At 36.7% G+C, this 60,948-nt stretch overlaps 3 protein-coding genes across 3 annotated transcripts in view; 2 read left to right on the forward strand and 1 right to left on the reverse strand.

The window, feature by feature from the left end:
• Positions 1-131, reverse strand: part of LOC110106284 (alpha-amylase isozyme 3D) — a 2,919-nt gene extending 2,788 nt beyond the window's left edge. Inside the window, exon 1 of the mRNA XM_020836129.2 lies at positions 16-131. Coding sequence (XP_020691788.1) covers positions 16-111 — 96 coding nt within the window. The 5' untranslated portion in view covers positions 112-131. The remainder of the gene's footprint in view (positions 1-15) is intronic.
• An 11,532-nt stretch (positions 132-11,663) lies between these two features.
• On the forward strand, positions 11,664-19,963 carry LOC110106287 (thioredoxin-like 4, chloroplastic). Its single transcript, XM_020836132.2, has 3 exons — positions 11,664-12,218; positions 19,809-19,862; positions 19,946-19,963. The coding sequence occupies exons 1-3, from the start codon at positions 11,751-11,753 to the stop codon at positions 19,961-19,963; spliced, it is 540 nt and encodes a 179-aa protein (XP_020691791.1). The 5' UTR covers positions 11,664-11,750.
• A 7,377-nt stretch (positions 19,964-27,340) lies between these two features.
• Positions 27,341-60,392, forward strand: LOC110106293 (DNA-repair protein XRCC1). The gene is given in 8 exon segments (XM_020836146.2): positions 27,341-27,715; positions 27,858-28,046; positions 28,208-28,319; positions 34,782-34,861; positions 48,618-48,728; positions 48,951-49,037; positions 59,851-59,897; positions 59,899-60,392. Coding segments are annotated over 8 exon segments (1,095 nt in total). The 5' UTR covers positions 27,341-27,505; the 3' UTR covers positions 60,158-60,392.
• The last annotated feature ends 556 nt before the right edge of the window (positions 60,393-60,948 follow it).

The following is a 60,948-nucleotide window of genomic DNA, read 5'->3' on the forward strand; positions in this document are numbered from 1 at the left end:
TACGCGCTTTCTTACCTGGAAAAGAATCTGTCCCAATCCTGAATGTGGAAAAACAGAGAGAAGAAGCAATGGAACCAAGGCTTGGAGAACATGAGTGTGAAAGTTCCTCATGTCTGTCCACTTTCTTCTGCCCGAACTCGCAAGTTATCCTTACATATATATATGGAACAGAGCTGGGGATAAGATACACTCGAGTTTTCAGGGACCACTGGAGAAGACTTTTTCAGTCTGATTTTTGCGTTTACATATGTTCAAACTTGAAAAAAATGTTCTTTTGATCTTTGCTTTTTGTCTTTGTCCGTTGAATAAAGATTTAGAAAAGCATTGCCAGCCAAATGAAAACCCGGTTTCAGACTTAATTTTTCTTTTAGGAACGGGATATCTATCGGTTGCCATCCCTGAAAGGTGCTTGACGGCGTAACTAACTCTCGGCTGATCTAGAAGAGTCACTCACCCCAGAAACCTCCTGACCCGCATTTGATTGGGCCCCACTTAAAAGTCGTTGCTGCTCGAGGGGAATCGAGCACGGGTTGGGGGTTGGCCCCAACCGTACTCGCCCACCAACCAAGCTAATCACCGATGGAACGGTTTCAGACTTCATAAGTTTAGGAGACTGGGTAATTGAAAAATTAATCAATATATTGCGTTCTAACTTATAGGTTTGAAGATGTTTAAATATTTGAATTATAAATATTGGCAATTGATATTATGTTTATTTAAATTTTATTTTCAATAAATTTATAATTTAATGAGTGCAGTTCGACAAGATGAATCTAATAATATCAAGAATTGTTTGATTAGAGCTGAAATGGGCATAAATCAGATACTGAGGAATATAAATAGAAATTTTCTTGAGGGCTCAAATGACTTCAAAATTTTATGTTTGGTCAAAATGACTAGAAATAAGATATTATCTATGAAGTCTAACGTCACTCAATTTTAATATTATTAATAAAATGGTTAGGAGATGAATTCAACTTTCTGGTTGTATTAACTCCTTGCAAAAAATAAGCAATATGTTGCATCCATAAATATCTATATTTAGCCCCTACTTCTAAACATTAGGGAGGAAACTTTTGGGTGAAAAATGTTCTGACTTGGAGTTTCATAGCCTCGGTAGTTGTTTGAAACCGCATTTTATTGTCTTTGAGATGTTGTCGGTGTGGCTTCTCTTATGCCTTTCTAATTGCTTGGTCTTCCTCTATGTAGAAGGATGGTCGCACCAACCATTTTTTTGTGATGCTAAAAAATTTAATTTGAAAGAATTATTATTTTATCTTTTAATGTGCAATAATCATAACTACCTAATTTTTTTTATCAATATAAATACTAGTTGTCATATATATATATATATATATCAACATTCATTTCCTCAAAAATCATATACACTACTCAGGATCTATACAATCATATAACAACTACTCTATCATGAATATAAAACAATAGCTAAAATAATAAGCACTTGAACTTGAAGGATCATTGTCAATCTCACACCATGCTCCCTTGTCCTGACATAAGATCATTTAACCATATATAATGACGTGAGATTATTTTGGAGAATTATTGTTTTATCATTTAATGTACAATAACCATGACTACATAATTTATTTTATCAATATAAATTCTAACCGACATCAATATAGGCATTATTATTCATTTTCCCAAAAATTATGTACAATACTCAGAATTTATACAATCATATAATAACTACTCTATCATAAATATAAAAGAATAGCTAAACTAATAAGCACTTGAACTTGAAAGGTCATTGTCAATCTCACCCCCATGCTTTCTTGCTCTGACCTGAGATCATTTAACCACATATAATAAACTAAAGAGCCAAAAAAGTAACCAAATCCTACAATTAAACTCAAAGCACACAACAAACGAGCAATATGCATGTTGGCAATCAAATCATAACAGAATCATTTACATGATCATAAATAAATACATAAATAATAAAACTCACATATGATAATAGTAAGGCATCAGTAGAGTCTGTAAGCAGTATAACAGTACGGTAGAGAAATCAGTAAAACAATACAATGAAATTTGTAACTTAGTACCTGTAACGCCCCAAGATCTAATTTGGAAAGAATTTCAAGCAATCCATCAATAATTTACCAGAGCTATCTATAACATCAATCAAACAGTCTAACAAAACTCTATAACATTTATAACATCAATGTACAAGTCGATTCAAACATCAAAAGATCATATACAATACTCAGGAGCTATACTATGAACTGACATCTATCCAGTACTGAGTACAAAAGAATCACTATAACCAAAAAGGACAAAAACTTGGAGATTCCTGATCAACCTCAATCTCTCGCTCCCTTGCCCTGACCTGAAAATATTAACCATATATAATGAGCTTCAAAAAAACTGTCAAAAATCACTTTACGACCTCTAAATCCTAACTTTTATTTTCTCTCTCATCACTTTTCTCTCTTATTTCTCTAATTTCATTCTCTATTAGCCGACATAATAAGGGAGAAAAGGGATTTATGGTTTAAGGTAATGGCTTAAGATATTTATAATAAATATCTTTAGAATTTAAATATAATTATGTAGATTATTTAATTTTAAATAAAAAGATTACATAAATCCTTTTATATCTTCAAATTTAGAGCTCTAAAAAATATAGAAAAATATCCATAAAATAATCCATCATCTTTAAAAATTTTTGGTGACATCAGTTTATAAAACGTACACCCGATTGTCCTAAAATCACAACTTATGCCTATATGCATTAATTTCTTAAGGATTCATATTAATGCCCAAAAATAGAAAAATTTAGTGTAATTAAAGCACTACAATATATATATTATGACGAAGACGGTTTGTAATTTAGACTTATAATGACTAAAAAAAAAAATTATTTGATTGGGCCAAAACATGAGTTATTACATTTATAGTGCTTACCTTCAATTCTATTCGTTGTTGATTGTTGGTGATCGGTGCTAGTGCCTTTTGTTACCCATCCATCGTCAGTTATCATCTATTGAAGCCAACATATAACATCTTCCACCTTCGAGGGATGCTAGCAACCTTCTTCATTATTTTCCAATATTCTCCGAGAAGATGAACCCAATCACACTAAATTCAGTTCAATCCAAGTCTAAGTGATCCCAAATCAAAGGATCAAAATCGACTTGAAAGCTTTAAAACATTAATTGTGTAACCAAATAATATTTGAACTGAACGGTTCAATGAGAAGAATCCAACGAGCTCATTATCACTCAATTTTGACATCTCTAGAGCATTTAAATGCTTGATAAATACTCCACGATCAAGGGGATCACTATGATTCATCCAATGAAACACTCAAATATGCCCTTGATCTTCTCTATATTTACTAAGCATGACACTAAAAAAACTATAATTAAACCCCTCATTCTTCATATTGGGGAGGAAGAAGAGAGAAGAAAAATTGAACTATAGCTGCCGCTAGCCACCAAATTACTTCCCAACCACCGACCATCGTCGAATTTATACCCGTTTGTTAGCTGATTCCGGATTTCTTCCAGACCATCGACCGTATTTGAATTTTTGCTTGTTCATTGGTCACCCTCCAGATTTATTTTCGATCACCAATCGTCGCCGAACTTTTGCTTGTTCATTGGCCGCCAATGAATCTCTTCACAACCCAACCATCGACCATAATCAGACTTCCACCCATTCGTTGGGCATCGTCATATCTTCAACCGGCGTTAGACCTCTGTTAAACATTCTCCTAACTGTTGCAGCCAAATTTCTAACTTATGTCATTTATTTGAGCTATAGAATACCCATCCTAAGTTTGACAAGATCTTTAACATATTATATTCAGTTGTCCTCGAATTGAAAGACATGCCAACTTTTGTAACATATTTAAATAATAATGGAATCATTTCAACTGAGCAAGTCCTTATGATTTTTTCCTTTATAGAATTTTCCATGTAACAATATTGGGGTTTCATTGTCATCTTAATTGCATGTTTGTTTGCTGAGTTTTTGTTAATCGCTAAGATGTAAAATCTTTATATTCTATTGCCGCGAATTTTTCAGCCCGTAATAAGAGGGTTCCTGTAACCATTAGTATTAGGGGAGGAGGCACATGAGCCAAAGCTCATGAGTTTCACTTTCACATCGTTGTTTCTTGATGCACTAGTTCTTCCTAAGAGGCTTATTTATAGCCTACATGAAAATATAAAGACTCACTAATAAGTTAATAATAATAATCTAATACCCACTAAATAACATTAAATTATTTGTTTTCTAACATAAATATTCGAGCATGCAACCTGCATATAATTATAATGTTGAAAATTTTATTTTAGTTTATACCATATAAGTAAAAGAAAATATTGTACATAACACTTGGACCGCAAATGAATTGAATTGAGCTTAGCCAAATAGAAGATAGCTCGAGCTTGAGCTAATTTTTAGAACTGAGCTTGGGCTCGATTTGAGCACGTGTAGTTGTTTTCATTCTTAATTCGTTTAAAATTGTGGTTATTGAGCTCTATTGATCTCGACTCTTTAACTTATCAAAAGAACTTTATTGACTTATTAATGAGCATTGAACACGTCTTATTGAGCTTACTAATGAATAACTTATTGAATTTAAACAAAAACAAAAAAAAAAAAGATTTTGATTGAATGAACTACTATATAAAATAAACAAATACTTTAAATAAATAAATAAATCACATATTAAATAAATTTGTAACTAGTGATTCCTAAATGTGGACATTATCAAGCTTTAATTAGTCTTTTAACCAACTTATTCAAGAGCTTTAAATAATACTATTCATCAATATGAATAAATCAAAATTAAGATGTTCAACTTTATTCATTTTTATTAACAAAATATTTATTAAAAACATTTAAAATTAATTAATTAATAAGTAATGATTATGAATAAATTTTAATTGAGTCAAATCATAAATTGCTTGTCACACATATTATTTAAGATTCGTTTGGGATAACTTTTTTATTGCTTTCTAAAATAGTTTTTTAGAATGAAAAATTTGAGTTCAAAGCGTAAAAAAATTGTACCAAAGGAAGCTTTAATTTACAGTCTCACCGGATGCGGAGCTCGGAATGGAAGAATTGTCCAGATATGTTGGTACACAGTATGTACAATCATATATTCGAATGATTTTTTCCGTCCAAACTCTGCACAGAATAATTTTCCCATCGGACCAGCCTCCTTTCTTGACTTTACCTTCCTCATGTCTGAAACAAATATATAGGATGCCGTTGAAGAGTTGAAGTTCAGGATTGAATTGAATAGCGTGGTTTGTTAAGGTAACGGTCTCTGCTTAGTTTGTACGAAGAGTCGAAGATATTATTGATCAAGATAACGCTGCTTCTACGGCAAAATAATATTTTTAATAAAATTTTTTTATAAAAATGGTTATACAGTTTTTATGAAATTTTATGAAAAAAAAAAAAGTTTTTTAGAAGTTATCGGAAAAAAGAGCTTTTTAACATAAATTTTTAAAAGTAGTGAATAGTAATTAAAAAAGTTGATCCAAACAAAACTTTTATTTTAAGTTGTGCTAAGTTTGTATCATTTGAAGAGCATTAAATAAGGGCTGATCTAGTTGATTTGGTTTTGCAACAAAAAAATAAAAATAAAGAAATAGAGTATTGTTGTATGTCAGAACATTCGTGACAGTAGATAGATATAGAATTTAACGTCCAAGTTTTGTATGAAGATCCAATTTTGATGTTGTTGGGTTCGTCTCATTGAGATGTTCAGTATAAATTTGTCAAAATTGGAGCTCATATAGTCTCAATTTTAATTTTAGAAGTTGCAAATTTGAATTTGTCTTAAGATTTGTGCTTGATGAAAGTGATTTTTTGTGACATATCAAATATACTACAGTAAAAAAAAAACATCAAAATTTTAATAGTGTCATTTAGCTATACTTTATTAGGGGTGTCAATTTCAGGTCACGGGTCGGGTTCAGGTCAAACCCGAAATTGACCCGGCACTGTTCGGGTTCGGGTCGACCCGACCCGTTTTTACAAACGGGTCAATTTTCTGGACCCGAACCTGCTTGTTTCAACCTTGGCAACAGGCGCGACGCTGGGGCGGGGCGACGCGGGGCTGGTGCGACTCGGGGCGGGGCAGTGCGACGCGGAGGCGAGCAGGCGGCGAACGCAGGCTGAGGCGGGCCTTGGTGCGACGGCGGGGCGGGGCTGATGCGGTTTTTATGGTTTTTTTTTTTTTGGGGTTCGGAAGCTGGGTTTATGCTGTTATTCCGCGAATCAAATCGAGTCATTCCCAGGGTTTCCAGGATCAACCTGAACCCGACCGCGGTTTCTGCAAAACGGGTCAATTTCTTCAGACCCGAACCGACCGCCGTTTTCGGATTCCGCGGTCAACCCTAACCCGAAATTTTCAGGGTCAAGGTTCGGGTCGGATTTCGGGTCGGGTCGCATTATTGAAGCTCTACTACCTTAATTATGAATTTTGTAGAAATTATTATTATATTTCTTCGACCTTCCCTACATTCTTCTTTACGGTGTAGTTTACACCCGCTCTCGTATAATGTGCTTCATCTATACTAAAAGCGCTTTTGTACCATATGCGACAAAGATAGTTTGAAAGTACCAATGTATAAACAATAAGCTCTCCTCTTTGAAAAAAAAAAAAGGTGTGAGGATGTCCCGTCATAAATTGCATTAAGACATGTTTAGATATCCTCTATTTTAGATCGAGATTAATGCATTTCTTACTCTAAATTCAACACAAAATAGATTGCATTTAAGGGTCTATTTGGGATGTCCGTAGCTTTTTATAAAGACGATTATAAAGCTGCTGTAAAGAAAGCAATTTTTGATAACTTCCATAAAAAGCAGCTTTCTAGCACAAAAAAAAAAATAATAAAAAAATAATAATCAAACAAAAATTATAATTACGATCTGACATATAAAACAGTAAGAAAATAATATCAAATGAAGCCTAAGTTCATCATAATGCGAATGGCATCAACATATTCTGATATAGTTTGTTCTCTTTACACTTTATATATATATATATATATAGACTAATTATTGAAGTAAGTGACAACAAAATTAGTTCGAATTGATTTGAATTCGAATCTTTGCTCGAACTAATGATAGAAAAATCTATTCTCCTTCACACAATGCCACTCTAGTCATGCTCTCAAGAGGTTACCATTGAGAAATCCTATTTTGCTTCACATATCATCACTCTCATCGATGCTCTCAATCTACCTCATATTGAAATTTTATTCTCTTTCATACAGTGTCATTCATGTTGATGCCCTTCCCAAACTCCCCTCTTGAAATTTTCATATCCTTCATAACATGACTTTAGTTAATGCCCTTGATGAGATGCTTTTGAGAAATCACATCCTCCTTATGCTTTCACTCCAATCAATGCTTTCGGCAGACTCATCACAAACTTCTCTTTTCCTTCACATGTCAACATCCCGCTATGCCTTCTCCAATGAGCTTTGTCTGTGACTCTTCTCTTCATACACCACCAATGATGTTGAAACCTAACAAGTGAGCTCCTATAATGAACTCCCTATCTCTTTCACATGCCTAGCTGCTAAATTTTTTTTGTTCAAATTAATATTCGAATTAGGTTTGAACAATGATATGATTGAATGTCATCCATGATAGATTTTAATATATAGAATATCATCCCTCATTAAAAAAATTTTGTTCGAATGAATCAATCAAATAAATAGGAAATGAATTATTGTACTTCCGTTATTTTGAGGCATATAGAGAAATTTATCATTTAAAGGAGCTATTTGGATGCAGGATTTAGGCCGGATTTGAGGCCGATTTGAGCTAAATCTATCAAAAAATGTAAAACCAAATCTCACGGTAAATGAAAGTCGTGGTTGATGGAAAGTTACCTCTTTTTGTGGTAAATCCCAGTTTTTTGAAATCCTCTGATTTGACCAATTTAACGCTTTATTGGAGCGAGAGGGAAGAAGAGTCCACCCGATTCTAGTTGTTCACTTTATCTCCTCACCCTCGCTTCTTTAGAACAACTCAGAAGCTATGGCCGCCCATACTCCATCGTTGCAGATCCTCGCTATAATAAGGCATATCAACGTTCCCCATTCCATGACTGCTTCACGCAATCTCTCGATGAGTCCCCCTAGGAAACTTAGCTTGAAGAAGGTCGCCATTAGGTATGATCCATCCGTTTCACATCTTCGGTCATATTCACCATAATATGTTGGTTTCTTCTTGGATTTTCTTCGCGTATACCTTGTTTTCTTTTTTTGATATCCAGTAATTCCTCAGATTTGCTTCTAGTAAGCTAACAGTATATGATTTCTCTTCTTTCATAAGCATATTATGTTTCAGCAATGTTTTATTCCCTTTGCTAGAGTTGTGTGGAAGTTCGACATTGTGCTATTAAAATGACACTTCATGAAGAAGTGGAAAGTAGTGTAACTTACCTAAAATCAAACTGTAAATAATCATCATTATTACCCGATCATGTTAGTTTTGCAATCATTATTACCCGATCATGTTAGTTTTGCAAAACTTGATTTACGTAGCTTGTACACAGAACACATACAGTAAAACTCACTGCTCAAATGGTAAACATGCACATTAGAAGTTTTAGTTATCAATGCTAAATGACCTCCATGGACACTATTAAAATATATTCTTTGAAATTTGTAAAACAAGAATGAAATGTTTTTTGAAAGGTAAAGCAGCACAACGATCTTCGGCTAGTATTCTAGTGGGCATTACTTATGAATTAGATTCGAAGTTTGTGGATATTAACAAAAGTGTATTGAAGACACCAAGGTGGCTAGATCATCATAATGAAGTCTTCAGAGAATTGTTATTGGAGCAATTTTTGTATGGTAATATTAATGATAGCATTTTGAGGAGGTACATATGGAAGGATTTGGTTTGTACATTAAATCATCGCGTTGATGGAAACTACACTGAAGCTATTGCACATACTAACTTCAAAAATGTGAAAGCTGATTTCCGTGTTGTTTTTCAACTGTCCCACCAAAGTGGATGAGGTTGGGATAAACCCTTGCACTTACCTGTGGCAACTGATGAGACATGGGATGAGATAATTTAGGAATCAACATTTAATATAAGTTGATAATCCAATTACAAGTCCAAAATACATGTCTTAAGAGATTTTTTTTTGCCGAGTAGGATAACCCAAAGCTAGCAAAATTTCATCAGAATCCATTCCACCAGTATGATGTCTTTGAGAAAATATATGATGAAAATATTGTTGTGGGGATATTAGCATGGTCATCTAGAAACATAAATAAAATAATGTAAGAGGGGCTGATAGAAGAAGAGTTAGAGGAGGATATATTCATGTCCAACAATGGAATCATTTGTGTAGACTGGATTAGCCTCATATTTACAAACCAAACAAGTTCATGAGGGAAATGATGTAGATTAACCCCCGTATGTTCTGATGAGTCGTAGCAAGGTGTCAAGTGAGGATGATGTTCGCAAAAGTAGGCGCCCTAGGAGAAGAGATGAGAAGGAAAAGTTGTGCAGCATACCAGACAAGCATTGTGGTAAATCAGATAGGATAATTGATAAGATCGATAATATTTTCCGATACACAAAACTGAGTGCTTCACAAAACTTGGTAGCATTGAGAATAGACATATGGAGGCTATAATTGCTGTTCATGAAACCCTCATTGATTGTAATGACCACAAGATTGCACTGATGACATGGGATGGGCCATTGCTTCATGGTTGGATTGAGTATATTGTTCATTATCATCCCAAGTTTTCTGGATGCTCTGCTTGGTTGCCAACTTGATGTCTCATTTATTTTTCTATGTTCTTTATTCTACTTAGTGAGTCTTTCCTTTATTTTGCTATGTTTATTATTCCATAATTTAGTCTGTTAGTAGTACTTGATGTCTACTTTAGTCCTATATCAATTAATTTGTCATGTTTTAAAATTAAGTAGGATACATAATCAACTTCACAATTTAGTAAATGCTAATGCAGTGATGCCTCATTATTTTCATGGCTTTTTTTCCCGAGGATCTCTGTGAACTCATTGACGAGCATGTACAGTTGAATAATTATATTAAGCAAATGATTTCGAATATGATCAATAGCAATGGTTCTTTAGATGACGAGCCATACATACCCAAACCAATGTTTAACATAGATTACACTGGCCAACAATATGTAACTGGTCCGCTATATGGGCATCCATTACATGCCTATAACTCTTTCAAGATTCAATCTGAAGCTTTTCATCAACTAAGATAACTGTTAGACAGCCATTTTTCAAGAAATATTTTAGTTTAGGAGCAATTTTCTATTTTTCTTCAGGGAATAGCACATGCGTACAATTATAGATAGTTGTGCAAGTTCCTTCAAATAGTTAGTACGCACTTTAACATGGTCCTACGTGCCATAATATCATTATCTTATGAATTTATTAAAATGACGAGTGCAGAAGCAGAATGCCATCCTTTTTTATATTAAAATGCTCAATTTTATCCATTCTACGAGAATACAGTAGGGGTCGTAGATGAGACTCATATTTCAGTAGTTATCAACAAAAACTTGCAGAATCGAAACCTTAACAGGAAGGGATTTTACTTCTTAGAACGTCATTACTGCAATATCATTCGACCGATAATTCATCTATGTGGGATCTAGCTAGGACGGATCGACAACTGATATGAGATCTTACGATGGGCAGTCGAGGAAGGTAATTTTAATGTGACTATTATAAATATTTTTTGGCTGATTCTGGATATGCAAACACATATAAAAGAATATCACCATTTATATGGTATTAATATCACTTGGGTGAATATTGTAGTGGTACTTCTTGTAGGTACTCAGTTACACATGAGCTATGTAACCATCGTCATGCCTAACTATGAAATGTGGTAGAGAGGACTTTTCGGTTTATGGAAAGAAAGATTCCAAGTGTTGACTCACATGCGTCAATTTCCACTAATAGTTCAGGTTGATGTTGTTCTGGCATGTGCATTCTTGAACAACTTCATTGGGCGTTATCATGGGCATAATATGTACTTCAACATGCCACAAACTGAAATGCATCATGATAATGAGTTGGGTGAGGTTCAAGTCAATGACAAAGACTCACATTTGTATGTAGGCGTTGGAGAAAGAGTACAAGGTGATTCTTTAAGACATTTAATTACGACAAATATGTGGGAGGCATGAGTAAGGTTCTCTCGTATTAAGCTTAAAATTTTTTATTTTTCAAAATTTAACTTCTAACAAACAACTCCACTCACAAGTAGCAAGCCATCGAAGTCATTCAATTTGATAGCATGCAATTTTGGGTGCATGAAGAAGAAAGCAACTTTAATTTATTCATAATTCAATTTATATTATGTTGTACTTTTAACAAAATTTTATTGTATTTTATTTGAACTTTTGATGTTGTACTTTAATTATCCAATATATAAATATCAAATTTCTTAACCATCTTAAATCTTGAACTGAATTGTCAAACAATCCAAAAGATTTAATAGGACTTATATTGAATGTTACCAAATAATTTTCAAAATTTAAACCCCCATAGAGTTTTTGTAAATCAGAATTTAGAAGGTTTAGGAATTCTACTTAAATAAAATCATGGTGCATCCACACAGCCCCAAAATGTTACTCCTCTCTATTGTCTCATGGGATATTTTTAGCTGAACTCCCATCATTTAATAAAGGTCTATGTTGTAGAATTACAGCTTTTCGCTTGCCGTCCCCATGACTACGAGCTCGTCTCTCAGTCGCAGCCCTACCAACTCGATACCCTCTCAAACTCCTCTCGAAGTTCCCAAGCATTGTCGTTCTCAAAGATTTCACATCTTCTGGCCTTCTAGGTTCCCTTCTCACGAAGCACTTTTCCCTGTGGTGAAGCTTCTGAAGCCTGGCAGAGGTTGTCTTCTCCTTCGAGCTGTTGAGAGCAGCAGCACAAACGTAGGATGGACATCTAGTTTGGGCGATGATGAAGAGGAAGAAGACGGGTTATGTCCTGTGGATTGCGTGAAGGAGTTCAAGACGGAGGAGGAGTTCTCCAGGATTCTGGAGAAGGCCAAAGGGAAAAATTCTCTGGTGGTGGTGGATTTCTATCGCACGTCCTGCGGGAGCTGCAAGTATATCGAGCAGGGTTTTGTCAAGCTCTGTAAGGGGTCAGGTGATGATCAGGGTTCCGTGGTTTTCCTCAAGCATAATGTGAGTGTCACTTTACCTTTTAAATGTTCAGAATGGTTGTGTGATCAACGTGTTATAATAGGAAATTTGCTAAATTTATGCCGTGGTTATCACCATTGTTGAACTTCTACGATTCTTCTAGTTATGTGGAGAAGGGGGAGTACGTATGAATGTCTATTAAATTTGGGTGAAAGGTTAATGTTAGGGTTCAGTTGAGTACTAATTGAAGTTGAATACTTTAGTAGCTGAAGCATCGGGTATAGGTTAAGGTAATACCTTTTCGGGAAAGATTTTCATGGGGCCGATAGATTGGAGTATTCTTCTACTAGAAAAGGGCTACATATTGAACTAATTAATTTCTTTCAGAAAATCTTGTGATATTGGAATACGCATGGCTATCCAGCAAAGGTGATCCAGCAAAGGTGCTTGAATGCAATTACCAATGATGATGTATGTGGCAGCCTGCAGCTTATTCTGTCTCTTTTATAGGAAAAAATCAGATTATATCACATAATTCTGACTAAATGATAATTACGTTCAAGATATCTGAGAAATATTTGTATCCATCTTTACTTAAATAAATCACTTGGCCATTTCACCATTTTGAGTGAGTTTACAAAAGTTGATCTTACAGATAATATAAATGTGATTAATGCTCATGCTCTTCATATTGGATTAGAAAATACTTTGAAAAATTAATTCTAGGAAGGATGACTGAACTATACAACTTATACCAAAGGAAGATAGATAATTACATACATGGACCTATGTTAAAGCCTACCTATAGATCCAACAATCCAATCAACTACATGACGGTGAACCAAGCAATATCCATGGCATCTCATACCAATCTATAAAAAAGATATAAAAAAAGTGTAGCAAATCCTAGTAGATTGTACTTGTGAGCTTCATTCACATTGTTTATGTTAATCTCATAGTTTAAAATTGCGCAATTCGAGGTACGCTTTTGCGCAATTTGCTCCAAAATAGCCTCAAACCCTAGGCAATTCTCAGGCATCATGAGGCGTACGCCTCAGGTGGAGTGAGGCTCGCCTCACTAGCGTTATTGCGCAATTTCCTTTGAGGCGTACGCCTCTAATATGGGGGCCCATTTACTTAAAAAACCTTTTAAATTCTTCCTTGATGCGGTGCCTCATAGTATCCTATAATTATAATTTATTTTACTCCTTACTAGTTAGTAGTTTACCGTTACAAGTGGCTGCTCCATTACCTTAGTTGCCTTCTTAGGTATTATAGTACAGGCTAACCTTTTTTATTGCTTAGCTATTTTCTGCATGAGAGAAAGCTCATGACCAGTTGGATATATCTCCTTCTTGAGGAGAAGTTTGACGACAGACTTGAAAGAGGAAGAGATACTCACGGCGGCGGCTTTATGCTTGGAGGGGAAGGCATTATCTTGGTATCAGTGGAGAGACATGAGAGAACCAATTCGATCGTGGAGGGAGTTCAGAGATAGCTTATTAGAACATTTTCGAACTAGTCGGGAAGGAGAATTTTACGAGCAATTTTTTGCTCTTGTTCTGGAAGGGACAATGATGGATTATCAAGAGAGATTTGAGCATCTTTCATGCCGATTGGGGAGGTTTTCTAAGACAGTATTAGAGGGGAATTTCATAAAGGGACTCAATCCAGAAATCAGGGCTGCTGTCCGGTTATTAAGGCCACGAGGGTTAAGGGAGGCCATGGAGCTAGCCTAGTTGGTGGAGGACAAAAACTCACTTGAGAGAACCAGCAAAGACAATAATTTGGGAGCTTCATACTGAACAACGACTACTTTTTTGGCACCAAAGGTACAACCTGTGCCCATTCAGAGAGAAGTACCCAATGATAGGGGATTGGGAACACGATAGGAGGATTTTCTTCCCTTGGAGTTAGGGAGCACAGATGTAATTTTGGGCATGAAGTAGTTACAGACATTGGAGGAAACTAAAGTGGACTATAAAGCATTGACTATGGAATTCATGATGAGAGGAAGGAATGTGAGAATTAGAGGGGATCCTAATATGTCCAAAACTAAGGTTTCTCTCAAGACCATGGTGAGGGCAATCCAGGGAGTAGGGATTAGATTCTTGGTGGAGCTCCAGAGCCTCGAGGGAGGAGAAAGTATGAGGAAAGAGGAGGAGGTTCCAGAGATAGTTCAACTACTCCTACAAAAATTTAGTGAGGTGTTCTAGCTGCCTCAAGGCCTACCTCCCCCAAAGGAGCATGAGCATGCCATCATCCTGAAGGAGGGGGTAACCCCTATCAGTGTTTGACCCTATCGGTACCCACAAGTTCAAAGATGAAATTGAGAGACTGATCAAGGAGATGTTGGAGGCCCAGATCAATCATCCCTGTGTTAGTCCCTTCTCCAGTTCGGTGTTGTTGGTGAAGAAAAAGGATGGTAGTTGGATATTTTGTGTAGATTACCATACTCTGAATAAGGAAACTATGTTGGATAAGTTTCCTATACCGGTCATTGATGAGTTGTTGAATGAATTATATGGAGCGATGATGTTCTCTAAGATTGATCTGAAATCGGGATATCATCAGATTAGAATGCGGCCCGTTTACATCCAAAAGACTGCTTTTAAGAGTGGGCCACGACGAGTTCTTAGTGATGCCTTTTGGGCTTACCAATGCCCCAGCTATCATCCAGTCACTTATGAACAAAGTATTTCAGCCCTACCTCCGTAAGTTTATATTGATTTTCTTCGAAGATATTTTAGTGTAAAGTCAGTCTGAGGCAGAGCATGTGAAACATTTGAGGTTAGTGTTAGTGACATTAAAGGAACATCAATTGTATGCCAAGTTGAAGAAGTGTTCCTTTACACAATAAAGGGGTGGAGAATTTGGGACATGTGATATCCAAATTAGGAGTAGCTGTAGATCTTTTCAAGATAGAGGCTATGTTGGAGTGGCCACCCAAAATCCTGAATGAGTTTAGAGGGTTCTTGGGACTCACAGGATACTACAGGAAGTTTGTGAGGGGATATAGTTCTATAGCATAGTCTTTGACAGATCAACCGAAGAAGGATAGTTTCAAATGGGGGGTGGCAGCCACCCAGGCATTTGAGCAGCTGAATAAAACCATGACAAGTGTTCCTGTGTTAGCACTACCAGATTTCAGCCAGCCGTTTGTAGTGGAGATTGATGCATCAGGTTTTGGGTTAGGAGCAGTTTTGATGCAGAGGCAGAGACCCATAGCTTATTTCAGTTAGGTTTTGACTGCTAGGGCCAAGCTGAAATCAATGTATGAAAGAGAGTTGATGGCGATAGTGTTGGCAATACAGAAGTGACAACCTTATCTATTTGGAAGTCACTTCATAGTCAGGATCGACCATAGAAGTTTGAAGTTCCTATTAGAGCAGAGGATGGTGGCAGAGAAGCATCAGTGGTGGCTTTTCAAGTTGTTGGGTTATGACTTCGAGATTCAGTACAAGCCCGGGTTAAAAAATAAAGTAGCAGATGCTCTTTTCAGGCGTAGTGAAGACCTTTAGGTTATGACTCTATCTATTCCCATGTTGGTGGATTGGGAGACCTTGAAGCATGAGTGCGAGCAGGATGAGGAGTTGAGTAAGATTAGAGGGGACTTGCTGCAGGATAAGGATAGCCATCATGATTATTCTTTGATGGGTCAGAAGCTATTATATTAGGGATGGTTTGTGCTTTTGAGGAAATTGCCACACATCCCTCATTTGTTGCAGGAGTTTTATGGTACAGCTATTGGGGGGCATTCAGGAATTCAAAAGACATCATAGACTAGCAGCAGAGCTATATTGGGTGGGTATGTGGAAGGATGTAGAGGAGTTGGTGGCCAGTTGTGATATGTGTCTGAGACACAAATATCTAGCTATGACTCTAGGTGGTCTTCTACATCCATTAGCATTACCCGAGAAGGTGTGGGAAGAGGTGATTATGGACTTCATTGAGGGACTACCTAGAGCAGATGGGTTTATTGTGATTCTAGTGGTTGTGGACAGATTGAGCAAATTTGCTCATTTCGTTCCCTTACGCCACCCTTACACCTCAGTGTTGGTGGCAGTCGCATTCATTAGAGAGGTGGTTCGTTTGCATGGCATACCCGTGTCCATTGTGTCCGATCGGGATAAAATCTTTTTGAGCCACTTCTGGATGGAGTTATTCAAGATGCTGGGGACTATCCTGAAGATGAGTACAACTTATCACCCCCAGATGGATGATCAAACGGAGGTGGTGAATCGCAGTGTGGAGACTTATCTTCGTTGCTTTGTATCAGATACATCAAAGATGTGGGCCAAATGGTTAGCCTGGGTGAAATATCACTTCATATCATATAATAGCCCAGAAAACGCCATTTAAAATTCTATATTGGAGGGATCCACCTCATCTGATACATTATGGGCAGGACAACACACCAGTGTCATCAGTAGAGCAATACTTGGGAGAAAGAAATCGGATTTTGATAGAATTGAAGGAACTTCTATAGAGAGCACAACAAATCATGAAGAAGCAGGCGGATGGACATAGGAGAGATGTGCAGTTTAAGGTTGGGGACATGGTTTATTTGAAGATCCAGCCTTACAGACAGAGGACTTTAGCTCGACGAAGGAATGAGAAGCTTTTCTCCCGCTAATTTGGATTCTACGAGGTAGTGGAGTGCATTGGCTCAGTATCATATCGCCTATGATTGCCACTGACCTCAGTCATTCATCCCGTATTTCATGTATCGCAACTGAGACGAGCCATTGGAAACCACACACCCTCGCCCGCACTACCAATCACATTGTTAGAGGATATGAAGGTGATATTAGAACCATTAGAGGTGAATGGGGTGCGCCAAGGAGATAAGGGGATCAAGGAGGTGCTGATCGAGTGGAAGGATTTACCAGAATATGAGGCAACATGGGAGCCCTACCGTATTATTCAGAAGCAATTTCTCTTTTTTCACCTTGAGGACAAGGTTACTTTTTGGGAGGGGAGTATTGATATAGCTGGTAGCTACAATTTAGCTACCCATGTGGGGCCCAACACCTCTTTTATCAGCTATAGGAGTTGAGGTTTTGGGAGGAAACTCTTTGGGAAAGGAGAGGATTCTTTGAGAAAGATGTAAGGGGCATTTATTAGAAGTAAATGGCATTTATTAGGGGGAATTTGAGCTGCTTAAGGGATGAGATTATGGTGGGTTGGGGTTTTTATGTTATGTTTTGAGTTCTTGCAGCAGTTTTTGTGAGGTTTTGAGTTCCTAGTAGCTACTAGGAATTGTGGGAGAGATGATTCACCTCTCGAACAATGAATCAACTTGTATATTGTCTTGCTTTGCTTGAAAATTAGTAAAAACAGCTCTCTTTATGTTATTTCTTGATCTATTTGGAGTAAGTTGCTGTTTTTTTATATTGTTGTGTGCTGTTTTGTTCATCAAGTCCTATCAAATACATTTATCTTTGAATTTAAAAGGTATTTATATGATGAAGTTTTTTTTAATTATGATTGCCAATAATTGTACTTGTCTTGGGGGATATGGCTCAAAATGTTTTTCTTTTTAATTTGGAGCTTGACTTTTTTAAGGAACCCCTCCCGTTATAATATTCTTGTTATCAAACTAATCAATAAGGTAAGGCTTGACGTGTATTTTCATTGTGGTTTGGAGCCTGATTTATACAATGAACTCGTCTAGTTATGATTTTCTGATAAACGAACACATCATTGATATAAGAATCCCGAATTAGATTTAAGAACCGATTAGGCTAGTATTTTTGGTTGAATCATAATTTTTTTTTACTGGCTGGATGTCTTAATTTTCTTGTATTGTTGAGGCTGTTTGAACTAGAGAAGCTTTGGAAGTCCAACTCGGCCATTAGCATGTTCAGTGCTAGAACTATCTTGCGCCATCATCTTTTGGCTTGTTGGCGAGGAAGAATGTTAGAAACTTTGAAAGCTCAACCATTGTTATCCCATTCATCCCTAGGTTGAAGAACTCATAATTCTTTCACTTTTTTAGCTCAGCTTGTAGAGGCTTTGTGATCTTTGGCATTCTTTTTTTTTTTTTTTTTTTTTTTTTTTTTTTTTTTTTTTTTTTTTTTTTGATTGTTGAAATTTTTTTGACTGATTGAAGAGACTTACCCTTAAGAGTTTTACATTTGAAGTATTTGAGATTCATGTGGATATTGACCCGTTTATTTATTTTCTTCTGATAACCTTGTCCATCATTGGGGGTTTGGAGTTTTCAACTTCTTTAATTGATTTGTATTGGGGAGATTCTATTATTTTGGTATATATATATATATATATATATATATAATGCTCATCATATTGGTGAAGACACAACATGACTTGATTTATTGTGGGAATTATATATTTCATTGGGAACCTCTACCATTATGATTTGCAATAATTCTGCCCATTTTAGGGGTGGGAGTTTGGAGAAAAAATATCTTTGTTTCAATGATCGGTTATAATTTGAGTTATATTTGGACAATTCAAAGAATATATCTCTAAGTGCTAGAATTGATTTCCTTGATTTGATCTTTAGGGTTAAGCATGTTGGCATGTAAATTGAGCCATCAAATTGAATACTTGCACGAATTGGTGTGGTTGTTTTTCATATTTATATTTTGCTTATATGTTTTCTTTTTTTATTTATTGGTGTTGGCAATCTTTAGTAAGCCCTGGCCCTTCACTTAGCGTCAACGTGGGAATTCATTTTTTTATTTGCATATTTTAATTATGTAATGTAGAGGATTTTCCCTTAGAGAATTGTTAAGCTAACCCTATCAATTATACGCTTGCATGTAGAGGATTAGGCTTTAAGGAATTGTTGAGGGATGGGACTTGCTACTCTACCCTTGGTACATAGAGGATCAGGTTTTGGACTGTTTTTGAGCCATGAACTCTATCTACTCTAGCCCTATATGTAGACATGATTGGTCTTTGAAAAGTTATTTTCTTAACATTTTGACTTTATTTTTCATTTATACTGGAACAAGCTTTGTATATTATTGAGTTATGGGTCTTCTCTACTTTACCCTCATATGTAAAGGATTGAGCTTTGAAATGAGATTTATGACTCTAGTGATGGGGAGGCCTAAAAATTGGGACTTACAACATTGCCTTATCGGTAGGTTGGCTGTAGAGTCTTATTATTATTCTATTATAATTTGGACAAAGATTAGAGTGACATCTATTAAATATAAGGTGAGTGATATAGACTTAGGTCATTTGAATTTGAAATATAAATTATAAAAAATGTACTCATTATATGAGATATAAAATTAGTGTTTGGGGATTAGAGAGCAGAAGGGTTTGATAGATTATTGCATGGATACATGTTGTTTAAAATATTTTTTGAATGATAGATTTAACACCTCAGACAACTCCAACAAAAAAAAAAAAAATAATTTATGCAACAGACACAAAATAATTTTGATAAGGCTAATGATGCTGACAATGATGAACAACTGACATACCTAAAGTTAAACAACACTAGCTTTTGAGAAAGTTCAAATTTAGTACTAAGTCTTAATTTTTAACCTTATATACACAATTATTTTGTTAATATAAACTTTATACTAGTTTTTTACAGCAACACTAACATTATTAAACCTTGTTGTTATGATTTCCTGTGCATCTTAGGTACTTGATGAATATGATGAACAATCTGAGGTTGCTGAAAGATTGCGCATCAAGGTAACTTTTTTGGCACCTATTATCTTAAGTACTTACAAGGAAAATAAATTCAGTAAAGTCTAATTTGATGGAAAAATTTTTAGGATGAACTTCCTCTTTGATATTAGAAGGATGAACTCTCCCTCAAATGTATTTATAAATGAATGACTCATATGTTGACTTTTTTTTGAATACTTGCCATATCATAAGGTGACAACATTGACACGGAAAGGATACGTGTCAGTAGTATAAATAGAGCACGCACACCTATTGCGCCATTGCATAGGAAGGCATATATGAATAAAATATAACACACTATATGTGCAATGCACATAAGCAAATAGCTTCGTTATTTTTTTTAAAATTGTGTTGATTTGAGTAACATTACAAGACCTAGTGATGTTTGTAAGATGATTTGCATTATTCATGTAGATCTGAATTAAAAGAATATTCATCTTCTTTTAGGCCTAAAATACTTGCAGATTATTTGAAAATGATGACACTGCTGAAGAAGATTATAATGGTGGAGTGAGACTATTTTTAATTTTTGACAATATTGATTTTGTTGATATGACTAGTTCATATTTTGAGGAATATGGGACTTCTAAACATAGTTTTTATATCATTCTTTATGCCTAACCTTTAGAGTTTAGCATTTCGTCCTAATATTATGTATCGTTATAATCATGGTAGATTTATTTCCAAATTTAATTATTTTCTTTGCAATGATGGTTGATTTTTTGATATGATTATCTTTTATTAACATTTATATATTTTAAAGTAATCTTATATTATATCATGTGATATTGATTTATTTTTTAAAACTTTTAGGATATTTTCTAGCATTTCTTGAATTATTAATAAATTATTAATGTTTTTAATGATTTGCACTATTATAAAATAGCATGCATGCTACTATCACCATGCACAATGGTTCCAAGAAACTTATGAGCTATATTGCACTATTTTTTATTGATAATTATGGTGGAAAATCCCCAATTGAACTTGCCACATCAATTACTATATTAGATAATCTCCCCCACATCCATTGATGGGGGCAATGAATATGTTGCTTGCCACATGATATAGTCTGCCGCATGACTTAGGATACCACATAACATAGAGTACTATGTGATGTAGACTGCCACGTAATATAGATTGCCACATGATGCAGGTTGGTACATGATGACGATTGCCCCTTTAAGGAAAAAATTCACAATTATGGGTGGCTTCACTGAGTCTCAAACTCTGCGGAAGCATCATGGATTTCCACACTCAACCCCTAAGCCAAATCTTATTATCAATATGTAGAAGATAACTTACTTGTTTAATACATTAAGATATATTGCCTCAATTATTAAAAAGCTTCCAATCGCTGATTAATTATATAATATTAACCAAATTAAAGTATATAATAGTATTTTTTTAATAATATTAATAGCTAATGTCATGTTGTAGGAGGCTATTTAAAGCCCCATTTTATTCTATGATGGCTAATGAATGATTATTGGAGAATTGTGTTTTCTTGCTTGGAGCATTGTGAGAACTTGTGAGTTCTAGTGGAGACCTTCCTTGGAGAGGAAGGAGATGGCGCAATACCCACCAACTTAGATAAGTCGAGTTCGTGGCTTTTCCTTAATCCTCTTTGTTTTCTTCTATCTTTTTTTTTCCAACCCTTACTTACCGGTTTTCCTCCACATCACCCACCAATTTCCCTCTTGAGCCTCACGGCCTAACACCCCACCTCCACCCCAAACCGCCAGCCATCTTACCCAACCATCCCGCCCAAAATTTCCACGACCTCGCACTGCCGGCAATCCCTCCTTGCCGCCGGCCATAGTCTTTGACCGCCGGCCTTGAGCCCTTGCCGCCGATCTCCTCACCTTTTTCCCTCTTTTGATTTGTTTCCTATTGTGGATTTGTTATGTTAGGGAAGATATTTGAATTTGAAGTCAAAATATTTGAAATTCAAAATCTTTCCTAATATGTCACTTCTATTTTAGGAAAGTAATTGCTTTAAATCTTATTTCAAAATTCAAATCCTTGAAGATTTAAATTATTTCTTTCCTAATTCTAAATCCTAAATTGGAGTCCACAATTGCTCTCCATTAATTGCCTATCATCCCTGCATATCGCCGGCCCCCATGCTCACATATTAATCACGTTGCCATTATTTCCTAATCCCCTCCATTAGTTAGGAAATAATTTGAATTTATTCATAATTTCCTCTTGGCCGCCTATTATACCGAGCCTGGACGGATTTATTGCTCAAGTAATTATATTGCTTTAGGAAACTCATCAAACCTTCCCTAATATCTCTTCTCTGTTTGCCGCCCAACGCCTGCCTCCCTCCTCTACCCGTCTCCCCTCCTCTCCAGCCTCCATCTTCTCTCATTAGACTAAGCTTTGGATGCTTTGATTTCTTCTCTCCCAAGCAGTTCCAATTAAACCAAATATTCAGAGATTGCCCTCAGCTTTTGAGTAAAACCTGAACCGAAATTTCAGATTTTGGTATCAGCAGTTGGAAGAAGATCCTTATTCCTTCATTGGAGAAACTTCTTTCTCTACAACAAGGATTGAGGTGGCTGACGTCAAGAGGAAAATCTCCACGTCTCCTTAAGCAAAGGTTCTCCTTTTCGCTTGCATTTTATTTCTTCCAAATCTAAATTCTCATTGGATGATTGTAATCACGGAAGCGCCTTAAATTGCTCTAGCCAAACCTAGTCACTTGTAGGAATTGAGTGTAAACTTCTATGCATCCTACGTCTTATTGTTAAATGAGGGATTAACTTGAAGCCTACTATTTTGTCTTGTTTTTATTTTCTTGATTACCTTGAACGTTCAAAATTTGGCGCATGTAATTTAACCTATGCAGGATTGACTCCTTAATTGTTTTATTCGCCGTGAATGCCTGCTAATAATTTTATTCGGGATTTATTCTAATCGATGAGTTGTGCAAAGTCTGAAATAAAGTCACAAGCATATCATTTTAATTAGTCCTGCATCACGTGCCCTACCACGAGCAACCCATTTGTCATCCATATGTGGAACATTGATATTTTGTTGCTCACAGAATGAGGCTACATTACTGATGAAGTCAGTCCACTTGTTATCTCTCATATAATGCAGTCTTTTTTTACATATACGCATCAAAGACATAACATTAACAATATCTTGTTCTCCTCTCTGTAAAGTTTGTGATAGTTCATTAGTGATACCAAGAACATCTTTCATAAGATGTATGTAAAAGGTAAACTTAAAGGTCTGTAACGATTCTAATAAAGCATATGCCTCACTTTTTTGTTCTGAGCTTAAGCCATCTTCCAAAATGATTTCTAGAACATCAATTACTGTAGAGAACATTGTAATTAATCTTAAAATTGATTCATAGCATGAACCCCACCGCGTATCACCAACACGCCTAAGGGTTATTTCTTGATTCAAGCCTTGCCCAGATAAAAGATTTTCACTTTGTAATTCATTTAATGTCTTCTCACATTATATTTCTCGAACTTGGTCGCGATGCTTATAAGAAACACCAACAAGATTCATTACACTCGAAATGATAGTAAACAACAAATTAATATGAAAATGATTTTTTGCCACTGCCACCAATGCTAATTAAAGTTGATGTGAGAAGCAATAAATGTAATGTGCAAATTGATTTTTATTCAGAAATAGAGCTTTCAGACCATTAAACTCCCCTCTCATATTACTAGCACCATAATTGCTTTGATCCCGTATTCTACATATGTTCAAACCATATGTTGATAGGAGTTGTTCAGTCGCCAATTTAAGACTATTTGCAGTAGTATCTGATACATGAGAAATCCCCAAAAAATGTTCCACTATCTCGCCTTTCTTATTAACAAAATGGATTACGATTGTCATTTGCTCCTTAGTGGATGTGTCATGTGATTCTTCAACTAAAATTGAGTAAAATTTATCACCAATCTCCTCAGATATAAACTTTATAATAGCAATAGTGAATGCTCTAGTAATATCTTTTTGAATATCAGGTGCAATTAACTTTAAATTCTCAGGACCATTCTTTAAAATCACATCGTTTATGTCTTTGTTATGTTCAACCAAAAAGTGCACCATTTCAAGAAAATTATCCTAATTTTTGGACGTAGAAGACTAATCATGTCCTCAGGAAGCTAGCCCTTCAAAAAAAATCTTATGCAATCAACAGAAGTATTGAGACGGATATGGTATGCAGATGTAGCTTGATATGTTTGCTTTTGGAACACAAATCCAATATCTTGACTCTATTTCAGTAGGTCTTCAGAACTACTTCTAATATTATTATGCGCACTATTATGACCTCCTACATGAAGATCAAATTTGTTTGTTTTTTTCCAATTCGAAAATATATTTTTATTAAATGCTTCTTCCACTTCATTGCTTCTACCTAGTTTTATGAACAGATAACAATAAAGACAATATGATTTGTCTTTTTTGCTTATGCTATACTCTAGCCAATTAGAGTATTTGTCAAACCAAGTAGGATTAAATCGCTTGTCTTTCATCCCAAATTTAGTTTTTGGAAAATCAGGACTGCGAGGTTGAAATGACCCTCGTTGTAAATATATTCTCCGAACTTCATCCATAATATTAGGATTAAAGTCAACAATGGGAATTCGTAGTCCTGGATCAGATGGAAGATTTTCAACCGTTACTTCTATATTGTTGGGTAAATCAACATCCAGTCGAATACACTTTTCGTTATGATCTTCAACCTGATTGCTATTGTCATTTGATGTTTTTGGAATTGAAGATCGTTTGAAATATCTCTCCATAATATTCGAACTCAAAGATGCCTTAAGATTAATTTGATTATATATCTATTCAGAAATCAATAAATAAAACATACATAATCAATCTTATAAATGCAAAGAAACAAACAATAAAACTTATAAAATCAAACAAAATAAAATTAAAGATCTCACAACAAAATGAAGACAAAGCATTGAAGTAGGAAAATCTTTGCAAGGAACAAGTCTATTTTATAGAACAAATGATATAATACCACATTATAACTTAAAAAAAAAAAAAACCTCACGGCTGTATTCCGTCCGAGCAAGCCCACAAAAGGAGTGAGAGTTGTCGGGTCTAGGCAGGGGAGAAGGCACGTCGTCTGCCGCCGCCGGTCGCTGCGTTGTGAGTTGCGGCATCGCTTGCGATGAAACACGGAGAGAGGTTGTGAAATCGGGAAAGGCCGAATGGTTGTGAACCGGTAAACTAAAAGAAAATTTATACTGACTCCTAATTCCTAAACCCGGTTTTTTATTTTTTTGTTGTGTGGCTGTAGGTACAGGTGCAGTATTTCTGTGATAGAGAAGTATACTGTTCATAACTCCCCTCAAGGTGGTGACTTAGTGTGGTGAACAACTTGTTGCAAAGAACAAACTATGCGGTGGAGAGATGTTTGGTGAAGGCATCATAAATTCGATATTGAGAGGCTACATGATGAACCACAGTGTAGAATTATCCTGTGTCTTTCGTAATAAATAGGCCAATTTGAACTTGAAGAATCTCAAGCGTAAAATTGATTAGTTAGTCAAGCCTAAGCTCAAGCTGGGCTCACTTTAGTATGAATGGATTCATTTACACCCCTATTTATAACAATTGATTAGGAAGGTTATATTGATGACGATGAGGTCTAAATCAGACTGTTGTACTAAAGTATTATAAACTTATTCACGCAGAGTGACAAAAAACAATAGGTTTAGTATGTTTTAGTGTTGACTGAATTTAAAGTAATTGCACAAGAAATTTGTGAGTTAGCCTGACTAAAAGGGGTGTTGGTATCCAATGATGTTTTGTATGACCGCATTCATACAAAGTAGCAAGTGGGATATATGCTAATAAGCAACGCTATATTGCAAATAAGCCAATTCATCAGGATTGAATAGAACATGTTGAAGTTGATAGACACTTAAATAAATAAGAGAGGAAGGGATTATTTGTATGACCGCATTCATACAAAGTAGCAAGTGGGATATATGCTAACAAAGGGGCTTCCTAGATTGAGCTTTGAAACACTTGTTGACAAATTGGAAATAATAAATAACAATTCTCGAACGGGTGTGTGGAAAATGTGCAAATAAAATATCTGATTTCCAAGGATGAGAATATTATTATTTTCCTGTTTTTATTGTTTAAAATTTTGATTCTCCAAGATTTATTGTTTCATTTTCTGTTATTGTTGGTGTATAAATCCATCCATGGGCGTTTGAATGAATTACTCAGTTAGAACATATTTCTTCCCTGTTTCAGTCGGACTATATATATATATATATAGGATGTAATTGCATTCACTTGTGTGATGCTTAATTATTTTATTTAGGTGATGATTTTTTTTTCAAACAATTATATTAAAAGAGAATTTTTTTTTATAATTTGTATGAAAATATGTACTTAATCCTTGTTTTAATACCTTGAACTTTGGATTTTCCATCCTTCAGTATTTTTTGGTTATTGAATTTGTTCATAAAAATACAAAAAAAGAAGTATTGAGTGCATAACAATCGTTGGAAAAAATGGTTCGAGATTATTTTTTTCCCCGAGCAGCTTAACTGAACCTTTTGCAGTTCCCCATCTTTTTTTGCTAGATCTAAATATTCTAAACATAAGGATTCCCAGGAAATTGAAAACAATGCTTTCTTTATTTTTGGATCTGTAAAAGAAGTTTTCTTTATAGTTATGCCATATATTTTCTTTCTTTTATTTGTTTTTTGAAATTCTCCTCTTTATATCTCTAGTGATTGGCCATAATAAGTTTTTAGTCTTTTAATTCTGCAAAGTCTTAAATCGCGACATGGAGATTTACACAGCATCCCTAGATTATTGTGTTCCTTGATAGAAATGAATAAACTCATCATTACTCTCTTAAGTCATGATGATAACAAACAATCTCAAAATTAATGAGCAAAGCTCTTTAGTTTATCGGGAAAAAGCCTACCAATGTGAAAGAGTATTGATTGTCTGTTGGTTCAAACAATATTTTTTGTTTGGTTGCAGTCCCTTGTAGCTCTAATCACTAATGTTACGGGCAATACTTTCTTCTGGGGTTTTGCTTGCCTGAGTAGGATTTGGTTGGTACAACTTTTGCTATTCTTTCCATTAGTTATCTGCTATTCTTTCCATTAGTTATCTGTGGCTGTTTTTCCATGAATTAAGTTTATTGCTGTTTTTACCATAACATGAGTATAAAAGAGCTCCGAGAACATCTTACCAAAATTAGAACCAATTTGAACCAGGGTGCTTCTATTACCACTTCCCCCTTTTTCTGGCTTATTTTTCTATGCATGTCCTCATTCTAATTCTACTTACATATATATGAAATCATTTATATATACTTTTGTTATTCATTTTATTTTTTAAAATGTGGTTCTCTGTTTATAGTATGTGAATTTCTTGTTCAGACATTTTGATAGTTATGCTGTTTAGAAACTTTGCTATTTTCTCCTGCATTATTATTTTGAATTTTATTGTTCATTTTTCCCATTGATGCTGTTCGCAGGGATTTGTTTGGATCGCTTATTATTTGGCTCTTATGCTGTCATCATAAAGAAAGAAGTGCTGCTTCAAAATCCAAAAGTGTTGCATTCAATGCTTTGTTTTGTCAGTTACATTAGTTATTTGTTAAGGCTTTCCCAATGCCTCACACAAATTCAAACCCTAATAGTGGAAGTCATACACCAGCTAAGAGAAGCCTTCCTACTTGGATGAGTTCTAAAGAAAACAGTAACAAATCCCAAAAGAAGCAGAATGACGCATGTGAAATATTGTCGAAAACTGATATGGAGGAATGCACTGCTACTTCATATGATGCTAATCAAAATAACTTCGAGTTTTCAAGACTCTTGGTAAGAAGGAAGACATTGGACAGTTGAACGAAATTTTAAAATCGTAGGCTGGGAATTATATAAACTTGTACGTTATTAACTTTGAAGTTATCTACTTTGTATGAAATAAATGACATGAAAATTCTCATATTTTCTTGGATAGGAAGGGGTGGTTTTTGTTTTATCTGGATTTGTTAACCCAGAGAGAAGCACATTAAGGGCACAAGCAGTAGAAATGGGAGCCGAGTATCAACCTGATTGGGCCTCAGGTTGTACCCTTCTCGTATGTGCATTTCCTAACACTCCTAAATTTAGACAAGTGGAGACCGATAATGGCACTATTGTCTCAAAGGTATTTATTCATTTATTCCTTTGCCTCATCTTCATACTGTACCATTCTTTCGTTTATTTTGATACCAAATTATTGCCCTTTGAAATCCTAAAATGTCATATATTTTGTGACAATAATTCATTATAGTTTTTTTTTTCTTATGCCAATGTAAATATTTCTAGGAGTGGATTTCAGAGTGTTATAACCACAAAAAGCTTGTTGACATTGAGCGCTACCTCATGCATGTTGGAAAACCATGGAGAAGATGTGCCGATCAAAGTCAGCTTAATAAAGGTGGTAGCACAGTTAATCAAATTGTCATTAGCTTAACATTTTAAATGTTATGTACCAATCTGGTTTTCACTCTCTCCATTTGTACCTGAGATTTCTTTGTCTGTCAACAACTCTTATGGTACATAGATGGAGGACATTTTTAACAGTTGAATTTTCCCTCTGATTGGATGACGCTTCAAATGTCTAGTTTAGACCCTAAATCATTGTGTTTGCTGTTTTTATTGTATCTCAAAGTTGCAATGCTTCATTTCAATTGGATTTCTTCGAATGAGGTATTGAAACTTCTTGGATATTAAAATGGTTTGTAATGATATACATATATGATGCAGTGTTACATGTTAAAATACCAGGTAATGCAAGATAAATAGAAAATATAAAAAATATATTTTTCTTGTTCGTGCTAAACTAATTTTCTTTATTAGAAAGTGAACATGCACATAACCAATGCATTAAAAAAATTTTGGAGAAAGTTTTGAGAAGAAATTATTTACAAGAAAAAACTTCAGCAAATTAGTTTTAGGGGACATATGAAACCGATCACTCTCGAGGGTATCCTATTAATTAGATAAAAGTCTGTTGTGATAGCTTGGAAACTTAATTATGGAAAAGAAGAGTTCCGTTAACTTTAGGAGATGATGATTTTTCCTTTCTATCACTTCATTTTTTTGGGAGTTGTCAGGATATGAGGATTGATGAATAACATATTCTTTATTGAAGAAAGATGGTATAGTCTGATTAAAATAATTACCAGCATTATCAATTCGAAATTTTTGGCTAGCGTCAAAATTTTTTTGTTGCTATAAAGATAGGCAGGATAAGGCTGTTTGATGTGAAACATACATGCGATGGAGTTACTTTAGGAAATTATAGGAAGCAATTTGAACAAAGTAATCAAAATTAAAATTATCATTTGTAATAAAAGAGTGAACCTTAGAATTCTTAGTTTTAACTCACTTAGGCAACGAGGAGCGACATTCGATTAACCAATCAATTAAAGAAAATGTAAAGAATAATTGTACGCTACGACAATAAACAAGAATCCACGAATTAATAAAGAGAGCTTTCACCTTTGGAGCCCATACGGCCATACGCTCAACTAGTCTAGGCTTTAGCGGAAGAAGAGTCTCCACCTTAGACTTGAGGTCGCTCCGAGGAGGAAGGAGCCTTGAATCGTCGTTCTTGGATAGGTGGCCGGAGTTTGGAATTCTTGACAGCAATTTCTTGACGGTGTATTCGGCGGTCTGGAATGTCCGGACGGTGTTTGGAGACCTTCTAGCAGGCTGGACAGCAAGAAAACATGTTCCAAATCTCCTTGGACAGCTGCTATAGGGTGCTGGAAGTGTTTGGACAGCAATTTTAGATCTCCAATGGTGCAGGACAGCAGGCTGCCTTGGCTGGAGTGCTTGAACACAGCAGATTTTAGGGGGAAGGGAGGAAAAACCGTGAGGGGAGACTTGGGACGGGAGCAGCAATGTGTGTAACGCTTGGTTGTCACGGACTGGGGAGGGGAGAATTATCAAATCTGAGATTTTATTCTCAGAATTAATCTACATGAAGATTTCCTATTTAGTTTAGGCCTCCAGCCGTTGGAAATTTCCCATTAACTGAAGGAAATAAAAGCATGCCAAATTTCCTGCTTGAAAGGGATGTGGAATAGGAAAGGATTTAAGGCATTGGCATTGGATTTCAAATTCAGAAAATATGTTGGCCGGCCATAAAGAAAAAAAGGGGTTAGGAAATAAACAAGTGGGGACCACATGGTTAAGTGAAACTTCATTAAATTCTGAAGTAATTTCAGAATTTAATTGTATTAGGTAACTCCCAAATTGAATTGAAATGAGAGGGAAATAGAATTTGAATTTCAAAACATCTCTTAAGTGTCATTAATTACCTTGCCTTAAGATGAGCCCTTGATTAGGCAATTAATTAAGTCACCTGGAATTGGCATTCACGGTTTGGCAAACAAGGAGATCCAGCGGCAGGGAAACTGCAAGGAGGCGGTGGGCTGGAGGGTCACGGGTGGCTGTTTTACCGTGAAATTGGGAGCCGTAAGGGGGGGGGGGATGGCTGCACGGGACGGGATGGCTGTGGCTGACGATGTCCTCATCACTGTTATAAATTTTATGTTTGATAATATTTACCAGTATCATCCGAGTTTAATTATCTATGGAAGTGACAAATCTTATAACTCTAAAAATGTTATGGATTTTTTAGGGTCTCAAAATATCAGAGTGAATTCACATAAAATCAGTAGAGAATCTTGATCACTTTTAGAGATAAAAGTACGGTGATGTTTTGCAATTTCACTAGCCTTACTGTGAAAGTTTTTAGTGTTAATATTTGAAAAAGGGAATGAAACATACACAATAGGGTTTTAAAAGAGAGATGCCTAGTCTATAATGGCGTCCCAAATGATTTTAGCATTTAAAGTGGAGATGAGCTTAAAAGGGTTCTCTTTAAGAAAATATAGCCATCCGTTTCTCTAACTCACCCAATCATTTACCCTATATTGAAATGTTGCCTTGTACTTGTTGTCTTTAGTTTTATAAATTGATAGAAGATTTTATACAAGGTGAGAAAAATGAAGTACATTGTTGAGGGTAAATATAGAAGAAATAGAAATATTCCCTTGAGCTCCAATAGTTGTGAGGAAGTCATCATCTACTTTCATTTTTCTATTATTTAGGTAAAGTTTATATGTTTAAAAGGGGCTGGCAAGATTTTTTACGTTATCGGTGGCTCCTGAATCTATCTTTAAGGAGACCTATTTGAGGCATTAAATACACCATAGTTAGAATTTGTACTATTTTGAGCTTGAGAGCATGACTCAAATAACTTTTCTTGGGAGTTGAGGAAGTTTCATAGTTTGCTTATTTTTTTAATTTGTTAACCCTGTTGTGGTTCTACAAGATGAGTGTTATGCTTCTTGATCTACATCAAAAAAGGGAAAGACATCTTTTGAGTATGTGTGGACTCCTTAAGGATGAAGAAGGGGAAGAAGAGAAACTAGAGAGGGAGAACCTATAAATCTTTTATTTCATACTCTTTTCTTATAATAGGAGGTCTATTTATCATACTTGGGTAGACCAAGTTTATAATATAAAATCAGTCTATCTAAAACAAACTAAAAATAGAATAAAAGAAATAAATTATGCTTATTACATGTGTATAGGCTATTTAGTTTGTACTTTCTTTGGCTAAAGATATATTGCTAATGTCTAATACTCCCATCCCCATTGAAAACAACCTTGTCCTCATGGTTGACAAAAGAAAAAGTTGAAGAGAGGGCAACAAAATTTTCCTATGTGGCATCATCCGAAAATTTAATTTCCATTACAAGAAAACTTGAACAAGTTGTAAAAATGTAGAAGGGGAAAAAGGCATAAGGAGAAATTCATTAGAACCATCATGAATCGATTTATAACATTTTTAGAATGTAATATAACTTTCTGAGAGGCAAAACCAAAATGGAGTTTGGAAAAAAAAAAAACTCTATGTAATTCATTTAAAAATTGATGCATTATTGGAATAAAAAGTTTATCTTGAATGGTGAGTATATTAAGGGCTCTAGAATTAATGCAAAAATACCAAGTATCATCATGTTTTTGAACAAGCAATATCGAAATAGAAAAAAAAGATGGGATTATGACGAATAATATTGGAGTGAAGCATTTTAGAACTAATTGTTTCTTAGCATTCTCTTGAAAATGAGGAGAATGACAACGACATATTAGGTTGAGATAAGGATGAAAGATAAATATGATGGTCAATAGTACTAGGTTGAGTTAAACCTAGTGTTGGTTGAAATAAATGTTGAGATTGTTTGAGTATGGTAGAATTATATAATGATAGATGATGTGTAAAAAAAGAAAACTTGTTAGAGAATGTGGCGGTTGTGCATAAAGGATTTTGCCTATGGAACCAAGTATGCTGGTAGAAGAGGAAGTATCTTGATGGAGTAAAGTTTGTGGACGGTCAATACACAAACTATTAAGTTTATTGTCTATGAAATCCATGAAAGAATCAATTTGTTGAAGGGATGAGCCAATTGAAGCAAAGTGAACATCAACTTGATGTAAAAATTTTTGGATTTTGGAGAAGTGCAATTCTTGATTGATTTGCATTGCCTGTAGAGCTTCGGCCATAACTGTGTTCTTCATATTGATTCGATATTTGTGGATGTGGAGGTTTGAAAATATTAGAATCTTGAATTGGTACGGAAACCTGCAGCTGTTTGGATCAGGTGGCCGCAGTTGTTGAGTGGAAGGGTGTAGGGGCGGCTGATGGCTAGAATCTGTAGGTCTTGAAGGTCCTGCCAACTGCAACTGAAGTGTTGGTAACTGTTCTTGAAGGTTCAAACTGTTGTTCTTGAAGAGAATGAGTTGAGTGCTGAAACAGGAGTGAACAGAATTGCAGTTGGATTGGTGAGCAACACTGTTGTTCTTGAATACTGGTTCTTGTAGCAGATTGTGAACCGGTGAAGGTGGTAGAAACAGTTCTTGAAAGTTGGCGTAGGTGTTGAAGCCTGTGGATGAATCTTGCGGGTAAGGAGAGATTGGTGAAGTTGTCCTCAGCTGTGGAGGTATTTAGCTGGAATCTGTGGACTGAAGAAGGGCTTCTGCGGCTGAAAAAATCAGCAGAAGAAGGCTACGGTTGCGTTGGAATTGGAATGGATTCAAGAACAGCAGGCTGTGAGTGGGAGCAGCGCCTAGATGAAGATGGTTGCTGCTGTTTCTGTTCTTGGTGTTCTTGAACAGGAAAATGCGGCCAAATCGAAAACTGCTGCTGGAAACAGATGGTGAGGTTGGTAATGTTGTGAAGATGCAAGGAAAAAGGAAGAGGAATGATATGGATGGCTGGTTTTCCGAACAAAACAGCAAGAAGGGAGAGTAACAGCCTCTGGTGGAAGAATCTTGCAGCTGGCAGCCCACCGGAACTACATCGGGCTGCTGGAAATCGACAAAATGCAGGAAACGGAGTGCAGGACTGCAGTAGAACCTGAAGGTTGCGGTGGAGCAGTATTTTCTGGTGGAGAAACACTATCTTGACATCTGAAATGGAGGTAGGTGGCGGTGGAGGAGACTGGCCGTCTGAAGAATGGGGTGGATGTTAGTTTTGTGTGGAATTTGATTATGCAGATCAATCGTGTTGTCCTACTGCCTTAAACCTCAATTTTTTATCAGTTGAGTTCACTGGAAGGTTGTAGGGGGTCCTTCCCTTGCTTGGGTTCAAGTGCTTCACACTTTTTTCCGCACTACCGTTTATTGCTGCGACGCTGTACCTGAGTGTTGCGATGTTGTGTACCCGAGCACTGTTGCGCTATATAGTTTGTTTGGAGACAAATAGAGAGTGGAGCGCCGCGACACTCTGAATCTCGGCGCTCCGGTGCTTCATACCCCAGCGCTTCGGCACTGTTAAGCAGACTGGAGACGGAGAGTGGAGCGTCATAGCGCTCCAAATTTGGCGTCGCGGTGCTGCAAGACAGGCTGGCAATTTTCTTACTCGTTTTTCATTAAGTGTGTCATCCCTTGGTGGGTGTAGTTACATTTTCTTTTTTTTTTGTTAATAGAGAACAATGTAAGAAAACAGAGAAGCAAGGTAAGGGTGAGAGCGAAGATAGATCTGTACTATTTCTCTCAAATTTTCACTAGTGAATTTCTTGGTGTGTGGGTGGCTCTATGATTTTTTCCTAGTTTCAAGCTTTGCCATGTTAAATCCTGATGCTATTTATTTTCCGCTGCATTTTCTATTTCTTGTTTGTTTTGTTGCGTGTTTCACTTCCCCAACAGTGGAAAGGTGAGTTTAGTGCAACGAGAGCAACATTTGATATTTTGCTGAAAAGGGAAGGTTGGTGGCTTGAGATTTTTGGAATGGCTGTTCTTGATGTTCTTGTAGGTGCAAAATATGAAAAGTGTCAGAAATTCTGAGTGTAGAAACTAGAAAATTGTAGAAAAGCTGCAGAAATTCTGAAAATTTTGATTTTTGAAGTTGGCAGATTCTTGATGGAATGATGGCTGAAGATTGCTTGCCGTGAAGTAAAACGGACAGCTGGAAACTGAAAAAAAAAAATGGTGGGGCGGTGTAAAATGCTGGCCAACAGGGGTAGTAGGCGGAGATGTGAGTTTCTATGGAGGAGAAGAGGGCTGGCTGTCATGGAGATTGGTGGTTGGCAAGGGTAGGAGGAGGAGAGGTGAGTTTATTGTAACGAGAGCATCATTTGTTATGCTTCTTGATCTACATCAAAAAGGAGAAGACACTTTTGAGTAGTTGTGGACTCCTTAAGGAAGAAGGATATGAAGAGAGACTAAATAGGGAGAAACCATAAATCTTCCATTCTATATTCTTTTCTTATAATAGGAGGTGAATAGTAACCTTTTGTCTTCTAGAATTATTTTAATGGTAACTTTTTGTCAGTCTAAAGTCATGTTATATCTGATTTTTACAAGCTTCATATGCTTGCAGTTCAGCGAAGTGCCTTATCTGAAGAGCCTATAAGAGGCGGAAATAGATCATTGGCGATGACTGGTTCTGCTTCTTCTGAGGTTAGTCTATATTATCGTAAGATGTCTGAAATAACCTTCCATTTCTCATCATTTCTCTTGACCATTTGCTGCTCTAAAAAAAATTTTAGGCATTTACCATGAATCTACTTATTTATATTTTGGTGGCAGCTGTTTTTACTAGAGTATCTATAATATCTAGTAATAACTAAGGCTTAACTACTTCCCTTCTTGCTCCAAGTTATATCAAAGTTCTTGCATTGATGCAATTTATAATTTTGAGTTCTTGTAATGTCTAATGATGAGAAGTACTAAAAATAAATTTCACGCAGTTAGCCAAGAGTCAGTTAACCTGGTGTATTTGTTAAGGATAGTGAGTATGGTAGATAGTTCACTTGGTGCAAAATTTCAACTAAGGAAAATGGAAAACTAGGTTCATGTAAAAGTTACTGGGAAACGATTTACAGAAATGGATAATAAGACAATGCATAACAAATAAAATCACAACTTCATTAGATATAGTTTATAGAAAATCCTATGGTTATTGTTACAGAGGATGAAATCAGAGGGGGTTGAAGTTGGGTTAGAGATATGATTGATCAGCACATGTTTTCTTTCCAAAAGCTTAAATTGGCATAATACTTTAATGAGACATTTAAGTATATGGACTTAGTTGAGATTGCCAATGAACATGCACTAGAAGGTTCTTATCAAGGGATCCTATCAAGCCACGGAGTTTTTGTATGTCTTCACTATTTTGTTTTCCTTTCTCCTAGCCTTCACCATGATTGTTTTGTTTTTTTCAGTTATTACTGGATTGAGATCTTCATTAACCTCGTCGTTTTTCCCCATTCTTGTTGGCTTACTAGTTTACCATTTGATTTCCAGCCATTCTCCTTGATATTTCTTTATTTCTTGCAGTAGGTATACCATAAATTTTCCTTATCGTCCCTTTGTGATTATTTTTGTTGTTCTCTCCCTAAGAATTTGGACAAGTCTTCTTTCCCCCTTTTCCTTATTTGAAGTTCAAGCTTAGTTACTTATGCTAAACCTTCTTAAGATTGAGGATCAAGCATCATACCGCTTTTAATTTCTTCTGTTTGGATCAATAGGATTTGATACTCCAATGGTATTGTCTTTTCCCTGTCCAGAATTTGAACTCTAACCTGATTAAATTCAGATTTGAGTTTAGTTTGGAAATCATATACTCGATCTTTCTTAATGAAACTTTTTAAGATAGAAATATCTCCTAGTTGCTTCATCTCAAATACCTAATAGCAGTAACTCTTACCCTAAATTTCTCAAAAAATTGATTGTCACTATATTTTTTCCTTATTTGATTCTACTTTTTTGACCTCCATATACATTTCACGATCAATCAAATGCACCGAAGAAAATGACCGACAAACACAGTCGCACGTGACGAGCTTCGAAATGCGTTGACCTCCATCAAAACCATTCAAACGTTCTCCATTTGAGAAAACAGAGTGCATCAACATGTTTAGGATGTCAAATTTATCCAAAAAGAAACACTTGTGTACAACTCGATTAGACGATGATAGCAATGGCAATTGGCGAGCATGTTGTTGAGCAAAAATTGCCCAAACAAATGGACTACGTTGTTGCATCCAAAATGCTGAATTTACCTAAGGGAAGACCTCTCATGATTAATTCGAGTGAATGAGGTTGAAGACAACATACTACAGGCGTGACGTTGCCCAATTGTGAAACAAACTTTGCCAAAGCATCCAAAATATTAAAATTACCTAGAATGAATACCCATATTGTATGGTTCATCGCTTAAGATGAGCAAAATTTGTTGTTGAGTGAGTCGACAACATGAAAATCGAGGCGCATGGAAAACGAGGGAATTATGTGAAGTGCTTATTCATTTCTCATTAACATTTTATTGTCATCTAGTACCACCTCTGGCTAGCAACCATGACCTCCAGCCCTCTCCTTTAACCTCTTAAGGTAGCACCAACCACCCTCTTCCTTTTGCGACCAGCACAACCTCCTCAACCTTCTTGAGCCAAAACAAGCAGCAGTCCCCTCCTAGCTCAATACCACATAATAGCAGCCAACTGGCCACCTGTTCGACACCTTCACCGCTCTCTCCTTTGCTTGCACAATCACGGGCAACTCCAGTTGTTCTTCTTGAAACCCCTTCCTACCTTCACTCATGAACAAACTGCACCAGACCAAACCACCTCTTACTCCATTAGCTTGTGGCTTGGTCACCTAGCTCCAGCAAACTGTCGTCGACTTCAAAAGGCTGGCCAACCCTCCTAGCAACTCACTCTCTTTGTAACATTTCCTCTTACCTAACAGAGAGCTGCACCATTGCTCTCCCTCCTCTCCATTATTTCTATCTCTATACTACTCTCACATCCTCTCTATCTCTTCCCATTCTCCCTCTAATAGAGAGATTTTTTTCTCTTCATTATCTTTATTATTATTTTAGTTAAAAAAAAGAAACAAAAAAGAGTAAATGAAAGTAAAAAACAAGAAAAAAGAAGAAGAAGAAGGGGAAGGAAAATAGCGTGTTGTTGCCAATTCTTGCAAATCATTACTCTGTCATCATAATTGGCCTCTGTGGGCTCCGAAAATTCGGGCCCCGGCCTCCCCTGAATAAGAGAGTTTTAACGATGTTCCGGGTCAAATTTTTAGAAGGCAGATGAACTTTGGGATAAAACATTACCCAGAGATTTCGCCCTCATTTTGTGAGGACTTTAAAATATGGTTCTAGGTTTCCCATAGGCGCAAGCACCTATGGTTAATTACCCCTCCCGATCACGAGAGAGCACTTTCGATTAAGGCTAGTCATTAAGTAGGTACGAAATACCTAGCATATAGTAGAAGCATATGAAATTGGAATTATAAATTTATTATTTTTATACTTAAAGCGGATAGTGGGGAGAATGATGATGAGCCCGATCAAGATCCCATGGTTCCGTCGTCCCGGGCCATCGTGGTCCCTAATCTACTTAGTCAGAGGAGGTAGTCGAACCAACCTGACAGAAGGATCCTTGTCGGCAGCCATGGGTTACTTCGTCCAAGAGTACCTTGTAGACTTGGGGTGGATGTTTGTTTAAGGAGACAAATTTTAGCCAACCTTAGCTAACAGAAAGCTTTGTGCCTTATTGAATGCACCCTATGATTCATTACTCAAGGAGCTTTTAACCATTGGATAACATACGGGCTTTGACCGTGACTGTGATATAGTGGTGCTATTTTGCAGCAAAATCACCTGATCAGAGGGCACATACCATTATCCCCGTTGGCGATAAATCATTTGAGAATGAATCACAGTGATACATTCAATTAGACATTTTGCTCTTTGTGAGCTAAAGTTATTCTAAAATTTATCATCCTTAACAAACGTTTGCGGTTGATGGATGAAGTTTTGCTTTAAATTTTAAATAATAAATTTTATTTGAATATTTTAAAATTTATCAGTATTTTGTTCCAGTATTTCATTTGAAATTTGGTGGTATTTTAAATATTTGAGATCCCCTCCGGTTGAGATTAGCTTTCAACACGTCCATCATTAGGGCTTCGTTGTAGCCATTTGGAAATATTTGCATTTCATAAGCATTTGAAAATATTTGAAGATGTAGAATCCCCTCCAGTTGATATAAACATTCAACACGGCCATCATCGGGGATTAAATAGCATGTATATTAGGCTTTTAAATTTTAATACGCATGCTTCTAGATGTGGTGAATTGCTTCTCAAGACGGTAGCACTCTTCTTGGGGCAGTTGCTTGCTTCCCAAGGCTACTACACACATCTTAGAGGTGCTGACACCTTGCTCGGTGCATCATATTGAAATTTAGAAAATTATTTTTGAATGTAGGAAGGGGCATTAAACGTCTTCTGTCCGCTTGTAAAAGTGGTGCGGATCTGGTGGCGTTTTTGAATTTCTCAAATTTGGCTCCCACTTATTGGAGTAGTTGTACACTTATCCAAATAGCTATATGCTCTCAAAATAGAACTTTGAGATTGAACAAATAACATATCAAAATTGTTCTTCATGTAACTTTGAGGCGATTACTAATTCACATTAGATATTCATTTTTTTCTCTGTTTGATAAGCCACTAAGGTATAAGTTGGCAGAGATCAGGTGTAAATTTTTTTTTACATGCCAAATCCATAGCTTAAACAAATCAATATAATCTCTCAAGTATGTGAACTATATTAGTCAACAACACTTTCAATCGAGGTTTTTTGGTCCAATTGACTAATACTTTGATCATTGCAATATCTAGACACTTGCACAAATAGACAATTTCGATGTTGAAGCATCACCCCTTCAATTGAATATTTCTAAAAAAATTTCTCAGCAAATGTCTTTGTGAACAACTTGGAGTCATACTATATATCATAGATATTTGGACCAATAGTAAATAAAACACAAGATGAAAATTTTTCATTAGAAAGTTTATGTATACTTTCTAGTAGCAAGAAACTACTTCTCAAGATATATCAATCTATTTTATTATTAGCCATTGTATATGCTTGAGATTCAAGCTTTTTTTTTTAAGTTAGCAACCTTGGTCGCTCCATCAATATCAAGCATTAGAAAAAGTTCACTATATGAATATAGCATGCATCCTTTAATAACTTCTCCTTTCCCATATTTCTTTTTTTTTTAATGAAACCTTGTATTATTTATCTTGTACTTTCTAACAAAGTCAAAAGTCAGTTTAAATGCTTTATCAATACTTCCCTCATATATGAGTAACACCTCATAGGTGAAGAAATGGTTGGTTGCTGCTGCTGCTTCTTTTTTTTTATCAAAGCTGCTGGAAACACAAACCCACATGTTATGAACAAATTGGTTTGTCACTTCATCTTTACAAACAAGTTGCCAGAGAATTTTCCCATACCACAATAATTCAATAGGCATAGCAAAGAAATGTCATCATCCAAAATAATTTGATAATCATTTGATTGATTTTATATTTATATTAATAATTCAATTCAAGCTCAAGGATTCTTTAAATTTTATTTAATTTAAGTCCAAGAAATCTCCCAAATTATTTTATTTGAGCTCAAGAATTATCAAATTATTTTATTTAAGCTTTTGTCGTCAAAATTTTGGCAGCATCCCGGCGTATCCCCATGGTTTAAAATTGCGCAATATGAGGCTCGTCCTTAGGCCCTCCTTTGTGCAATTCCAGTAAAAAAAGCATCGATGCTTACGCCTCGAGTTTTTTTATGAGGCTTGCGCCACAACTTGGTTGAGGCCCGCCTTGAGGCCTGGCTCGCCTCATTGGCATGAGGCTTACGCCTCACACTATATATATTAAAACTTACGTAAATCTTGAAGTAAATGCCCGACATTGGACTCTATAGGAGAGGAGGAAGGGGAGAGAGCAGTTCACCATAATGATGATTCAAATGAAGAACCCCTTAGTGATGACAGTGCTGATAACTTATGAGTTCTTATGTGATATGTCATTGTTATTTATTTTTGGAAATCGGAATTATATGTTAATGAAAAGAATACTGGGATTTCGGAAAGATAGAATTTTGAGTTGAATTATATTTCATGTTGTCTTATTATTGAGATATTTTGATTTCACTTCATATCTTATGCTTTTTTTATTTTTCATATTATTCACTCATTAGTATATAACAAATTTATCATTTTATGTTTACGCAATCTTTTGATTTTGAGGCTTACGCCTCAAAACGCCTTGAGGCTTACGCCTCGCCTCACGAATGAAAAACGTCTCAATACCCAAATATGCAATTTTAAACATTGGTATCCCCCACGTAGGAGGAACCACATAAAACTGGGCCATCCCACCACGTTACTCGAGCGTGTATGATAGGTGTCGGGGGACACCGGGCCGTACATCTTTCATCCCACCTTGCTACACGAGCGTGTATGGGGCCTTCAAAAATACCCGTAAAAGAACACAAGTGGCTTTCCCTACCACGTCACAAGGACGTGTACAGGTACTTAAGTAACATCCCCACCACGCTACAAGAGCGTGTATAGGGCTTACCCACCTCGCCGTATACGTCGCACCGGGCTCCCTCCTACCGTGCTACGAGAGCGCGTATAGGTGGTTCTCCGGTCCGCCGCAAGCGTCGAGAACGGGATTTGAGTTTTTAAAGTTTGGCGAATGATATACCTTGACGAGCGAGCGAGGCGACGACGACGACAGAGATTTGCGGCAAAGGGCTGAAGATTTTTTTTTATTAAGTTTATTTTCTGTTTTTTTTTTTTTTTTTTTTACTTTTCTAATTTTGTTGATATATATAAACAAAGAAAAAAAGTGAAGAGGCTGATGGAGGTTTGGATTTTTGTGAGTTATTCTCTGTTAGAGAAATTTGAGTGGTTGGATTGAGTAAGTGAAGCTTAGGTTGTATGCAAGGACAACAGATCGAAGGAACTGAGATAGTGAGGGAATCGACCAAGATTTGTTTTGCTGAACTAGGTGATTACGTGCAAGGTAGCATCTATAGGAGTCAAACCAAAAGCAAAAATATGAGACGTGAGATTGAATGAGAGTTTGGAATAGCTGTAGGTGGTATTCACATGAGGGAGTTTGGTTTGCTGCTCTTAGTGAGGTGGATAAATATTTGGGCTGCTATGTTTGCTTGACAGAGAGGGATGGGATTCATGTGTGAGGATGGAGCGGCTAGGTGGCGAGGTGAAATATGCTTAAGAACAGGAGAGAGTGAGAGAGAGATGCAGCTTGAGGATGAGTTTTGTTGGAGGAGGCAAGAACAGAAGATCGCCAGTAATTAAAGCAAGGAGGTCAGTTGGGAGGGAGATGGCTTGCGAACACAGAAGAGCAGGAGACTGGGAGAGAGATACCGCTTATGAATGAATCCTGAATGGGAAATAGATATTAGGATTTTTATTCTACTATATTTTATTTAGTTTTATCATGATAGTGAACAAGCATGATAAGGCGGTGAACAAGCATGCAAGGACACATAAGAATTTAATATAGGACATGTGGCTGGAAATGATCAAGTGCTCATATGCATAAATATATGTTAATTCATTAGAGAGATTTAGATTAGAACAAAAAATGGACATATGGCTGGAAACATATTTAAATATATTAAGTGGATGTGGAATGAAAACTTAGAATATAGATAGATATATCTTTAGATGTATATCTTTGTAAAATTTATGTTGATATTTTTTGAACTATACACAGGAAGAGTAATAATTACAAGTATACACAAGATTCTATTAAAAAAATGTGTTAGATAATTAAGGAGTAATTTAATAACTATATTTAACTTAATAAAATATAAATAATTGACATTTCTATTTATATTAAAGAGTAACTATTCATAATAGATTCTTTATTATTATTATTATTATTATTATTATATTTACTTTTTTTTTGTTTATGATTTCTCACTCATCATGCCTCATCTGCCTACAAATTTTTTCATTTTTGCTCATATAGATCCATGCAATATGATTATAATTTTCTAGTATTTTTTACATTATGAACGTAATGTAGAAATTCATTTTGCAAACGGACGACGTTTGAGCAACGTTGAGTATGTATGTAGTCCGTCAATTTCGATCGCTTTCATTCTATTTGATTGCGTTGGATCCCTCTTTGGTTAAATTCAATGCTCTAAACTTATTGATGAAGCTTGTTTAACAAGTGGAGGCCATTTGGATAGTGTTTTGCTAGCATTGCGTCCACTAACACATTGTCGTTCGATCGTGTTGTATACAAACAACTTCTATTTAGTAAATTTGGTGTCTTGAATGCATCGATGTGATCCATTTTGTAATCGAACAAAACTTTAAATCATTTCATTATGATCGAGGCACTCCGATCTTCGTTCTAAACGATGTCTTGTTTACCAACAACAATTGATCATCACATATGTTACTTGTATTGATCGTGCTACATATGTAGAGGTCAACAGCCTCATGCAAGGCATAATTTCAAAATCTCTAAAGTTAAGTATCGTTTCCAATGTGGCGAAGAAATTCATAAATCTAAGTACTCATGCACATTGTTCCAACGTAGTGAGGAAATTGATATTATCGCTCATGCAGGTGATAAAGACCCTGCACACTTCTAATAAGCATGTTCGGGTAGAGACCTTTGGTTGCGGTGTCACCTAGCACTAATCATTCTTCTTGTCGATAAGTATGGTGGGCAACCTTAACACCTCCCCTCCAAACCCCAACCCTCCCCCCATGAGACCTTTGGTTGCGGTGTCGCCTGACACTAACCATTCTTCTTATCGATTAGTATGATGAGCAACCTTAACACATATTTAGATGGAAACCCCTCAACCCCCCCCCCCCCCCCCCCCAAGTTGTCTGATGGCTATTGCAATTGACTCACTGGGAACATAACTTAATGAAATATTTTAAATAAAAATGCAACTAAATAAAATTTGTAAAAACTTATAGGAATTACAAGGAATTCGTGACAACTAAAATAGTTACAAGCAAAAGTCGCCTTCATTAGAAGATGGGGGATCTAAAAAAGGGGTGGTCCTACTCCCTTTCAACACCACTAGATCTATAACGCACATACAAGCAGATAGAATGTGTACTCTAGGCCTCAAAATAAAACAAGTGGGGGTCATTTCTATAATGGGTTTGGTGACCCTACTGTTAAAATTATTCTTGGAATTACTTCTTGTCCCTATAATGGGTTTGGTGACCCTACATTTAAAATTGTTCTTAGAATTACTTACTTCATCCTACATTACTATTTGCCCTTCAAAATGTTATTTAAAATTTTGAACACTTGATTCATTTTTTTTTATTTGAACTATATACAGATTGGACATTCTATATATCTTAATTCTTAAATTACTTTATTTGAGTTAAACTTATTGAATTGAAAAGTGTCCTCTGATGCAATGGCCCCAAATGTCACTGTGGTGATTGAATGGCTGTAGATTTTTGGGACAGAGAAAGACTCAAAAGGTAAGGAAAAACTTGGAGTTAGGTCTGAATCATGACAGTAGCTGCTTGAGTCTGACAACAATGAAGGTTGCGGATGCTGGAATCAAATAAAAAGAAATACGCGCTGCTATGAAGGTTGCAATAATAGGTAGGCCATGTAAAAAATGATCTAAGGCTTTGAATACCATATTGATAAAGGAGGTCTGAAATAAATTACTTCTAATTGATTCAAACTAATTGATATATAATAATATAAACACTATTCTAGGAAGATAAAATAGGATACTAGCTTATATCAAAATATGAAAAAACTCCACTAGTTTGCAAACCATGATTTATTTTTATTGTTGCTTGCTTTTATTTTTTCTCATTCCTGAAAAGCACATTCTTGTTATGACTTATCTTTTCATACCTCCTCAGTCCACTTTCTGCAACCTATGTATGATTTAGTTTTGAATTCTCCTAAAAGATTTATGGCAAGCTTCTTCATGCCAACCTTTTTATCCTACATCAAGTTTGGTTCAATTTTAAAGTTCCAAGTTTGCCTGCTTTATAACCCATCTTAAGTGATTAACAATTCTTGCCTTTTATTTCTTTCATCTTATCCTAGGATGGTACTTTTGATAGCATATTTGCATTCTATTTATTGTTATGATATATGTAAATAACTATTATTCTAGATTGTGTGGTATGCTTTTTTTTAATCATCGTACAAGCCATGAAAAAAAAATTGAGGTCTTGTTTGGAATCAATTTTTATTTTTAAAAGCAGTTTTGGTTTGTGTTTTTAACTTTTTCTTTAAAACAAACAAATTGTTAAAAAAAAATATTCAAAATAAATTTTAAATATTTTCATTATTTTAAACATTAAAATCACCCTAGCCAACCACTTGCTTTTTTCAACATCAGCTATCGTTGCTCCACCACTTTGCCTACCTACTGCCGCTATCACCAATACCTGTACCCCCTCCCTCATGATAGTTGCAAAAATTAACTTCGATATTCAATAAAAATAAAATAATGTGTTTAAGATATCAAATATATTTTTATTTCACATTAAAACTTGAACAAAATAAAAAATAAAAATAGAAAGTTATGTTAAATGACCCTTAAATAAAGAGTTTATATTTGGCTGTTCCATTTTTGAATTATACGATTACTCTTCTAGTTTCTTAAACTATGTTTGTAATTGTAATAGTATCGACTATCTAGAAAACAAGGATAGCTTCCCTTATTTCCTCTTCCACGTCATGGATCTCTCGGATCCCATCTTTCTAGTCAAATTTGCGGAACTCAAGTGCTATTTTCATTTATAATTTTGCAAAAAATAAACTTAATTGATATATGTTAAAATCTCAGCTGTTCCTTGACACTTGATTCCACGGCCAGGATGAGAATCTGTGGGAGGCTCATATGGATCATGCCGATCTCTATTAAATCCCAGTCGTCCATTAATACTTGATCCCACGGCCAGGATAAAAATCCGTGGGAGGCTCACCAGGATCGCGCTGATCTCCTTCCATATTTGGGTGGCTGATTTATGAATGATTATATTAAGGCAATTGTGTATGATTTTGTAGTTATTTATTTCTTTATTAAGACATCTTGTATATATCTATAAATAAGGATAATTTTATATAATAAAATTAAGCATTTCTCTCTCCAATTCTCTGAATTTAACATGGTATCAAAGCCTTCATTGCCTTGACTGGAATTATGAGTTTTTACTATCGGACTTTCTGAAGGGAAGGCTAGGTCTTCCCTTCAGAAACGAAACAGATTGTATTCCAGCTTGTTCGTTCCTGCATACATCCAACCGAGATGGGGAGAGTGCTTCATCTCGCGGTCTCTTTGTTTTATCAAGAGAGACAAACATCTAGTGTGTCTCGTCTAGAGTCGAACCAAAACCCCATGGTCTTTACATTCGATCAAGAGAGACGAATGTCTCGTAAACCCCTCTTGCATGTGTGTGACCAAATGGGATGAGAGAGGTGTGTGGCTAAAAGATTCTGCACGTGTGCTTGGGAGATGATTGTGCAGGATTGCGCTCACCGCTACGTGTGATCAAGGATGAGCCGGTTCTTGCATTCTGCTTCCTTTTCGCGTACGTCCATAGCAATTGAGCAAGTGAGAAGGCTTCCCCTTTCGATCTTCTGCATGCGGCTATAGAAGGCACACGAGACCCCTCTTGTGCGTGCCTACCTAGTGGTCTGACCGAGTGAGAAGATGATCAAGAGAGGGAGCGAGCAGGAACTGTGTGCGTGTGTAGCGTGTGCGCGTGAGCCTGGATGACCGACCCTCATTCTTATGTTGGAGCCTAACCAAGCCAGGAACGAGCAGTTGAAGAGTTATTGTGCATGCGATCTAACCAGGTTGAACAGACCTGGGAGCCTCTTAAGCGCGTGTTTGCTCTCGATTTTGTGGATTCGGAAGGATAATTAATCAGCTTTCTGTTGTCCAACCATCGGTCTTCTTTGCCTTTGAGGAATAAAGGCTCCAGGCTCCCACCATCGGCTTTCATTGTCAAAATTATGAGTAATGCATGTTCCCACTACTGACCTTCATTGTCATAATTATGAGGAATACATGTTCCCACCACCGGCCTTCATTGCTGGAATTATGAGGAATACAAGTTCCCAGCACCGACCTTCATTGCTAGAATTCTGAGGAATAGAAGTTCCCGCCACCGGCCTTCATTGTCGAAATTCAGAGGAATATTGATCCTTTTGCTTCTTTCATGCATCCAAGATCGAGGAGAGATCGAGCAGTAGGGCTCCTCTTGTGAGGGTTCCCTCTCGTGCGGGTCTAGGGCCAGGACAAGCAAGAGTGCGAGACCTACACTACTTCCTCATATCAGACCAGATGGATCAGAGGCCTTGCGTGCGCATGTACCAGGTCGATCGAACAGGAGTGTTCAAGTGGAGTCGGATGATTAATTTGCATTGGGCTGAAGGCTGCGTCGATCGAACGGGAGGAGATCTGTATGGCAAATGCTGAGCTACTTAAGATGTGTTTTTCTGTTGCTGTCCTTGAACCTTGGCGCAACCCTAAAAATAGTTTTTTTTCCTACTGTTGTGCTTTCATTGTCGGCCTTCTGATGTGAAACGTACATGCAAGGATGATTAGATTAAGGAAGTTGCACGCTTAATTTTAGGAGCCACAATAATTATATCCGTTATATTGAATTTAAACGACAAAATAAAATACAAGGAGCGGTAAAATAAGTTTAGGCTAAATCACTTGCATAGGAGTTAAGACCGTAAAACATCAATTAATCTAATTTTGCATACATGGAAAGTTTCTACAAGAAATCCCTGGACTAACAATGAGATTAGTACGATGAGGTTGCTATCCTATCTATAACCAATGTAGCCTTCATTGCTGCCCTACTTAATACTGCCTTCATTGTTACCCTTTGCCACCGTAATGTCTGAAGCTAATTTTTCTTTCCAAAGTTTTGACCAAATAGAGGGCACCATGGTGCACCAAGAGACTTGATAACTCTACTTTTTTATGACTAATTACCAAGCTGGGAATGACATATATGTATTCCTCAGCTTGAGGGGGTGTTAAAATCCTCCCAGCCATCCATTGACACTAGATCCCACGGCCAGGATGGGAATTCGTGGGAGGTTCATATGGATTATGTTGATCTCTGTTAAATCCTAGTCTTCCATTAATACTTGATCCCACGGTTAGGATGAGAATCCGTGGGAGGCTCACCACGGTCATGCCGATCTCCTTCCATATTTGGGTGGCTGATTTAGGAAAGGATTATATTAAGGCAATTATGTATGATTATGTAGTTATTTATTTCTTTATTAAGACATCTTGTATAGATCTATAAATAGAGATAATTTTATGCAATAAAATTAAGCCTTTCCCTCTCTAATTCTCTGAATTTAACAATATCAGTTATTACTTGGTCATTTTTTACTTTGATCACCTTTTCTTGCAACACTTCGTCCACTAGCTCTTCTTAACTTCTATTGCTCAACCTTCTCTACATCAAATAGTTTGTAATATTTCTTAATGTTTATGTTTTTCTCTTTGTTTTTCTAAATATAATATAATTTCTCTCTCATGAAACCCTCTATTTCTCAACATTATCATTCAAATTACCCAAATTCCATATTCCAAGTTCAAAATTAGATTAAGGCTTAGTTAACGTTTTCACAAAGTTTCAGTGTTATTGAGTTGAATTACTAGAGTCAGCTCTTTCTTCTATCTTACCTTTGTCTGTTGTGGTTCAATTTCATTAAGTATATGAAATATCCTAATCAACTCTTCTTTTATTTTTCACCGAAGTAAGATTTGGTCATGCTGCATTGATACTAAGAAATGCCTTAACACTAACAAGTGCCAAATTATGAATTATTTTATGAATTTTGACACAGATAACATTTCTTATTTGGTTTTGGGTCAGGCAATAGTAATATCATTATTTTGGTATATGAAAAAACGTATTTATATGCTTTTCATCAGTATTTTTTATCTTCTTTCAAAATGTAATGATTTTAGAATTATTTTTTTACAGTTATGTCTGTAATTATAATAATCATGTACGGGAACTTTGAACCAAGTTAGGGCTTGATTGCTGAAGCAAGTTAAATCTGGTGCAGTGTGATTTGCATGTTATTTTTGCCAGTTAAATATCTAAAATCCGAGGTATATTTCACTTACTAGAAATTGCACTAGATAACATGCATCACCCTGATTACTAGACATGCTTCTGATGCTTTTTGTTAAATATTTTATGCTATTTGAAGCTTTCAAACGATTTTACTCTAGCATGATAATCTCTCTCTTCACATGAGTCTGACTAAGCATTTTTTTAACACTTTATTTCTTCTATAATTTATACTCTTGCAGTGTGGATTACACGGTTCTAGTAACAATCGTCTCCTACCTTCCAAAATAAAAGAATGGGCTGCTGATGATTTGAGCAAGACAATGTCATGGTTAGAAAGTCAAGATGAAAAGGTCAATTGTTGACTATTTTTGGTTCAGAATCTTTTTAGCTTTTCTTCATAAGTTAGACGCTTCCAGGTTGCTAATTGAGGTGCACAGCATTTAAACCATGTAAATACTACTTGTTTCGTCTATTCTGTGTGCTGAGACTGTTTAGTTACTTGGTTACCGCTTCAAAGAAACGGCTTTCTTTTCGTTGATTATCTTGTTTTTATTCTTCTTTTGGGATCACAGCCAGAGGCCATTGAGATTAGGCGTGTTGCTGCAGAAGGAATAATCACTTGCTTGCAGGATGCTATAGACTCTCTCAAACAAAACAATGTAAGTATTTCCTTGTGCAGCTATATAGTTCTCGACTGCATATGTTTTGATAAGGGAGTAAATAGATTTCAGTGATAATTATTCATCATATAAAAACGGTTGTGGTGGCCTTGTCTCTTCAGCACCTAGAAATAATATGATTTGAAGCTAACTGAGTTTAAATATTAAAACATCTCCAGAGATGACGTAAAGGGCTATTGTTTTGACTTTGAGGGCACTTATGAGTGAATTTTCCATTCGAAGTGGTTTTTCCCAGATCCAAATTTGTTATAGATATCTTCAGAGCTCCTCCTACTGGGGTGGGCACGTGCGCTTATGTGTGTCTATCCATATTTTGTAGGTGCCTAATCTGGACCCATACTTTTGATTCAACAGTCAAATTCAAAATAGGAAAACGGATACAATCCTTTTAGCTTTTAAGCCTCACTCCACACTGTAATTCTTCTTCAAACCTCTGGCCACCACCCACTAGTAAGCAGTCCAATTTACCCCCTTTCGAAATCACTGTTCAGTCTTTAACTCCTTGTCATAGATGCTGGCGCAGTGTAATTTTTCCTCCACTACGCTATTTCTCTTTGTTCTAGTTTTGTGGCTCTTCCCCCTTGTTGTCAACAGTCTGCTATTATTCTTTGTCAATGACATTGCCATTTCTTATAACCGCTAACATATCCAATTGTGGCAAAAGCTAGATTTGTGATTGTCGATCTCCTGATTGTAAAGCAACACTCTCTGCCAGTCCTTATTGTTGCATTGGATTGAAGGGTATTTTGTTTGGCAAGGCTTATAGTGGATAGATGGATTATATCACATTTAGGAACTATACAATAACAATAACAATATCAGGTCTTTATCCTATTATGTGGAGTCAGTTACATGAATCTTTTTTTCTCCATTGTATCCTGGTAAGAGTCACCTTTAGGAACAATGTTGAGCCAAAATGGCCATAGATTAAGCATATTTTGTCCTCCAACTGATTGATAGGTAGAGAACCAAGCCATGCTACTATTGAATCTTTATTGAACCTTCAACCCATGGAGGGATCGCTGGAAGCCTTATGCTCATGAGACTTGCGATAATCAATGTCTTTGTCAAATGATTGTCTATGTGCCAATAACTTTTTTGAATTGAATGGTCGGATTTATTTAGAATACTGAGATTGATGCCCAATCAAATGTACCTCATAAAGGAGGATTTATTGGTCAACGCAAAACTTAATGAGATTGATCAATGTAGGATCTTGAATGATCAAAGTCATGTTGGAATCTCACTATGTGATGATCATCAGAGCATGAAGTATGACATCCTTGACCCCATAATTGGGGAATTAATCTAATTTATTTTTAGTCATATGAGCTACCCCTAACTTTGTTGTAAGAATTAAACAACAATATCAAACCTTCATCCTACTACGTGGGGTCGGCTACATGAATTTTTTTCTCCATTGTTTCCTATTAAGAGTCAAATTCTCATTGAAATCTAATAAACAATATTTATATTAATTTTTTCATTTTAAGTAGATCATTATACTATTTAATGCATCCGCACCCTTTTATGAGTATGGAGGTGGATCTTTGACTTTTTTGAAATAATTTTCTAAATTGAATCTCCTTGACTACGATTGCCCGTAGGACAACAATGTTCACATCCTCCTAAGACTTAATTAGAGTGATAATAAAGTTAATGCGTTAATGCAACAATTTTTTAAATTTATCATCTGGCATATTATTATTATCCAAATATCAACTCCTTGTTGGCATATTATTTGTGCTTAAACTTAGGCTAGCATAAATCGGAATCTCTCTAATTAAGGCTTCATTTGATTAAGCTTAATTTCTCCATTTTCAGTTTCAAGAAGCCGAAATCAATTACTTTTAAATGTTTGGAAGAACAACTTTTATATAATTCTTTTTCACGTAACTCCATTTTTTTGTCGATTATAAAAATTATTTGATTTCTACTTATTCTATTTCAAACTCAGTTTCTACAAGTAAGCACTTAAAAAAATGTTACTCAATCAAAATTTCATAATTGAAACTCTATTTTAGTAAACCCTTTTTTCTCAACATCTGTTTCTAAAACTTCATTTAAAATAAGCAACAACCCAACCAAACAAAGCCTAAGATTTATTTAGTGGCTTCTGGCTTGTTGATACCGAAAGTATGCTTATGAAGGGATTAATACAAACCCAAGTTAAATAATTGAAACTTTTTTAAGAGCTATTTAGGTTTGTTATACAAGTTTACACTCATATTAAAGTGCATAAAATAAACCCTTCAAAATACCTTCGATAGAACTTCCCAAATTGATTAATCAAGTTGATTTATTTTAAGCATGCAAGTCCATATATGATGAAATTTGCGAATGAGGTAAAGTGCGCCTCCCTTATTGAGCTAAAAGCTTGTTGTGAGTCTTCTCTTATAAAGATGTCAATATCCGTTAGTCTCGCCTCACCTGCAAACCCTAACTGCCTTGTTAAGAAACTCACTCCTTGCCATTTCTGTTAAAACCACATTGAGACTAACTTGTATCCCCAATGATCAATTAGGAAAAACATGACGGGTCCTTGAAATGCTGAAGTTACCAGCCATGCTCAATCTCCCACCACGTTATTTTTGCAATCAAATAGATATGCTAGTTCCTCTTTATATGATCTTCATTGGAATGTCCTTTGTTGTATTTCTTGAAATGATAGTAAGTTAAGATTCCTTTTGGGGGAAAGTTGACTGGATAGCCCCCAATCTTTGAGAAACATAAGAGAAATTCTTGAAACTAGCAAAACTTACCTATATGCTTGAAATTGATTCTGAGATGGAAGTCTATTGTTTCGTTCTCTTCTTTATGAGACTTGATACCTGATACCCTTTTAAGATCATCTTGACCTTGGATATTTGTAGATGTAGATGATACGTGATGGGATGACTAAGGGGCAGTTTAGTTGTTTGAAAAATGAATGCTATGTAAATAACATGTAATGCAAAAGGAATACTTTAAAGTTGTTTGGATAAGTGTAAAATGAATGCTTGAGATAACATTTTTTTTGTTTAGTTTGAAGTAAAATGAGTGCAATGTAAAGTCCAAAGAGGATCGTGCTTGGTGGCAGTGGCTGTGGTGGGTAGCGGCCACGGCAACAACAGTGGTCGACAGCAGTGGTGGCTGATAATGGTGGTTGGTGGACAGTGGGCAGCGGAAGACAGCTGTGGTGGTCGGCATTGACTGCGGTGGGCAGTGGCGGCCTATAGTGGACAGTGGTCGACAATGGCAGTGGCGGTGGTTGGCTGAAGCTTTTGGTCTTGGTCGGTGGTCGGCGATGACAGTGGCTGCCTACAGTGGTCAAGGAACTATCATTGAGGTTGCATGAAGTGACTCGGATAATGAAGCCAATGAAGAAGGGTGTATTGAAGTTGTATAAAGTGTGTGACATTGCCGATGGAGGAGTGAGCGATAAAGTTGCAACATGAGGAGGTACACTTGAGGTGGCCTTTTGATGAGTAAGAATTGAAACTAAGATAAAGAGGTGTACATGAAAAGTTGTTTGAGTTGGCAGCAAAATTGCTTGAGTGATGAAGAGGTATAGATGCAATCGCTAATGAAGGAGCATAAACAACATGATTGATCAATTCATGTTTTGTGAAGAGTTGGGTGTAAAGCTGTTCTAGAAGCTACTTATGAAACCCATGAAGAGGCGTAGGTGATGTAGATTGGTAGCAAACAATGACACTGCATGAATATGAACATGCAAAATGGGCAGTTAAAAAGCAAAGTCTCAAGCTGTATGACGAGGTGTGGGCAATGAAGTTGATTAAGAAGCGACTGCAAAGTGATATGAAGAGATGCGATGGAGCAACTAACTAAGGAGTGGACGAAAAAATCTCATGAAATGTTGAATGAGATGTAAGCAATGATACAAGTCGAAGTGCGGGCAATTGGGCTACTTGTAGCAGTGTAGGCGATGTGACTGACCGAAGATTGGGTGATGAAGGCACATGAAATAATCCATGTGCTGTGTTTGGATAAAGATCAGTTGACAAAGCTGAATAGAGTGGTAATTAAAGGCGATATGGCCAGCTAAGGAGTGCCCAACAAAGTCAAAATTTGTATTCTTTCTGAAGATTGATGATGATCTCAAAGCCATGGCATTGCATTGATGTCTTAGAAATGTGGGATACGTTAGGCCAAAGCAGCCTATGCCACCTTTTTTTTTATTTAAGTGCAATAATTGGTGTAGGTTTGCTCACATCACTATTATTATCTCTAAATGATGTTGGTGGGATGCCCTTTAAAGGACAACTCTTCTTAGTTTCCTTTTTTATTTTAGTGTAGGTTTATCTGTTGGGGAGAGAAGTCGACCCCGTTGGGAGACTACCCGGACATGGGGAGAGGTGGAATGGAGAAGGGCATGGTTGGGGAGAGCCATGGGGTCAAACTCAACAAAGGGAGGAAAGAACAGAATCACACCACCACTACACCGGAGGAACCAATGGGGGAAGAAACCATTGGGGTATGGATGCAAGAGTAAGGAAGCTTAAGATGCCAGTCTTTGAAGGGGAGAATGCTCAAGATTGGGTGTACCGGGTGGAACGTTACTCTGCTATAAATAGGTTGACTAAAGGGGAAAAACTTATAGCGGCAGGTTTATGTTTGGAAGGGAAAGCTCTATCTTGGTTCCAATAGGAGGAGGCTAGGTATCTGATTTATTCGTGGGGAGAATTTAAGTAGTGCTTGTTGGAACGTTTCCGAGCCATTCAAGAAGGAGACCTCTACAAGCAGTTCCATGCCCTAACTCAGGAGGGAACAATTATGGAGTACCGAGAGAAGTTTGAGCTACTTTCGGGGAGACTGAAAGGAGTCTCGGAGGAAGGATTGGAGGGTAATTTTATGAAGGGTTTTAGGGAGGACATACGAGCAGAACTCAAGGTACTGAGGCCTAACAGGCTGAGGGAGATGATGGATCTTACTCAGATGGTGGAGAAAAAACTATAAGAGGGAGAAGGCCAGCAGAAGCAACATTATGGGAGGGGCCTACCAGAGAACCCCTACAACTCTAGCACCTAGGGAGAAGAGCGGGGGAGTTCGCCCAGGAGGGAAACTTCAAGAGACTCACAGATGCGGAGGTGTATCATAAAAGGGCAAAGAGGGTAAGTTTCAAACGTGATAAGAACTACACGTCAGGGCATAGGTGTCAAGACCAAACTCTGAGTTTCTCACCATATGTGATGACGAGAAAGCTGAGAACGGAGATGGGAGTGAGGCATCGACGGAAGAGGAAAAGCTGCATTTAGATATGGTTAAAGTTTTCTTGAACTCAGTGATGGGATTCACTCCGAATCATATTATGAATGTGAGAGGAGAAATAGCAGACGAGGTAGTGGTGCTGATAGATAGTAGGGCTACCCACATTTTCATCTCCAACCAGGTCATAGATCAACTGGGGATGAAACTGGTGGACATAGGGTGCTATGGGTTGATGATGGGGACTGGAAAGATGGAGACATTTAGAGGAGTGTGTAGAGGAGTGGTTCTGAGTGTAAAGGGGATCTAAGTGGAGGATTTTCTTTTCTCCCATTGAAGCTAGGGAGCACTGATATCATCCTAGAGATGAGATGTATGTAGACCTTGAGGGATACCAAGGTGAATTGGGGGACGTTGTCAATGGAGCTGATGGTGGAAGGGAGAAGGGTGGTGATTAAGGGAGATGCAGGGCTCTCCAAAGTCATGGTGTCTCTAAAAACCATGGCAAGAGGTGGGAAGAGGATTTCTAGTGGAGCTACAAATTTTAGAGGGGATCAGAGAGGAAGGAGGGGACATCCCTCTTTTAATACAATCTGGCATACAACAGTTCAGTGAGGCTTTTCAGCCACCTCTGGAGTTGCCACCATAGAGGGGACAGGAGCACGCCATCACACTGAGGAAGTATCACCGATTAGTGTCAGGCCTTACTGCAACTGCAGACCCCAAATCCAGAAGGATGAGTGATGGGGACATCAGCAGCGATTTCGACACATGTACCTCCAGGAGATGCCGGAGATCGACGGCCACGATCATGATCTGTATTTTCATCATTTTATGTAGTAATTTATTTTTATTTTATGTTTTTCTTGTTTTTGCCCTTATGATTATTTTGTTAAAATTGCTCTCTTTAATTTCTTAAAGTAACTCCATCGCATGTTTGTTTCACATCAATGAGGTTAAGAAACTGATCCAAAAGATGTTGGGAGCAGTGATCATCAGGCCGAGCGTGAGCCCTTTTTTAGTCCAGTTCTAGTGGCCAAGAAGAATGATAGAAGTTAGAGATTTTGTGTGGATTATTGAGCCATGAATAAGGAGACTGTGTCAGACAAGTTTCTTATTCCAGTAATAGGTGAGTTGCTATATGAGCTTTGTAGAGCGATGGTATTGACAAAGGTGGACCTGAAGTCTGAGTTTCATCAAATCTTAATGAGAGAGGAGGATGTTCTGAAGACAGCTTGCAAGACACATGAGGGTCTCACCGAGTTCTTGGTGATGTTGTTTGGTCTCACCAACACCCCTGCTACCTTTCAATCCCTCATGAATAGGTGTTCCGACCTTACCTCCAGAAGTTTGTTTTGGTTTTCTTTGATGACATCCTGGTGTATAGCAAGTCCAATGAGGAGCATCTAAGGGCGGTCTTAGAAGTGTTTCAGGAGCATCAACTGAGGGCCAATATGAAGAAATGATAAAATGGCCTCTGATAGAGCAATGATAAAATGGCCTCTACCTAGATACCTAAGGGAGTTGAGGGGCTTTCTAGGATTGATGGGGTATTACAGGAGATTCGTGAGGGGATATAACACCATAGATTGGCCTCTGACAGAGCAGCTGAAGGACAACTTCTTGTGGGGAGAGACAACCACTCATGTCTTTGAGAGATTTAAGACAGCAATGACCCCGGTCCCGATCCTTGCCATACCCAATTTCAACCAGATGTTCGTATTAGAGACTGATGCATCAATATATGGATTGGTGGAAGTGCTCATTCAAAATCACATACCCATAGCCTATTTCATGTAGGTGTTGACAATTAGAGCTCAGCTGAAGTCAGTTTATGAGAGGAAATTGATGGCCATCGTATTGGCTATTTGGAAGTGACGACCTTACTTGTTGGGCCGACATTTCATTATCAGGATAGATCAGTGAAGCTTGAAGTATTTGTTAGAGTAGAGGACGATGACCGAGGAGCAAAGAGATGGCTGTCAAAGATGTTGGGCTATGACTATAAGATGTAGTATGGGCCAGGGCTAGAGAACAAGGAGGCTGATGCCTTATCCAGGTGCGTGGGGGAGCTCCAAGAGTTAGTCATTTAAGTATCACTGATGTTAGATTAGGGGGCTATTAAGGAGGAGAGTATGCAAGATGAAGGGCAGACGGGGATTAAGGCGGATCTACTAAGGATGAGAATAACCGCCTTGGCTATTCTCATGAAGGGGATAGACTTTTGTACCATAGTTGGTTTGTGTTACCACGGACCTCAGTTTATATTCCCCACCTACTACAGGAGTTCTATGAGAGCGCTATTGCAGGGCATTATGGTGTGCAGAAGATATATAGGAGACTAGTAGCAGAATTGTATTGGAAAGGGATGAATAGGAAATGTTGAGGAGATGATGTATAGGTGTGAGGTGTGCCAGAGAAACAAGTATAGGGCTATGGCTCCTGGGGGATTACTTCAACCCTTGGCTCTTCCAGACAGAGTATGGGAGGAGGTCACCATAGATTTCATAAATGGGTTACCCTAATCTAAGGCATTTAAAGTGATTCTAGTGGTGGTTGACAGGTTGAGCAAGTATTCTTATTTCATTCCCTTACGCCACCCTTACACGACTATGATAGTGACGACAACATTCATCAAGGAGATGGACATATTACATGGGATCCCTAAGTCGATAGTTTTTATCGGTATAAGGTGTTCCTCAGTTATTTTTGGAGAGAGTTGTTCAGATTGCAAGGCACAATACTAAAGAGGAGCACTGCTTACAACCCTCAAACCAATGGACATCGAAAGTATAACCAATTCGAAGTGGAGGACAAGGTGTTCTTAAAATTGCGGCTCTACAGACAGAAGACTGTAGACAATAGGAGGAATGAGAAGCTGACCCCAAGTTACTTTGGCCCATATCAGGTATTGGAGAGGATTTGAGCAGTGGCATACTGCGTGAGATTACCACTGACCGTTGCTATAAATTCAGTGTTCCACGTGTCACAATTGAAGAGAGCTATTGGGGGTCATGCAGCTAGCTTAGAGTTACCTGTGACATTGATAGAGGATTTAGAGGTGTTATTAGAAACACTGGGGTTAAGAGTGGTCCGACAGGGAGATGAAGGGATCTAGGAGGTTATGATAAAATGGAAGAACTTATTAGACTATGGCTCCACCTGGGAACCATATGAGAGGGTGAAGCATCAGTTTCCATCCTTTCACCTTGAGGACAAGATGATTCTTTGGGAGGGGGTTGTTAGACCTGTCCATCGGTCGATCCAACACCAAGGCCGGCTCGTGGTGTATTCCAGGCGAACCAATCAAGCCGCTGCCCCCTTGTGGGGCCCATGATTTGAATGCAAATTTTTTTTTTTTAAAAAAAAGAGAGGTCGGTTTAGAAGGGAATTAATTTTGAGAGGGGATGTTTAGTAATTATTATTATATTTGTATTTTTTTTTCATTATATTTGTATTCTTTAAATAGGGGGAAAGGATTAGGGTTAAGGTTATGTTATGTTTGACTGAATTTGTATTTCTCTTAGGGTTTGCTTGGGCTCCAGCCGTCGGCTAGGGAATATGAGAGACAGATCTTCTTCTCGAATTGAAGATCCATCGTATCTTGTTTGTTTTCTTCTCTCTTTCATCAATTATCAAGTTTCCCTAGTGTTTTGGCATCAAATTTCTCTTGAATTTTGTTTTATCTTGCTGGAATTCTGATACGCCTTAGGTTTCACAAATTAGGGTTTGCCCTAATTTTCCTTCTAGGATGATATTTCTCCACCAAATCAAAGTTAATCCAAAACAAGAAGAATGAGAGGAAGAACAAAAGAGCTTTGCATTAATCTTCAAGAAAAAATCACAAGACAAAGCTAGTCCATTTCGAGAAGGACCAAATCTCCCAAAAGAAACCCTAGAGAAAACAAGAAGGAAAAGAGAAAGAGCTTTCTTCACATGATAGCCCCCAAAATAAACCCTAATGGCTCCTTTCATACAATCCCACAAATTTCCCCTCATCCCTAAATTGCCCCCCATCATCCACCCTCCATTTTCCCCCCAAAACCAGCCGCCCCCCTTGATGCCCAAATACTTAAGTGGGTGGGCCCATGGGGCCCACCGTGACTTCTCCCCCTTGCCTCACCCGGTTCGGCCGCCCCCTCCCTTGCCGCCTGTAGACCCGCACGGGTCCAGGATTTACCGCATCAAATTCCAAATTTCAACTAAGATTGTTTCAATTTATGCAAGTATTTCCTATCATACACCAAATTATTATTTGCTATAAATGAATTTCAGTAATGTTAGAGTTTGGGTAGATGAATCATCTTGAGCTTGATACATTGTTGTCCACATCGTCATCATTAACCCTATCCCAACTAGTTGGGGATCACAAACACTGTCCTCTGCACATTCTATTCAAACCTAAGGCCAATGCCCGTCATGTGATTTTGTCCCCAAAGAGATTCTTTGATACTTAAGTTTTTGATTGAGCTTGAAGGAGAATAAGAGCTGAAGTCAATTCAATAAAGTTTTCCCTTAAGAATTTAGAGGTGAATCATGGAGGAAGAGGAAGAGAGAGAGAATCCTTCACCTTTCCTTCTCGAGGGCGTTTAAATGCATTTAAATGAACAATATTTTGGTACTTTTGCAAATTTACGGTGAGTGATTGAGCCACATCACCTTTTAGCTCCATGCCACCAAAACGTCTCCTGATTGAAGGCATCTTAGTTCTATGGTCGATTGAAGGGTGGAGAACAAAACCGTATTGCTTTTGAGATTTGTGTTGGACTATTATTCCTCTACTGATGATGGGTATCAATGGAGACATAGGCCCTAATATAAAAGCTAATGAAGATCACTCAATTGCTACATAATTTTGCTGACAGCTTTGAGATCACGGTTGATGCTAATTTTAAATGGATGGTAAGATTTATGTTGGAATTCCGAGATTGGTGCCAATGTGATAGTGCTTAACCAAACTTTATTGATGGGTCAGCAAAATCTTGTCACAATTGAGTAATGTGGAAAATAGAATGACAATCGTCCTATACGAATCTCGTTGTCTGAAGATAGGACGAATCTCGTTGTCTGAAGATCATGTGTGCATGAATCAGGACATCTTTGATCAAATAGTTGGAACTAATCATGAGTCATTTATCACCACCATAGCAAGTCATTTATGATTTGAAGAATCATGCTTCTCAACCGGTTTTTTAATTTACTTTGTTTAACCAAATTGTATTTCATCACTTTTGTGGGAGGTTCTGAACATGTTTTTTGCATCAATTTTTTGAAGAAGAAAATGTTTTAAAAATAAAAATATTAAATGTTGTATACCTCAGAAGAGCTGCTGCCTCACTTGACACTTGATCCCACGGTCAGGATGAGAATCCATGAGAAGCTCACCTGATCATGCCAATCTCCTTCCATATTTGAGTGGCTGATTTATGAAGGATTATATTAGGGAAATTATGCATGATTTTGTAATTTTTTGCTCCTTTTTTATAATTTTACGCAATAAAATCAAGCAATTCTGTATATATTCTCTAATTTATAAAACAGTTGTCATCCCATACTATATCTATTCTCTATATTTTTATTTCAGGATATCAAAACTGTGACAGAGCAGTGGATGTTTGTCCCTCACATCGTCACATATTGTAGAACTCGAGGGTGGAAACCGTAATGGATCACTGCCAAAGAAAGAACTCTCTGTACTGGCTGATTCATGCAAAAAGATTTATGAGAGCGAGCTAAAACAATTAAACAATTCTGTACAAGGTAAAAAGTATAAAAATGAAGGTAATCAGGAATACAGTGTTGAGCTAAATGATGAAGGGTTTGATAGCGATAAGACAATAGAAATGACAGAAGAAGAAATAGATTTTGCCTTCAACCAAATTGATTGCTAGTATTCTGTAGTAAGCTGCATGAATTACGACTTGTTTAACTGCTTAACCATCAACTAAAATTATAAACTTGCGTATGTTTTTTTTTTTTATTTAAAATGCCTTGATGTCTTTGTTTGTTTAGCAAGCTGACAAGTTCAACACTGTTCAACTGAAAATCTGATGTAATTAATTACCTCCTGTTAATCCTTGTTGATTACGTTGTCAAAATCACGAATTTCTGTCAGAGGATTGCTTACGCTAGAGAAGCTTCAATGAACAAATCGGTGAAATTTTAGATGATTCTTACTCGTCAGTTGCTGACTGTTGATTTAGACTTTGTTTGAGACGGCTTTCTTACTGTTCTTTAAATAGTTTTTTGTTGCTTTTTAAAGTAGCCTTTTAGTAAAAAAATGAATTTTTTATATTAGAAAGCTGCTTTAAGAAGCAACAAAAAAGCTGTCCCAAACGAAGACTTAGAAAATTGCGATGATGAAAGCTATTGTGAGTTGATCAATAGCAGGGAATTTAAATTGCAGAAAATTTCAACAAAAGGCATGCGAAAAGCGAGAAATTATTCTGTGCGGAATTCGGTTATAGAGTTGTGTTCGGATGCTTATGTGGAAAGTTAAAAGTCAGCGATATTTATTCGACTTGCGTATTGATTGAGTATTTATTGCGTATTCGTTGCGTAAAATGTGCGTATTCATTGAGTATTTGTTGCGTATTTATTGAGTATTTGTTGCGTATATGATGCTCATTTTCTGCTTATTTATTGCTTATTTGTTGCGGATTTCTCTTCGTCTACAGTAAGT

The sequence above is a fragment of the Dendrobium catenatum genome, unplaced genomic scaffold, assembly GCF_001605985.2.
Source record: "Dendrobium catenatum unplaced genomic scaffold, ASM160598v2 fragScaff_scaffold_1021, whole genome shotgun sequence".
Lineage (NCBI taxonomy): Eukaryota > Viridiplantae > Streptophyta > Magnoliopsida > Asparagales > Orchidaceae > Dendrobium > Dendrobium catenatum.

What these genes read in the sequence shown, in the direction of transcription:
- LOC110106287 (XM_020836132.2), top strand. Translation starts at nt 11,751, where the DNA reads ATGACTACGAGCTCGTCTCTCAGTCGCAGCCCTACCAACTCGATACCC. An exon ending in TGGTTTTCCTCAAGCATAAT is followed by an intron (nt 12,219 to 19,808) that starts GTGAGTGTCACT and finishes TGTGCATCTTAG; the next exon opens with GTACTTGATGAATATGATGA.